General features: G+C 34.5%; 2 long non-coding RNA genes across 2 annotated transcripts; one reads left to right on the top strand and one right to left on the bottom strand.

Annotated features, from left to right (window-relative positions):
* Window positions 1-11528: 11528 nt before the first annotated feature.
* On the bottom strand, window positions 11529-15850 carry LOC141564895 (uncharacterized). Its single transcript, XR_012488789.1, has 3 exons — window positions 15771-15850; window positions 11683-11823; window positions 11529-11585 (listed from the first exon to the last, which is right to left on the bottom strand). It is a non-coding gene; the product is annotated as an uncharacterized LOC141564895 (long non-coding RNA).
* Window positions 15851-23960: 8110 nt separating this feature from the next.
* Window positions 23961-56576, top strand: LOC141564894 (uncharacterized). The gene is made up of 3 exons (XR_012488788.1): window positions 23961-24175; window positions 40739-40886; window positions 53106-56576. It is a non-coding gene; the product is annotated as an uncharacterized LOC141564894 (long non-coding RNA).
* Window positions 56577-72089: the final 15513 nt, after the last annotated feature.

Here is a 72089-nt window from a genome sequence, read left to right as displayed (position 1 = left end):
GGGGAAAAAGTAATATACCCCTAGTGATATTTTAGTAATAAAATACCCAAAATTTTTGCTTCTCAGATTTTCCCAGAAGCAAGTTAATTTTCATGTTTAGGTGCAAAGTAAAAGGAGAGACAATGTTAGAGATCAATACCGGCTGAAATCACAGGTCAGATTTAAAACAGCAACAACAACAACAACAAAAAACTAATTTATTAACATCCTTAAAATCAAATTTTGTTCCAAGTCATTCTTAGATTAAAACATTAGTGGATGGTCTCAGTACTTTCATGATAACTTCCAGATCTATTTTGTTCTTCCTTGACCTTCTCTATTAAAAAAAAAAAAGTTTCATTTTTATGTTGGGTTTAGGAATTTTTTTTTTTTTTTTTTGCTGTTTGCTTAAATCCATATCACTTCCCAGTGACTCCTCACATACAATAGAACTCTGCCTCCTGACAAAGAAGTACAATTAAGTAAAGCAAGCCAATACTTGGGTTATATCTGATAATTGTATGCCACATTCTTCCCCTATTGTCCGCCACTCCTCTGTTGAGAGGAGAGAGAGATACGTTTCACAGTTAGTTCTCTGAATTGACTTTCTCTCTTTGCCCAATACTTTATCTACCTTGACCTTTGATCGATTAGAATATTAATCTTTATATGATTCACTGACTGTAAACTAAACTTGGGGGAGGCCAAATCCATTATCTATGTTACCTCAGAGCTATTGTGAGGAGAGAGGTTTGTAAATAATAAAGTGCTCCATAAAGTATGTTATTATCATTATTGTATTCTCTAGAATTCCAGGTGGTCCCAACCTTTCAGTCTTCTTCCAACGAGGGACAATCACGGAGCCAGGAATTGGGCTATCAGCCCTTCAATAGCCATGGCATATTTTTCCCTCCATCAAATAAACCTAGTATTTAACTCATTAGTATACCTTCCTGATTTCTAGTTATCACTTCCTCCTCTAAAGTTTTGCAAAAAACTAGTTCACCTTTAGGGAAGGGCAGCACTCTTTTTTTCTTCTCTGATTCCCTAAAACCAACACACAATCCATCTTTTAAAATATTTTCTTCACATCACTATTATTTCTAATTATGTGCTTCCTACTTTCATATTCAAAGAACCATCTCTTGTAACAAAGTTTTAAAAAGAAAAAGGGAAAAAACAGTTCACTAAGACCCACCAATTAAGTGACTTGTCCAATATTACACAGATAATAATAAATATCTGGTATAGGATTTGACCTCATGAAGATGAGCCTTCTTGATTCCAAGCCCAGCATTCTATCTTCTACAGCACCTCGCTGCTCCTATTCTTGGAATTATCCTTGGAAAGGGGACAGCTAGTGCAAAGACACAAAGATAGGTATCAATAAGTTGAGAATCATTTTTAAAGTTTCTATTATGCAGTAGGCACTATATATTAAACACTAGGAATACAGAAGGGGGAGGCAAAAATAGGCTTTGATCTCAAGGAACTTACATTCTAATAAGGGAGAAACTTGCAAATAATTAGGTATATATAAGAAATAGATACAGATATAGACAGACAGACAGAGAGACAGACAGACAGATGGACAGAGATCTCAAGAGATGAAGTCCCTAGCAACTGGGGAAGAGGAAGACCAGAGGGAGCAGAAAAAAAATCCCTATAAATGGTGAGCTAAGACTTGAAAGAAGCCAGAGAACCTAGGAGACAGAAGTGAGAAGAGAGAGCATTCCAAGCATGAAGGGTGGGAATGGGGGCAACCAGAGAAAATGCCAAAGCCAAGAGAGACACAGCCAAATGTCTTGCCCGTGGAACTAGTTCAGTGCCATTGAATCAAAGAGTACATTGTGGGAGAGAGGCAAGGTGTAAGAAGACTGAAAATGTAAGGGAAGGCTAAATTGAGAAGGGTTTCGAATAACCCAAGTTTTGCTATTTTATCTTGGGAGTGATAAGGAGCCATTGGTGTTTAATGAGTGAGGTAATGTAAGAGAAGAAGGCCCTAGCAATTGGAGGAGGTGGAGACATAGTCAAGCCTGCACTTCAGGAAAATCATTTTGACAACTGAATGGAAGATGCACTAGAGTGAGGAGAGACTTATGTCAAGCGGGCCAACCAATAAGTTATTGCACCTAATTCAGGCATGGGGTTATAAGGGTCTGCTATAGGATGGTGGCCAATTTTGCTGTGTACTGCCACTTCTGGGATTATCTCCCCAATTCTTACTGTCTGGCCAGGTCCCCAGAAGAACTGACTACTTTTCCCCTTATGGTTTTAAGAATAACCATGAGAAGCCAGGAGATTTCAAGAACTATCAATTACAAGTCCCCATCTGGTGGGTTTCTTATTAAATTATTAGCTAGCTGTATTTAGCTTTTAGTAATGAGAATTTACTCAGCAAGTGCAATTGTAAATACTTGTTAAATTGAAGTATATTGCAGTTGGCTTTTAATTCTTTCTTTCATTTTATCTACTGTAATTTATCTACCACCAACTATTATCATTTTTACATTCATAATCTTTTGAATTTTCTCCTTTCAAATCTTACTGATACCACTGATATACCTCCTTCACTTTATGCCCAGATAACTGCAATAGCCTTACATATCTCTTCATTGTCCTCAGTATCTCATCCCCCCAATCTATCCTGAATGTGGCTGCCAGACTTCTGCTCAAGAAACTGAAACAGCTCATTATTGCTTTTTTTTCAGTATTTGTTCTATTTTCCCTTTCTTTAATTGTTCTTTTTCTGGTTATACATGTACATTAATTTCTTTATGAATTATGTTGGGAGAGAAAAATCAGAACAAAAGGGGAAAACCACAAGAGAGGAAAAAATACAGAAGAAAAAGAAAAAAAAAAGTGAATATAACATGTATTGATTTACATTCAGTTTCCATAATTCTCTCTCTAGATGCAGATGGTGTTTCCTGCCCAAAATTTATTGGGATTACCTAAACTGCTGAGAATCTTTCATAGTTGATCATCGCACAATCTTACTATTACTGTGTACAATGTATTTCTGATTCTGCTTGTTTTGCTAAGCATCATTTCTTTCCAGGCCTTTCTAAAGTCAGCTTGTTCATCATTTTTTATAGAACAATAATATTCCATTACTTTCATATACCATAATGTATTCAGCCATTACAGCCTATTACAACAAGTCCAGACTTCTCTGTCTGGTCTTTTACACTTTTAGGCTCAATCTAGCTATTCAATCATTTTTCTCTCCATTCTCCCAAAATATATTCTCCAGTCCACTTCAAGATAGTCTTCCTCATTGTAACCTAATCATTTTATTCATTATTCTATGCATATTTTCACTTTTTGCTTATGCTATTTCCCAAGTCTCAAAATCCTTGGTCCTGACTTCTAGCTTCCATCAAAATTCTCCAAAGTCCAGCTCAAGTTATAACTTCTCTAAGAAGTTGCCTCTAATTAGTCCAGCCCACACTGATCTTTTATTTTACTTAAAGTCAATCCCAGACAGTTCAGCTCTAATTGTTCTTTCATTACTGCATGTATGTTAGTTTTGGACCATGTCTTACACTCCTTCTCTCTCACCCCCAATGTAGTGGGCAGTACTGTGATGGGAATATAGTAGGTGCTCCGTAAATAGTTGCTGATTGATTTGGTTGATGAGCAATCAACCACTACTGCTCAGTCAAACAAACCCTCTAAATATTTCCTTCATCTCTTTTTCCCACTCCAAAGCAAAGTCAGACCATTCCTTTTGTCTGGAACAATCCTCAACTCCTTATCTGCCAAACCACCTCTCAGTATTTTTTTTTCCTCAAGATTCCATAAAGTATTTTCTTTGATGAAGAGAAACACTATCCCATTGCTTTACTTACTTCCCCTAAACCCCACCCCCTCACACACACACTAGGAAAGTGATTTGTTAAAATAGCAAATTATGCTTTTTCTTCATTAAAAATTGAGTTCAGAAACCTTGTTTTCTTATATTCTTTCTAAAGCAAAGGAAGTAAGAAAATTCAACAAATATTCATAAATGTCACTTCAACAATTCAGTTTAACAAACATATTAAGTGGCTACTATGTGCAAAGCACTATATTAGGCACTCGAGATAAATAAGAAGCTTACAGTCCAATAGGGGAGATAAGGCACATACCAGAAAAATTATACAAAACAGAACAGGTCCCAAAGTTTAAGTATTTAAGAATAGTTCCAAATAAAGTACTAGAAGAGTTCATAAGAAAAACCTGTTTCTGACTGGGCTGGGGGGGAGAGAAGACCAAGGAAGTCTTCTTGACGACTTTACATTTGAGGTGGACTTTGGAAGAAAAGATAGAAGGGGGAGAATTTCAACAGACACAGAGAGATAGGAGTTGGGGCAGGATATTACATGCAGTAGTAACTGTATGAGCTAAGGAATAAAAATGGAGAATTGCCAGGTGTTTTATGGAAATAATAACAAGTTCACTTTGATTGGCTCAGGAAATATGTGAAGGGAGTAGTATGAGATAAGGCTGGTTGGTGCCAGAGTGTAGAGGACCTTGAATGACAAACTTCACAATTTAATCTTTATTTGGTAGACAATAAGGAACTGTTGAAGAATTTTGAGTAGTGGTATGATGTTAATCTGATTATGGAAAGAGACATAGAAAGTAGATTTTTGAATCACTTAAGAAAAAAGCAAAAGTATATTTAGTCATTCAATGCAATTTAACAATTAACTTCTATTGTACTGAAAATAAAAAGATCAAGTAAAAACTGACCCTGCCCAGTGGTGATAGTGAGGAAGGGGAAGAGGAAGGGAAGAGGTATTCTACTTGAGGAATAACTATAATATATGTGCTCAAAAAAGGATTTACAATATAATTTGAGGACTGAAAGAATACTGAGAACTAGAGGATTAAGATACAAATTGAATCTTGAAAGAAGCATTGGGTGACATTGGGGTAAAGAGGAAGTACACTACAGGTTTATGGTGAAGCTTGGACAAAAGTATGGAGGAAGGAGATGAACCTTAAAGTTTGAAAAAAGCAAGTAAATCAGTTTGCTTGAAATGTAGAATGTCTTGAGGGAAATAATGCAAAAAAAAAAAAAAAAAAAAGTCCAGAAACAGGCTGGAGCTTACTTGCTTGAATCAATTACAAAAAGATAAATAAATATCCACTCTGGTCTTTGTCTGTCTTTTAATGGAAGTGCAGCATCCTCTTATTTTCATGTACCATAATTTATTCACTTATTCCCCTCTTGTCTGACATTGAGACTTTTACATACTTCATTATTCTATCAATAGAATTCTTCATGATATAAAATTCCAAAGAGAATATAAAGAATATTACACAAGAATATCAATAAGGGAAACATTTGAAGATAGTATAGTACAGTGGAAAGTTTTTGATTTATAGTATATTGTTGTTCATTGTTTTTTTCTGGGGGAACCAATGACATCATTTATGCATGAAATGGATTTAAGTGAGACTAATCATTCTCACTCTCTCTTCCTAAGACATCAAAGTCCAGTAGCAGGACAAAAGTCAGGACAACTGGAGATGGTCCAGGATGCAATGGTGATCTGATGTCTTTGATGGTATCTACAGAATCTGTTTCAGCCTCCTTCATGGTCATTGGAATGAACTGTTCTTATCCAACTATTCCAATGGGGAAAGTCTTCACATGCTTGAGGTAGACATCCCCTTTAGTTATGGGGTATATGATCTGTCAGTTTCCCTCGATCTGGGTTAATCTGTTAGCCAAAAACAGCTTTACCAGGGTGTAGCTGCTGCATATGCTACAGCTTCCCAGAGCCACAAGTGAGAGATGGGTAGAATATAAATACAAATATCATCTTGGGTAAACCACTTGGTTTGCTCATCTGTAAACTGAGTGAATCAGACCCAATGGCCTCAAATATCCTTCTAAAATTCTGATCCTATGGCTCTGTGATCCTTTGTACTACATAAGACCTAAAATGCAAATAACTCCTAAGAAGAATTTTTGGTGAAAATCATATTACTTAGGAAGATGGGTAAATGCAAGTGAGCAAGAATGGGAAAATAAATCAAAGGAAGGAAAGAAGAATTTGGGGCTTCAGCATTAATGCTCTCAAAACCTTTTACAGATATTTTATTTGCATTGCTATGAAAATATTAAAAACAATAAGCTTACTGTACATTCTAGTCTGAAAGCTGTATCTATGCCTTATTATAAGCACCATGTACATTCAGCTTACCTTTAATACCAGAGGAGAAGGCAAAAAGAGAAAGAAGAACAGAGAGAGGTAATGTTTGAATATAGCCAGACCTACAGCAACAAATACAGTGGCTGCTTAATAGATGTTCCAATCAGTATAATAAAGAGATCCTAATTAGCCTTAATATTAGAGATTTGCAGTTTTCATAACATCTTGATTATATCAGTGTGTTTAAGTAGTGTATACTTGTAAAGTCCACAAGCACTGTTGTTTAAGATGTCATCTTTAAAAAAAATTATATATCTTCCTGGGTTGAGGATTTTTTTAATCCTTTTTTTTATGTTACATTTTCATGAGCTATTCCAATTTGGCTCCAGTGCAACATTTTTCCACCCACATGGGAAAGCCTGCCAAACCTTCAAGGTTTTGCAATATTCTTTTGTAGTATTCCTTTTATCAAGGAATCAAGCAAATATTAATTTTTTTCCCAAAGAGAAAAGTAATCTCCCTTGCCAAATGCCCGAGTTATAGCGTGATAATTTGAAATATCAACACATGCTGTGTGTTCTCCAACGACTCCAGTTGAGATACCACTGAAGCTGTTAACTCTGAGGAGAAGTATACAAGGGGAACCAAGAAGCACAAGCCTTTTTAAGAATAAGTCAGAATGTAAAGTTTTTTGTTTGTTTGTTTGTTTGTTTTTTGCCATTTTCACGGCCAGATTCTACTATCAGTTTATTTAGATGTCACTGTTCTCATGACTGCTAACTATTTATACAGAGTGTAGAATTCTTTTAAATTGTAGAATTTCTTAGGAGGCTCCAAAGAACAATCTTCTGAGCAAGAGTGCCCAGGTATTTATTTCATCAGTTTCTTAAGGTTCTAAAACTTAAAAAAAAAAAAAATTAAGCATCCAGTTCACCAGAGAAAGTGTAGTGGTAGCTACTAAGAGCATCTATTTAATATAACCTCAAGGAGACCTGAGTTCAGATCTGTCCGCACATACTTGCTATTTGTTTGACTCTTGGCAAACCACAACTTCTGTCTGCTTCAGTATTGACATCTAAAAAAAAAAGAATAATGATAGTACCTACCTCCAAAGTTTCTGTAAGGATCAAATGAGATATTTATAAAGTACTTTGCAAATCTTAAAATACTATCTAAATGCTAGCTATTTTCATAGTTACTATTAATGATTGTAATTTTTAATTAAGGAAAGAAGAAAGTGAAGGAAAGAATAAGGAGAAAATAGCAGAGGGAAAAATGATTTCTAAAAAAAAAATTTAAAGCATTTAGTCTCTAGTGCTCTCTTGAAGTTTGTTTTATCACAAGGTATTTTCACTCCTCTCATAAAGCCCTGAATAACACGTTATTTGTAGAAATCCTGGACCAGATGAGACCTCCTCATAGGTAGTATGGCTCAAACACCTTACTCTTGAAATTCTTTATGTAAGATTTAGAATCACTTATGTCTGCAAAACCAACAACACCAAAGAAAACTAGAAATTAGAAAAAAAAATAAGATTCAGTGCAAAAACCACAATTGACACCATGTGTAGCCAATAACTCCCAAATTCACAGGGGAAGAAGATTCACCCACAGTTTATGCAAATAAATCATATTCTTGAAGGTTCTCAGGGTTCTCATCAAAAAAAGGCCCAGTTGTTTAAGAAAAATATGACAATTCACTGCAAGTCTTTCTATTGTATATCATTTAATTTGTCATCAAATTAAGTTATACAGAATCTGAAATGTGCCAGTAGTCAAAGAAGTCAGGTCAACTACTAGTAGTTGTACATTTCCTACCCAAGAATTTGTTAATGATGATGAGACTGTATTTATCATTCATTTTGGGAGGCCTTCTGCTCAACTTGGTTGCTATGGGTCTTCCCTGTAACCAATGAGAAAATCTAGATAATTAATTAAAGTTAAGTGGCTTTCTCAGGACCACACAGAAACAACACTTAAAAATCTTGCAATAGCAAAGACCATTCCTGGAACGAATTCTCTGAATTCCCATTTACCAAGGCATCCATTATAACCTAAGTGAATTGGTGGCCAAAAAAAAAAAAATTAGCATATAAAAAAATCTATTTTACAATTTGTGCTTGGTCCCATGCTGTTTAAAATTATTATCAGTGAAATATTAAAAGTATAGATGGCATACCCTTCAAATTTATTAGTAAGTTCCTAGAGAGCTGGTGTTGTCTTTTGCCTCTTTTTGTAACCCCAGCATGTAGCATAGTATCTAGCACATAGTATGATCTTAATAAATGTTTATTAATTAATTGATTGAAAATTGGTTAATGCAAAAAAATTTGGAGGGATCATTAAATGCACTGGGTGATAGACTTAGGATTCAAAAAGGATCTTGACAGGTAAAGCATTGTGCTGAAAGTAGCATGATGAAATTCAGTAGGGATAAATCCAAAGCTTTAGACTTGGGTTCAAAACAAAAGCTTCATAAGTACAGAATGGAAGAGGCAGAATAAGGTAAGACTTTTTTTTTTCTGAAAAGGATATGTGCTGAATAATTGCAAGTTTAATATGAGTCAGCCTTATTATGTGGCAACCAAACCAAACCAAACAAAACCAAACAAAACAAAACAAAAAAACAATATAATCTTAACACTATCTTCAGAGAGGCACAGATTACTGGGACAAAGAGTTTCCTTTGTCCTATGCCCTGGTCAGAACACATCTGGAATATTATCATCATTGTTTAAGAACAACATTAATAAACTGGAAAGCATCCAAAAGAGCCCAACCTGGATGAAGGGTGTTTGGTTGCTTATTCTGTGATGTTTTGCCTAAAAAAGAAAAGATGGGGGGGGGGGAAGAGATGTGATGGCAATCTTTAAAAATTTACAATGCCATTGTGTTTAAGACAGATTAGACTGGTCCTATTTGCCTCTAGAGAAAAGAACCAGGAACAACAGGGTTACAAAGTCACTTTGCTATCAATGTCTGCAGGAAAACTTCCTAAAATGTTGGGGCTATTCAAGAGTAGAGTGGGATACCTCAACAGCTTGCTCCCATTGAAAGTCTTCAAGCAGAGAATAGATGAATATTAGTTGCTATACTATAGTGGGGATTTCTTTTGGCTTTTTATTGTACTAGATGGATGCTAAATTAATAATTCTATCCTATTCGGGGATGTTTTTTCTATATAAAAAACTCAGGTAGACAATCTGCTTCTAGAAGCTATGAAAAATAGATCTAACAATGTCCAGAACAGAAATGTAATGACATGTCTGTGTGGCTGGTTCTATGTATCTCTGGAGATATATAGAATTAAATACAAACATTTCTGATTTTTAAAAACCCACTTAATAAAATTCTTTTTACTTCAAAAGATCTTAGTCTTAGAACTGAAAGGGATCTTAGAGGTCATCTAAACAACACTCATTTTACAGATGAGAAAAATGAGGCCCAGAAAAGCAAAATGATGTCTATGATCACAAGTGTTAAGTGTCTGAGCTACTCCTCAAATCTAATTCCCCTGAATTAAAACTGGAATTTTTGTCAATGAAATACATTTTCTTTACTTTAGTTTTATGATTCTATACTAACAGTTATTCTTTAGAAAGAAAATAACTATTATTATTAATAACCCAAAATCAGCTATTCTTTCCAAGGAGGGAATGCCAATATTAAAATACTCCTTTAAAAAAAAAAAAAAGAAATATTCAGAATATTTCTCACCAAGCTTAGACTTACCTACTCTAGAAAATATTTTCTAAGACTATGAGTCATTTAGTTACTAAAAGAATAAATCTAGGGAGAATCAAGATTACATTGTGTGTCAGTGACCATGAAGATTAAATTCATTTCCCTAAGCACAGTTTCTGTTGACTTAAATATACTTTAAGTAGACGTGTATAATTGTGCAGTAAAAATAGCATAGATTGTTCATGGGAAATGTTCATAGTGAATCACACATTGAGATATATTTTTTTCTTTAGTACATTTGTTGGTAGTTTCTGGTTCCCAAATTCAAATATGCATTGAAGGCCTACATTTATGACTTATGTTCTTTACCCTAATTCATGTTTCTACCTGTAAGTTGCCAGTGTCTCATTTGTTTTGCACTGCTTTTTAATTTTGATGTTTTCCATCAAAAGAAAACTTGGAATGAAAACAACTGTTCATTATTACTCTGCAATATGCCTTGAGGGGCAGAGTGGACAGAATGGACCTTACATTTACAGAATAATAGATTTTTAGAGTAGGAAGAGAGATGGATGGCCATCTTTATAGGAAAAAATCTTTATAGGAAAAAATTCTCACTATAACACATATAACAAGTGTGTCAATTACAGGATACCCCAAAGATGGGAAAGCCACCATTTTTCAAAGCAGTCCATTCCACCCAGACAGCTCTAAATTGTCAGGAAGTTTTTCCTGATAGCAAACTTATATTTTCCTTTTTATAATTTCTATCTATACCTCCAGAATCTTCCCTAGAAGGCTATATTGTGGTTGTTGTTAAATCATTTCAATCATGCTCAGAATTAGTAACCAATTATTTCAACCCATTCCCCATTATTCCCCACATTCAGGTCATCCATCCTCAGCTTAAAGACTTCTAATGGAGTAAATCCATCACTTTTGGAGGGAGAACACTCCACTTATGGATAGTATTAAAAGCGAAGAAGGTTTGTGTAGTTTTGGCTTTTTTTTTTTGTATCAAGCTTAAATTTGTCTTTTTTGTTTTCTGAGTCCAAACAGAGAATAGTTCCAGTTCCTCTTCTGCTTTGATAGGGTCTTTGAATACTTGAAGATAGCTATCAAAACAATCTAAGTCTGATGCATTACTTCCAAACATTTTGTTGTTTTCAGTCATTTCAGTCTTTCTGACTCCAGGCCCAGTATTTTATCTACCACACTTCCTAGACCAAAAACATCGTTAAAATAATGAATTCAATAAAATATTAAAATAAGTTCTATGTTTTATCTAAGCTTTGTATGTTCTCCAGTGTCTGGAATTTTTGTTGTTGTTGTTAAATTGCTTTTCCATCATGTCCAACTCTTATGATCCCATTTGGGGTTTTCTTGGCAAAAATGCTGGAATGGTTTGCCATTTCGGTCTCCAGCTTATTTTCCAGATGGGAAAACTAAGACAAACAGGGTCAAGTGACTTGCTTAGGGTCACACAGCTAGTAAATTTCTGGGATTGGATTTTAATTCAGATTTTCCTGACTCTGGGCCCAGCATTCTATCTACTTCATAATCTAGCTATCTCTCTGCAGCCAGACAGAATCAATCTAATCCTTCTTCCACATTCTGAAAGCCCTTTCTGACTCTGACACATAACAGCTATGTGACCATGGACAAGTCACCCAAGACAATCCTATAAAACTTTAAATTATAAGCAGTTACTAACCTGCATGAGTGAAGGGAGTTTCCATACCAGTGATGAAATCCTTGATCCAGGAAATCCTAATTCAAAACAAAATAAGGCTTTAGACTGGAAGCATTTTTAAAATAATCCTAGAAACAGGATTTTGTTGCTATTGTTGTTAGCACATTATCATACCTTTTAACTTGTTTTAGAAATTTTAGAATCTCTATTTTTTTAAATAATGCTTTTTTATTATGATGATGATTAGTTGTTGTTTTCCCAGACCCCAAACCTCAGCATTCTATCCTTTGCAGTTATGACACAATTGATGGGAACCTGAAAAAACAAAATAGTCAATTTAACATAGCAAAAAATTACTGGGATCTTCTTACAGCATAGCACTGTGCAAGACATTGTGATAAATGCAGAAGAAATAAAAGATCTGTCTTTACCTATTGCAATTATAGGATCAATAAGACTTCCAATATGAAATGATTAAATAAATAATAAAAAAGTTAGCATCACAAAATAAGTGACAGATCACAAGAGCTGAGAATATTTGGGGAAAGTACTGATTAATATGGGCTGGATGGGGGAGATGATCTTATGAAGGAGGATAGCTTTTGATGAATAGATAGGAAGGTTTTGGATAGAGAAAAGGAGAGAGAGTATCCTCTCTAGAATATGAAATCCATAATTCTAGGCTGAGAAGTCTAACTGTATGAATCATCATTTGGAAAGAATAAGATCAGAGAAAATGTTTTGAGAATTAGAGGAAAATAATGCTATTTTATAAAACAATTTTTTTAATATTTTAATATTTACATTATAAATATATGTATATGCATAGGTATGTATTTGTTATTTTCTGACAGCTAAGTAGCACAGTGAATAGAATACAGGGTTTGAAGTCAAGATGATCTAAGTTCAAATATGGCCTATTTGACCCTAATTGACTGTGTGACTTTGGACAAGTAACTTAATCACATTGCTTAAGTACCTCCCTCCCAGGGTTGTTATAAGGATAAAATAATATTTGTAAAGCATTTGGTAAAGCACTGGGGCAGCTAGATGGGGTAGTGGATAGAGCACAGAGCCAGAAGCAAAAAGACCTGAGTTCAAATTCAGCCTTAGGCAAGTCAGTTAACCACTTTTGCCTCAGTTTCCACATATGTAAAAATGAATTGGAGAAAGAAATGGCAAATCATTCTAGTATCTGCCCAGAAAACCTCATATGAGATCAAAGAGAGGGTAACAACTGAAGGAATAGAACAACTGTCAGATAGTAGGTACGGTATAAGTGCTTATTCTTCTCCCCTTCCTACCCCACTAAGTGAAAAATATCACTAATTTGGGAAATTTTAACACAGAAGTATTATTGATATCATGGAAGGTTTCACAGAACAAAGTTTGGGAAATAAGATACTCCCTGAGGTGACATGTGTGTGAGGGAGAAGGGTTGACGTAATGAAAAGTGCACTTTAGGTAGATAAATCTGGCAACATTGCAAGATGAATTGGAGGGGCTGAGATGCGAGACAATCCAGTTAGGAGTTTATCAGATTATTCAGGTCTGAGGTGATGAGAGCCTGGATTAGACCACTAGAAATGGGAGAGATTAAACACTTAATCATTTACTGCCTTTATTATTAGTTATCTTTTCCTTTGAGAGGTTTCATTTTCCCAACAGAGGAGGGATCTCTGAAAAGTCTTTGCTTGCCCTTCCCCCTAGCCTAATACATAAATACATATTCATAATAACTTCTAAATACTTTATTAAGTAAAATTCAATTATGTCAATGAACTGGCTGATTAAATTGGCTATGGGAAATGAAGACCAAAAATAATGAAGGACTGGAGTGTTGAGCCTGGATGACTGTATTAATAAAGATACTATGAATGGGAAATCAGGATAGAAGATGTTCTAGAAGAGATAATTTAGTTATGTTCCTATTTAGTTTAAGATTACACCAGCTATCAAAATGGAAATGCCCAGTAGTCTTTTGGAGATATGAGACTGGATCATTCTCACAAAATATTTTGATTCAGATATAATTTTTCATCATCATATAAACTTTCCAAAAACAACACATAACATCATCTATCTTTCTGCTGAATAGGATGCTTTGAATAATATATCATAAGAATGAGCCCCAGAATTTCAGCCATAATTTCAGTTCTATGGACATAAGAAAAAAAGTTAGGCTGAAATTTATACTTATTTTTTAAAGTTACCATTGTTTGTTCCAATTTATAAGTTTTCACTCTCATTATTTCAATTCCAGTCAAGATAATTTTATTAAAATACAATTCCTTTACTCATACACACTCCTCCCTAATCCACTTATGTCTTTCTTTGTTGACACCTAATATAAATATATCAGAAGATTATCAGTTTAATTTTTATCAGTTATTCCATTACAATGCAAGCTCTTTGAGTCTAGGAATCACATCATTCTTTGTACTTGTATATCCAGCAATAAGTACAATGTCTGGCACATATAAGTATTAAATTAAGTCTGTTCATGCTACTCTGATCAAGACAATGATCCAAGACAATTCCAAAGGATTCAATATGAAAGATATTATCCACCTCCAGAGAGAGAACTAATGAAATCAATGCAGAAAGAAGCATTTTTAATTTTTTTAAATTGTTTTATTTTGTTTGTATTTTCTTCACAGCACAACTAACATGGAAAAAAATGTTTTACATGACTTCATATGTATAATCAATATCAAATTGCTTGTCTACTCAAAGAGGGAAAAGGACAGGAGGGAGGAAGATAATTTTTTTTAAATTAGTGTTAAAAAATATTTGGTGAAATAAATCAAAATAATTATAAAAAATTTTTAAAAATTTAATGAGCCAATTATTTGATCTCTACAATCTGTTTAGATTATAAATTCTAAGAACACGAGGGACCACTTCTACTGATGCTGTTTTCTAAAGTATCTAGCATAGACTGAACACAGAGAGAGAGATGAAGAAGCTCACAATTAAATACAAAATTTTGAACTATTTAATAATAAATTTTTTGCCTGTATTTAGAAAAATTAAGTACTATTAAAATTAAAAATATAAAATTAAATCCAAAAATAAAATAAAATTAAGACAAAAGCATCAAAAATGTCTTAGGTATGAAATCTTTGGCAAATCTCTGCTTCAGTATCCTCATCTATAAAATAAATCAGTTGAACTTGAGGAACCCCAACTTCCCTTTCAACTCAAAATCTTTGATCTTATGAAAAAATATAGATATTCCAACTGTTTCACATTGAATTGCTATTTTTATGTGTTAACCCATCATGTTCAGTGCCTTACACATTCATTCCAACAAATATTTATGGTAGACAGAGAGCAGAAATTCTTTGTTGAATAAAAGAATGAATGTTATAAAATAATTTCTGCTCCTCATTCCTATTTCTCAAAGCAATCAATTCTCATTTATATGGACTGATTGTATATGTACATTGTGGTTATCTGTAGCCAATCCTATTTTCAACTTTTTTTTTCTGATATTATTACTCTTCTTATTTATCCACAGTAAATCTTGCTATCGACTTCCTTATGACTTTATCACCCCTTCCACTTGAGTAACTCCTTTGTTAATATTATCAGCATCTCTATTTACAACTCTGCTGGAGACTGGAGGTTCCATCCTTTAACCAAAATGTGTTATTTCTTATTCCAAAGGAAATGTATGAGCTGGACAGAAAGCAGGATAGAAGGAGGGGTGAGAGGGGAAAGAGAGAAATGCTTTTGCTTAGGCTGTTGCATTATATCATTTGAAAACTAATGTCACATCTCCCATTTCTCCCCTCATTATCACCCTGGCATGGAACGTGATGAATCAGGAAAGGTCTGAGTAATGAACCTAAGTAGGAAAGTAGACAGATTTTCAGATCTTCCTGAAATGGTGCTCTTGGGTTGAGTTTCATTACTGGGTTTGGAATGCTGGGAATTCCCTGAACATCTAACACACCTATATTCAAATATAAGCATTGAAAACATTTTACAAAGACAAATAAACATTAGTTTTGTTCCACAGATGATATTATGCATTGCTCCTCTCTCCCAACACAAATAATAAGTTGAGAGTATTAATGTAGGATCAGAGAAATGGCAGAAATGAAAACAGCTATTATAAAAGGGTTAATGAAATGGAGTAAGCCATGACTGGGTCATTCTGGACTAGTGGCTAGAACATGGGTCTGAGAACATTTTCTCTGCTGAAACCCTGAATAATACTTTGTCCTCTTGAAAGTCAGTAAGTTCCTGCTTACCTCCATTTCACTGTCTGTCAGATGAGAACAACATGTTCTTCCTTCTTCCTAGCATGTTGTGAAGACTAGTAAGATAGTATCTTAGGAACACTGGGAAAAAAAAAGGGAAAAAAAAAAAAAAGAACAGTGTAAACATGATAACACCATTAGGCATATATACTGCACATAAAACCATTCCAAAACCTCCTTCATCATTTGTTCCAAACATCTGGAAAATTAAGAAAATGTTGCCTGCATTATGAGTAATGTTTCTTTTATCACCAAGTTTGCCCAAATCACAGATTCTACCCTCACATGAATTTACTGGATTTCAGCTGGAGCTGCTCACACCAGGAAGAGATGCCTGTGGTTTAAGAGTTGACCAGGACTTCTCAAAGGTCGCTCTTCACATATGATTTTACAAATACATTTAAGCTTAAGATTTGAAGGAAATAGAATAACATAATTTGAGGGGATTCTGAGCCCCCTCCATCCTCATTCACGTTTACCTTTTAGGATCCCTAGCTTTCTCTAAGGCTAAAGTCAGGTACCATACTCTCTACATAAGACCTCGATTCCATCCAGGTGTTAATGATCTTCCTGGAACAAAATTACTTCATATGTGTTCACCTATGCATGTTACATTCTCCCTAACCTGTCCTCCCCAACATATCCCTTAGTATGATGTATGTTTCTTAAAGAGCAAGGACATCTATCTTCCTCTTGTCTTTTTAATCCGATTACCTCTAATGGTAGGTTGCACATAGTAAGTATTTTATAAATGCTTGTTGGATTAGATTAAATTGAATCCCAATTTCGTATAATCATTAACACCTTAAATTAAAGTATTTCAAAATGTATCTAAATGAGCAAATATGACCTCCTGATATGTGTTTCAGCCATAAGGGCTGAGAAAATTATGGAAGGGTAATTAAAAACTTAATGTCAAAAGTACAAGTTTCAATGAGGGATGACTGTTACCGCCATGCTCTTTTTTTTTTTTTTTTTTAAATTTTCAATGCACAAGCATTTATCTTTTTGTCCTTTTCTTCTCTTCCTCCCCCCAATCCATTTTTTCAAGAAAAACAAAAATTTAGGAACAAATAAGCTAATAATAAGCAAACAATTCTCACATTCAACATTTTACAAGCAATTGAGAACAGCCTATTGAGGGAAGCGCCTTTATTTTAAATAATTCTGATATTGTCAGGAATTACAATGTAATTTATCATTCCAGTAAGGGGAATTGAGAGGCCCAGGGTAAAGTTTCCCCTGCTGTATTTGCCTGTGGAGAGAAAACATTCAGGTCTGTTTGGATGAAACCTTTCTTTGTTTCAAAGTTTAATGGACCTTGCTCCTTTAATTATCCCTTCTCTCTTTCCTACTCAACTAGTTTTTCTCCTCTATTTATGAATGTGTACAGATCTCTCCTTTAAAAAAAAAAAAAAAAAAAAAAAAAAAGAATCTTCCCTTGCTCCTGCTGCCCTCTCCAGTCACCATATAATTTCTCTCAGTTAAATTTCTCCAGTAAACAATCTATACTATAAGCAGTAGCTGCTACTTCCTCTCCACCCATTCTCACTTTAATACTCTGTAATATGACTTCTATTCCTTCAACTCTACTAAAAACTGCTATTTCAAGTGTCTAATGACCTTTATAATTGTCCAGTTGAATGGATTTTTCTTTTTGAATAACTGAATAATTTACTACTGTTGACCATCCTTGCTGAATTTGTCTTCTCTCACTTTCACCTCTCCTAACTTTCTTATCTTTTTCTATCACCTGCTATATTGGTATAAAATCAAGAGCCATTCAGCAGTAGGTCAAAAGACATGAAAAAAAAAAAACTTCAAATAAAAATTATAAACTATCAACAATCATATGAAAAACTTCTCTCTTGATAATAAAAGAAATGCAAATTACAACAAAACTTAGATTGCATCACAAGGCAAGAAAATTGGTAGATACCAAAGATGTACATAGTCGATACTAGAGGCTGATAGTTGTAGCAAGGAAATGGTCAAACTATCCTGGAAAAGAATTTTGAATTACTCAAGAAAAGTCATGAAGCTATTCACATACTTTGACCTAGAAAATTCTACTACTGAGAAAAAAAAAAAAATCTTAAAAAAAAAAAAAAGACATTGTCGATGAACAAATTTGTTTTTATTTTCAAGTTTCTGAAAGGAATTTTTTGTGGTTGTTTTGTTTTGTTTTTTTTTACTCTCTCAAAAAACAAACAAAAAAAATCAACAACTAGAAAATCTGATTGAGAAATCTTTTTGTCCTGGTCTTTGAGAGACACATGTTGGAACATTACGAAATATCCAGTGTGGAGCAGTAAAAAGTGTTAGACTCTTGTCAGAGAACCTGGGTTCAAATTCTCTCCCTGTTATTTACAGCTAGGGCAAACTGTTTAACCTTTCTGACTCTGTTTTCTTTATCTTTGGAATGAGAAGGTTAAAGAATATGAACTTAGCTTTCCTTTCTAATCTTCAACTCATTAAAAAAAAAAAACTCCCCCCCAATTTTAGCAGTCTAAATATTCTTACTGGACCCCATAAAGTTGTTTTTTTCCTTCATTCTCTACTGCTTACCCTTGCTTTCATCTTCTGTATATGTCTTTTTAAACCCTAAATTGATTAAGAGTTTACTATGTAGCTGTTACCATTATTTTAGTCAATTCCACCCCCACTCCTTCTTCCTTATCAGAATGACTTTTCTTTGTGTTTCCAAAATTTCATTTGGAAAACTTCCCATTCCTGCTGGGCTAATTTTCCAAGCAGTATCTTAGTCCAGTGGATCCAACTTATTTTTTTTTCTAAATCCTCTGAAATCTTCTTTCCTAACATCTAAGGTACATGCAAGACTATGTCTGGATTTCCTCTCCTTTGTCATTTGCTCTCAGCATTTACATCATAATATTCGGGGGAGTGTCAGGCAAATGCCACTCATTTCATTTTCTTATTGTTCAATATTATGACTTAAAAGGATTGAAAAGAGCCCTGAACTTGAGTTTTAAAATGATCACTACCAAAATATCTTATTATAATTCATAATAGCTGTAATAAAAAGCAAAAAATAAATAAATAAATAATAAAACCAATAAAACGAATCCAAAAACCATTAGCAGCTCCATGCTCCCAAAGACTACTCAAAAATATCAAAAGAAGAGGTTTTCTTCCCCTCTTTTTCAAGACCACTTAGGTATCAGAGCTTTCTAAATTATATGCTTGGTGGCCACTTAATAAATGTTTATTGACTTGAAAATTGGTTTCTTATGCAATGTGCAAAGATAACTTCCTCCTAATTTTCAAAAAGATATGTTTTTCTTCAGTTTGGCATTCAAACCCCTTCTGAACCTCATATTCTATTAGCTCTGACCTATATTTCCAGACTGACTTCCCATTATTTTTCATTAGACACATTATGTACCATCCTAACCAGCTCACTTGTTCCCCATACATGAGATTTCATTTCCTGGCCTTTGCATAGAATGATCTCCCTGCCTGGGATGTTTTTCTCTTTTCAGCTCCACTTCTTAGAATCTCTTAGACATATTTAACCCTGTTTACCTCAATTTCTACATCTGTAAAGTGAACAGGAGAAGAAATATTTTAGTATTTAGAAGAAATATTTCCAGTATTTTTGCCAAGAAAACCCAAGGAGAGTCCCAAAGAATCAAATGTGACTCAATAACTGTTTATTTTTGATTCCTCCCTTTGAGAGCAGTAGCTTTCTCATTTTTCTCTCATTTCTCACAGGACTTAGACCAGTACTGAGCAAGAAAGAAGCACTTCTTAATAAATGTCTGCTGGATTGAATTGAATAATAGTTCACACATGTATATCACTTTAAGGTTTACCCATTTGATACTCAAAACACTGGTGGAATTTGTTGTTCAGTCCCTACCCTTTGCAACCTTGTTTGGGATTTTCTTGGCAAAGATTGTAGAATGATTTGCCATTTCTTTCTCTAGTTTATTTTACAGAAAGGGAAGCTAAGGCTAATCAGAGTGGCTTGTTCAGAGTTCCCACAACTAATAAATGTCTGAAACCAGATTTAAAGTTAGGAAGAGGAATCTTCCCCACTCCAGGCCCACTATCTGCTATATATCACACTCTCCACAGCATCATCTATCTGAGATAACTATGAGAGATGACTACTGCTATTATTCCATTTTACAAATGGGGAAATTGAGGCAGAGAGTAGTTAAATGACTTTTACACAATTGGGGACTATTTGAAGAAAGATTCAAACTTGGATTTTCCCAATTCTAAGTCCCTATGTTCTATACACGGTGCTGTCTAGCTGAATAATAGTAAACAGTTGGCCATTTAGGCAATTCAGCCACATTTCTTCCTTAATCTTTTATGAGTCAGGTAGGTGGCTTAACGATTAGATCATGGATCTGAAGTGAGAAAAACCTAAATAAAAATTCTGCCTCAGATATGTGACATTGAGCAATTCATTTAAATGTTCTTTATTTCCTCAACCTGGATAACAACATCACCTGCCTCCCAAGATTGTTCTGAGAATCAAATGCAGTAACATAAGCAAAGACCTTTGCAAATCTTATGATATTGTATAAATCTGACATTTTGAGTATTATTATTATATTATTATTATTATTATTACAAATAGTATACACATTTGCAAGAGAGAAGGAACCTAATCTGTAGCCACAAAATAGGTCCATATTTGACCTTGGATCTGCTTTTCCCTTGCCCTAATCAAGTGAACTAGTCACAAATCAAAATGATTTCTAACTAAGATTACATATTGAATGACTAATTCCTCTAAGTAACACTTTTGATGTCCTATCCAAGTGACAGATTTCTTTCAAAGAAAACCACTGTGAATACATATCTTGGGTTCTTTTTTGAAGCACTCCCAAATGTTAAATCAGTTCACCAGGTCACCACATGCTCGCCTAAAGTTCAATCAAGTCATGACATGTGTTGGTTTAGTTTAATAGCAGAACCTCTACAAAAATGCACATGAGACAGAATGTGCTGACAAAGTAGTATTATAGTTGTTCTCTGGAAGCAAATGCTATTGACTCTCTTAAACCCCCTCATTGGAGTTTTTATTATATCGCTTCTAGTCTAAAAATAATAAATGTTGTCATAAGTCTAAGAAAACTCTTTAAGAGAATCAATCCATCATTTTGATGTTTGACAGTAACACTGGTCAACAAGTTTTACAGGAAATAACAGGAGGTTGCAATATGGAGCTATGCTTACTCCTTGGGTTTATTTTCAGACTCTATGCATATTCTCTAATTTTTCTTCAAAATGGAAGGTAACTTGGAATAAATGTCACAGCTAAGAGCCTTAGGGTATAGTAGCATTTGGGTAATAATTTGTCACTGTTGTTCAGTCATTTCAGTCATGTCTGGTTCTTCCTGATCCTATTTGGGATTTTCTTGAAAAAGATACTAGAGCTGTTTGTTGTTTCCTTCTCCAGCTCATTTTACAGAGGAGAAAACAGAGGCAAATAGGGTTAAATGACTTTTCCAAGGTCATATATTTAGATTTGAACTCAAGGAAGATGAGCCTTCCTGACTTTAGGCTCAGCACTCAATTCATTTGAGCAATAATAATTGTTCACATTTCTACAGCACTTAAAAATTTGCAAAGTTTGCTTTTCTCACAACAAGCCTGCAAAGAAAATTAATACAAATATTAGTAATCCCATTTTACAAGAAACCAGAAATTCAGAAAAGGTGACTTGACTTAAGTCACAGAGTAAGTGTTAGAAATCTCAGCTCTTCCAAGACTCCATGCTGTAAAGGAATGCTCATTCACAAATTCATTAAATAGAATACCACTTCTAAATCTAATAGAATGCCATGGCTGTCTTAACGAGGCCTTAGAGATCTTCTAGGCCAAAGTTTCATGAATGAATGAGGAATAATTTAAAAATTCAGGAGTAGAGACCAAGGCTCCTATCATCACTCCTCATTGCTTTCTAAAGTCCTTTAGTTTGTTTTAACCACCATGTCTTAGAAGAAAGGCCCTTAGTGTTTATTACAAATGTCTTTATTTCAGAAGTCTTGTGGCATTATGGCAGGGATCCTGCTTCAGTTTTAAAGGATCTTATACTGAGGCTCGTAATGGAGATAGAGAGTTTTACTTAAATTAGCAAATTGGAGAGGTCATGTGGCTTGTGAATAGGGAACTAAATCTTAGAGTTAAGAAAACCTGGATTCAAACCCAGAATCTGATAAAAGCTGGCTGTGTAATTCTGAGCAAGTCACTTAATTTCTCAGTGCTCCTCACTCATTCCTCACCAGGAGCACCTTCCACTGATGGCAATTATGAGGATAGGAAGACCAAAGTGAAACAAACTCTGCCTGAAAGAGCTTAATGTTCTAAGACTAAATATAGTAAGTGACAGAAAATACTTAACAACCATCTCTCAAAAAAAAAAAAAACCACACTTTTAAATTTAATCTGCATCATTAACATTTTCTACATCACTTTCTTAAATCTAGGCAATTATTAAACAAAATATTATTTACAGCATTTGCCAATTTCTGAAGGATAAATGATCATCCTGAAAAATTAACACTCAACTCCAATAAGCCAGTATGATCTCTTTGCCTATATAGGTACATACAAAATAGACACATGGATAAAAAAATTATCAAATGAGATAAAATTTCTATGTGCCAGTACATACAATAAATGTTTGTTCCCTCCTTTATCATTATAATAAGGAGAAACAAAACCATCAATCAAGAATTCTCAAACATGAATCATCTATTTTTCTCTCTTGCATTAATCTACATTTTTTTCCACCAACTTTAATTTAGACATTTAGAGAGGCTTGGGGATCAAACAAATACAGCTTTTAACAATGTTCAATCCAATAGAAGAATCTGAAATTTTAAGATATTCCTTTCTGGCCTTCTTGGGTTAAAAAGTCATAAAGAACAGAGGGATGAAAGAATGAACATTCAAAGATTAATATAGAATAAGGGTAATGAATTTTGCAGATTGATAGCAAATATGAATTGCACATGGATCTTTTTATCTTTATGTCTATCTTTACCTTTGCATCTATATCCTGATGATATAAGAGCAAACATTAAAAAACATATCTTTATGCATTAGGCCAAAAAAAATCTAAAATTCTCAACTATACATAGTATATAATGTATAACTATATACAATGTATAAATGAATATAGAAGAAGATTCACAAAAGGCATAAGAATTGATGGTTTCCCATATCACTTGACTTAGAAGAATATTATACAAGAGTCTGAGATGAACTTAAAACCCTAAGGTGAAAAGCTCATTTTAGGGTGGTCCAGACCAACATCATAGACCAAGATTCTTTTTCCACAAAGTTATATCATTTGGATGAGCATGGGGAAATTCAGTTCTCCCAATATTTGGTCCATATGGTATCAAACATCCATGTATTTGGATTCAATTGGATATAGAGATGATATGAGGCATCTTTGGCTTTTCATTCTGAAGTTTTTACATTGTACAGACAATAAAAGTCAGTTAAGTATTCTTACTTGGTTACGGTTGTAACTGAGAAAAACATTTTCTAAAATATCTTTTTTGGCTACAGGAAAGTAAAAACCTCTTATATATGTTCACACAAGTATGAGGAAATAACTATAAAAGCAAACTCTAGATCATCAGGTCAACAATCTAAAGATAGGCTTAACCCATTCTCAAATGGAAAAAGCATGGAAGCACTGGTTCTCTGAATCACATCTCTCAGAAACACATGCAAGTTTTGTTTTGGCAGGGCAGGGGTAAATTGATTTATGGAAGTCAATAGATCTAATTTTCAGGCAGATTTTGGCCCAACCCTTTCATCCCTCCCTTTAACTTTTCCAAGTTTCTTCAATCGTATGAGAAGAAAGATGCTAAATAAATTTAAGTTCCTTACTCCATTATAAACTCTGCAACAACATGGAAATCATATCTTACTCATCTAATTGCCTCCCCTCCTCCTGGTGCTTAGAACAATATCTTGCACATAGCAAGTACTCAATAAATGTCTATTTAATGAATGAGTAGTGTAAATTATTGACTTTAGGGCCAATGTCATACACATCTTTGTGCAAATGTTGTAACCTCGTGACCCCAAAGGGAAAGGTCTACATTTTAATCCTGCAACACTGAGGTTTGATGGATGACTATTCAGATTATTAGGACAACCATTGTATAATCCAAAGTGAGCGCTCCTTAGAAGAGCGAGAGGGGCCCCATTCTCCTCCAGTGCTAAACTGAACAGGAATACTCACATCTGGAAACAAGCAGGACAACCCAGAATGGCTTCAAGAGGAAATATGAATGGTCTCAGATAGGCTGGGGAAAGAAGTTCCCCTCCAAAGCAAACAAGAAGAACCCCGAATCATATTGCCTGCTATAGGTTAAGATTTGGAAAGACAGGTTAGTTTGGTTTGGCTTCCATTTTATTTATTTTCAAAACCCTTCTATTTCTCAGTATATATACATATATATATACTTTTTTTTTTTGGCTGAGGCAATTGGGTTAAGTGACTTGCCCAGGGTCACACAGCCAGCATATTTGTATATATTTACATATATTATATATTTTTGATAGAGCTTAGCAGACTGTTTGTACCTGAAACTATTTTTATATATAATGAAGACTTTAAGTAGAACAAAGATACATGGCTCTGTGGGATCTTTGTTTAACATCAATTAGTATTCCCTTGAAATATGGAGACACTTGAGAACTTCTCTGAGAGTGGTACCATTTAAATCCTAAGAATGTCACTCCATCAGGAATTTCATATTATTATATATATTCATATAGTTACATAATCAAAAAGTCATGTGTTAAAGGAATTTCATTATATATGTGAAAATCTATGTGTATGTGTGTATGTTCTGTCTCTGTGTGTATGTGTGTTTTTTCTGTTTCTCTCTCTCATTAGCTGATGATGTTTTGTATAAATTTCACTATTGTACCTAGTTTTAAAATTTGTATTATAATATTTGGTACATTGTATCTCCTCTACAAGATTGTAAGGATTTTTAGGGAAAAAACAGTATCTTATTTAACTCTGTATTCCCAGAATTTGGCATGGTACTCTGTACATAAGAGCCACATTGACATTAAATTGACTTTTTACAAATTCTATATGTATATACATATACATATATGACGCCACTATAATGATTCCAAAAAACTGATGAAATATACTTTCCATCTCTTGACAGAAAGGAGTTTAGTTCCATTTTCTCACATTTTTTTCTTTACCCATCATCTAAATAGAAATAGAACATGGGTCACTTTTGTCATATCCTCTCACTATTTGTCCTCTAACATTGAGTCTCATTACCATCCCTTTTCTCTCTTCACTGTGCAAATATTTCATTGTCTTCCCTAAAGCACTTGACTATATACATTTGGAAGTTTCATAGTTCAATATTTCAATACCTTACTTTTCATTAAACACGGCAATGGACAATTTGATATTTAAAATTTTTGTAAGGGAAATTTATACTTAGGACTTAGATAATATGAAGATAGATACCACAGAATTATTGCATTTTTAAACTGAAATGAATCTTAGCAGACATTTAGTACAACCCATACCTGAAAGGAATTCCCACTAATATCACGTCTAACAATTAATTATCTAGTTTTTGCCTGAAAATATCCAAGAAGAAAGAACCTACTATGTTGGAAGCAGCACATTCCTTTTTGGATAGTTCTAATTGTTAGCAAGTATTTTCCTGATATTTGACCACTTTATAACTTTTACCCATTGATCCTGGGTTTTGCCTGTAAAGACCAAACAGAACAAATGAAGATAGATATTATGTCTATCTCTACTTCACTGCAGGTTGAACATCCCCAGTTTCTTTAATTACTCTCTAAGACACTTCTCAGAGCCCTTTATCATCCTGGTCTCTCTTCTTCCCCTTGCACCTCTTCCAAAGTCTCTGGACACCCTTCAATTTAGCAATATCCTTCTTAAAATGGCATCCAGAACAGAACACAATTTTTCAGTGCAAAGTAGAGAAGGACTTGTTTCCGAAGTTATGCTCCTCTTAATCCAACTCAACATTACTCTATCACTAGCCCTTTTTGACTGACACATATATAAAAAGATACATAAAAATAAAAGGTTAAATAAGCATGACTACCTTATTCTGATATTTCCTCTGCAGTTCTTTCATGTAAGAAGTTCTTAGAGCCTCAAGGAAACATTAAAAAATATATAGAAAAGAACAGAGGAAATTTCAGAAAGGAATTCTCATAAGGCAAGGTTTGAAATGCTATCTTAAATTTTAAATATATAAATATACATGATATATAATATTATGATATATCACAATTGTAATATAATAATTATAATATATATCATATATATAAGTATAAATAAAATTTTAAACAAATAAAATATAAGGTTGTTTTTTAAAATCAAGCTGTATGTAATACAGTTTCATGGTGCCATATACAAACCCCTCTTTCTCTTCTCTGTATAAAGAAATATTCAAATTTGATGATGTTTGTTAAGTTTGTGGTAATAAAAATAAGGGGGTTTTGTTTTTTAACATGAGGGAAAGAGTTCTTAGGAAAATTTCTTCCTGACTTTTGCTAATGGTCATGAAGTCTGTACCTAAAAAGACATATGCACAGTTATTTGATTCTTCTTATGTTATAGCCAAGAATTATTCCATAAGAGTGAAGGATCTAGGGCAAAAAATATTGTCAAAAATTATTGTTTGTAACAGGGAAAATCTCTAAAAATCTTTGTGATTCTTAATAATCATGTCCTGGTTATCAAGGTATCTGCGAAGCTCCCTATTTCTATTACTACCATTACTACTACTACTACTACTACTACTACTACTACTACTACTACTACTACTACTACTATTACTATTACTACTACTACTATTACTTCTACTTCTACTATTGCTATTACAATATACACACACATGCATACATGCACATATACATACATATACATATATGTCTATTTATAATCATATAGATATATTTTTCTACTTCCAAAGCTACATTCATCTGGTAATAATTCTTTATTTTGTGACATTTCCCTGCTCTTCTTTCTCTCCCAGATGTTTCACCTTATGTGATCATACTGGGGGAGGGACACTGGTATCCATAGTTTACTTTTTGTGATATTTAAGAGGACCCTCAAATAGAATTTTAATAAAATTCATAAATAAGTATAACTACAAATAAATTTCTTATTTGTCTTAATTTTTTATTCCTAATTAATAGATTGTATAAGGGAATATCGATGGATTAAATACTTTTATTCAGACTTTGTACGTTAATAAAACTAGCATTCCCTTCACCTTAAAAAATGCCTACATTGCATTCTCTACAATTGCTCAGTCTTTTTCAGTCATGTGTGACACTTTGTGACTACATTGAAGGTTTTCTTGTCAAAGATACTAGATACAAAGATACTTCTCCAGCTCATTTTTTCACATGAGGAATCTGAGGCAAATAAATTTAAGTGGCCTGCCTAAATTCCTGAGTCTAAGTCCAATTCTCTACTCACTGAGCTACCTATGATTATTAATGATCATCTAATTAAAACATTCAATAGCCTCTTTTTAAAAATCTTCATCTTTTTTGATCTTTCTGCAACTTTTAGTAGCTGGCCATACCTTCCTTACTAGATCCTCTTTCCCTTTTTGAATAGGGAAAAAGGAAAGACAATCTCTTGGTTCTCATCCCACCTTTTCATCTGCTCTTCAATTGTCTCCTTAACTAGCTCTTCAGTGCTACCTAAACTTTGGTTCTTCTTTCCTTCCTTTCTATGTGTGCTGTCTTGGAAATATTAATCAATACCTTGGCTTCCACTTCATCCTCTATGCTTATCATAGAGCACATCATATCATATCATATCACTCATCTTCTATCCTCAAATCTCTATCTCCAGTATTAATCTCTCTTCTGAACTCAAGACTCACACTTTCATCTATATCTCCAGTGTAAACAATTTTCTTGTTAATAGAGAACTATCTAGTGTACACTGAACTGTGTTTAAGAATTGGCCAAGCTAGGGGGCAGTGGATAGAGTATCAGCCCTGAAGTCAGGAAGACCCGAGTTCAAATCTGGTCTCAGACACTTATCACTGCCTAGCTGTGTGACCCTGGGCAAGTCACTTAACCCCAACTGCCCTCAAAAAAAAAAATTGGCCAAGATATATCCCACCTGATTCTATATCCTGAATATTCTATAAGCATTTTACACCCATATCTATCTATGTCATGAAAGGTCAATCATTATTTTTCTCCAACCCTACCCCCCTCCTCTGACTTTATTATTTTTCCTTTATGGCATCATTTGCCTTTTATCCTGTGATTAAAACTTTCCTTTTGCTTTTCTTTCTGATTCTTCTCTCTTTCACCTAACATATGTAATAAGTTGTTAAGTCTCATCAATAAAATATTCACAAATCCTCTAACATCTATTATCTTCTGATGCTTATACTGATCTTCATTGTCCCCCCATCTAGATTATTGCAGAAGGTAGATTTTAAACTGAGAATTAAAGAAAGAAAAGACCTGGGTTTCCTATTCCAGGGTTACCTATTCCATGAGTCTCCTATTTCTTGATCTCTACAGCTTAAAATAGGAAAATAAACATAGAACTGGAAGGAACTTTGTTAGCATTTATTCCAATGCCCTCATTTCTCAAGTAAGGAAAGTGAGATTCAGAGAGTCTAAGATTACCCAGGCAGTAAGGGGAAGAACCATTCTCCCCCTCCTCAAATTTTCCTGTAATATTCTATCTGCTTTTTTGCTTCTTCCCTCGCTACCTGGTATTATACTTATTTATACTCCTAGTATATATTCCAATCATAGGAAACAGCTTGTGGACATTTCCTAAAGCAGAAGGTATCAATACCAAATCAGAGAAAATGTTGGTGATTCATTTGGATTGTAAAGAACACAAAGAGACATAATGTGAAAAAAACGGCCACAAAGGTAGATTTAGAGACAGATTGTGCAAGGTCACATATGGCAGGATAAGGATTTATATCTTACTTTATAAGCAGTAATGAACTACTGAAAGGTTTCGAGCAAGGGCATAACATGGTCAGACTTGTACTTCAGAAAGATTATTTCTGGCTGTTATATCAATCAATCAACAAGCATTTATTCAGCATATGTGTGCCTGGTACTCTGGTAGGTGGTGGTGATATATAGACAAAAATGGAAGTCTGTCTTAAAAGAACTTTCTTTTCAGGATATATAGATACATATGAATATAGAATTCCTCTGAACTCATTTTCTCTACTACCATAAATGCTATGTAGATTGACAACTTTACCCCTCAGGGAAGATAATTCCTAGGGATTAGGATTTCTATTTCTATTACTTATGAGCCCCCTATTATCAATCAACCAGTATACCTGTATCACCTTTCAGAAATGAGTATTGCTAAAGAGATAGAGAACAGTAGATGCAAACATAATCTACCTAAACTGAGAATATTTTCTCTACTCACACACACAATTTTCCCAGGAAAAGTGGATTTATACTTAAAATATATACAAGTAGTTAGGCACACATAGGTTTGAGGGGAACCACAAGACTCCAGTCATATACAAGAGGCTGAGACTTTCCTCCAGGTTCCTTTGTCACCTTTTTTTCCCTTGGAATCCTCATAAGTTCCCCTCTTGTGCACTTCTCTGCCAATCTCCAAGTATCTGTCCCATTTTAGAGACTAAAGTTAGCAAATCTATCATGTGGGAATCCCTTCACTTGTTGCTATTCTCAGATGATGGCCTTTCTACCTCTGCCTATTGGAGCTTTTTTGCATACTGCTCCACTTGACAAACTCTTAGGTGAGCAACTTCTGCTAATCACTAGTAGCCAGTGGGACCTTTGATGATCTAATGAATTTCTGTCACCAGAGTATTACTTCCTTTCTTGAAATATTCATTCATCTAAGACCAAGAAAGACTAAATACTGAACACCCAATGTATTCATGTACTCCCAGAAACATGGTGACCAAGAGATAGAACAGCCAGCCTTCCTCACTCATGTAAGCAGAACACAGTAGTTCTGCCGCATGTGTTCTCCCATGTTCTCCTCCATGAAGGAAAAAGAGCAAAAAAGATCACAGAGGACAAATCACTCCTTTTATATGAGCTTTGAAGAAAACAGTATAAGATGTCAGACTTCAGACTTGGGGAAAGTCTATGCAAAGACACGATAACAGAAAATGAAATATTTGTGAGGAATAAGAAAAAAGCCAATTTGGCTGGACAACAGAATACAAGAAGTTGGGGATAATGACGTGTCCAATTCTTAATACATTTTGTTTGAGGGAATGGCAAGACATCCGAGTGGAGTTCCCCAGCAGGCAGTTGAAGACTTGATTCTAGAGCTCAAGAAAACAAATGGGACTGGACGTAGAGATTTGGGAAGTTGATGCTGAAACTTATTTCGTAGCACTCCTCTCCAATTAATATTCTACACTGAATATTCTACATTTAAGATTCTCATCAAACTGAATTCTTTGTCTCTGCACAAATTACTGTCTTGCCTTTTTGCCCTTGATTCATTTTACGCTGAAAATATCCTCCCTCTCCTTTTTGCTTAATGAATTCCTACCCTACCCATCCTTAAAAGCCCAATTCAAATGCCACCTTCCCTAGGAAACCTTACCTGACATTCTCCATAGGCAATAAATAGCCTTCGCTCTCAAACCTTACAGAATATTTTGCATCTATCCAAAGAATTCACCATGTAATCTTGCATATTAAAGTCAATTGCCTTTGTTGGAGAATGCTTTTTTTTAAGATAGTATATGAATGTAGTGGGGATATTAATGTGGTGTAAAAATGACAGATAAGAAGAATGCAAAGAAATCTAGAGAGATGTCTATAAACTGATGTAGATCAAAATAAGCAGAACCAAAAGGACAAGTAACTATAGTAACTACAACAAAACAAGTCAGACTCTGAGTAAAGAAAAACCATGGAAGTCTTGGGAACAGAAAACATAGCTGAATCTCAGGTGGCCATTACAACAGAATATCTCAGGTGATGACAATCAGATATTATCATTGTTTGAGACATTTTGTTAATTTTTTTTCTTTTCTTTCTTTTTCTATTTTGGATGCTGAATCAAGGGATCTGGAGGGGGATATATGTGTTCATATGTGGACATATACATATCTATAGAAAGAGAAATATTTACCTATTATACATATAAACTGCTTTTGTGACTTATACCTCTACTTGATCGTATATGCCATCATGTCAAGGACTTTATCTAAATGCTGTATCTCTTCAAGTGCCTACCATAGAACTCTACCTAAATTAGACATTTAATTAAAGGAGGAAAAGGAAACAGAGGAAATACAGTGACATGAATTAGAAAATCCTATCACTTCAACAAGGATCATGGTAAAGATTGTGTTCTCAACTCTGGAGATTTTCATTCATTCTTTCTTTATTTTTTCATGTGTCCAAGCATAACATCAGGGAGGATTCAAAATATATAACACCAAATTACCAGTTTAAAAAAAAAAAATATATATATATATGTATGTATATATTAGTAGAAGAAGATTTTCTCATCTGGCCAGTATGCTCCAAAACAAGGAAGGTGAAAATTCAGCAAAACAAGACAGATATACACCTTCCTTATGGAGATGTCACTGTGTGCCTTCTCTCTTTTACCACTACAGGTCATTTATAAATGAGAAAGAGTAGAATCTGGCACAAATTATAAATTACCCCTCTAATACATGTGTCTTTCTTCCTGCTACTTCCTGTTCCCTCTAATGATGAATTTCTTTACTTCCTCCAAAAGCTGCCAAGCTTTTTCTCCTTTTTGGCTTTTTAAATTTTGTTCTTCTTGTCTCTCTTCTCCCACTCCTCCCAACCCCAGTCAAGAATGCTGGTTTTGCTTTACTCTTTCACCCATCTAAATCCTATTATACAATAACGTTCGCTAAAAGGATCACTAAAAGGAAGTAAATGAATAATGAAAAAACAAGGAAAGATTGCTTATCTCCTACCTCCATGGAACCTTTCAACCATTCTAACCACACTCCTTCTTTGAACTCCTATGATACTTTAAGCCACCGTTTAACACTTAATTGTACTCTAATGATTGTAATTTATTGAATTCAGATGTTTATGTTTACTCTCTCCAGTTAGACTATAAACTCCTTTAGGGGAGGGATCATGCTATGTTTAGTAAGAATTTAGCTCAGCTAGGGCCATATTCATAAAGCATGCTAAGTATTGCCTCTCCTAAATCTGGGTGACCATGTGGAAAAGGACAGGAGTGACATTCTTCCTTCCATGTGTAACTCATTGTTAATGGGTTTGCACTGTGAGATGAGGAATCCTCTTATTGGCTGTAGATTTGCTGATTCCGTGGATTTACAAAAGAGGAGGATTCCTGGTCCTTTATCAGTGTTCAGTGACCTAAAGAGGCCTTTGATACCTGATCCAGGAATGGTAACTCTGAGTACTCCATAAGGATGGCCCTCAATATATAAGAAATAACTTTCCCCTCCTAACTTGACAGTGTCCTTTCTAAGCAGGGAAACCACATCATTTGGCAATCATGGATATGGTAAAATGACCTCAGTCTTCTCCTTGGATCTTTTTGGCACCAGGTAGAAGAGAATATCCAACTAAGTACCATCAGTAAAATTAATGGGTACAAACAGTTAAAACAGATAATTAAGAAGAAATTTGACGGTTTGGTTCTGAGATATTGTGCAACCCTTTGTCAAGTTTGGAAAAATATTAGAGACAGCCTTGCAACAAAGTTGGGTTGGCTGAGAAATTTTAGAAAAACGAAGCAAGCTGTCAAAAAAAATACAGATTGATTAACAGATTCATTTGAAAGTATCTCAAAACAAGTAGGTGTAGGTTATGGAACATAATAGAATTTTAAGCTATTCATGACACACTACAGGGGGAAAAAGGTCAGCTATACTGTGCCTTCAGTTTTTAGTGCTTATGAAAGGCAGTGAATCATCATTGCTCATGCTTTGAGAAAACGAGACAAGACTAATGTGTCATCTATCATTTCCTTTCTATTTTCAGGACAGTAAGCATAGAGGCCCTCCAATTTGGCTGGGGGAAGCCAAGAATTTTTAAAGTTTTATCACATGTGACAAGCCACAGATTCCCTTGTCCCTGAGAAGGGATTGTTGGCTTCCAACAAGCATGGATGCCAGTGACTCCAAATTGTAATAACACTAATGGGATCCATGCTTCAGGATGTTCCCTGAACACTGAGAGATGCTGTCCACACAGAGTGACTTTTTAGGAATTTGTGACTAGATGGAGAATTAGTCTTTTCAAATTATGAATATTCTTGTGCTCCAAAGCTCCTGCTTTCCTACCACCTGATGGGTATACTCTAAGATCTCTAAAAATAAATTTCATTCTAATCTTAAAATTGTCTTGGCCTCTAATACTGAAGATAATATAAAGATACCTATTTGGGGTTCCCCCTCCTCAAGAGGTTTTTAATCCATTTTGGGGAGATTATTTAGTAGAAGACAGCAGGAACAACCTGCTCATTAACTTAAATACTCTGACAAAAAAAGATAAAACATGACTAACAAGCATGAATTATCATCTTAATTAGTAAGAGCTCTGAAATAGGAAAACTGACTCTTATATCTGGGGAGCAAGATTCTACTATTATTGCTTGCATTTTACAACTGAAAAAAAATTGGTTTCATAACATTTTAAGTTGAGTTATACTGTGCCTATATTATCATGAAAATGGAAGCCCACTTAGAGATAGCAAAAATTATCTTTATATCTAGTTGGAGGTTTTCAGTAACTGATTTTTAAAAATCTTATTGATATCTTTTCTTTTTACATAAACTTTTATTCTGAGTTTATTTTTATCCTCTCCAGTGAAATATCTCTTCTGAAACTAGGGACCAGACCTATGATTTCATTGTTATAAAGAATTCCCAGGCAAGGAATTCTCTCCACCAATGCAAGTCTGCACCTTCTCTCCCAATTAGAGTTTTAAAGACTTGCCCAGACCATTGAGAAATTGTGACTTCCTCAAAGACCTATAACCAGTATGAAGTGGAGATAAAACTGGAACTCATGTTTTCCTGGCTCTTTCTTTACTAAGTTAAGTTGCTCCTATCTCTCTCTCCTTTTTGAAGCAATCAAGAGTTAAGTGACTTCCCCAAAGTCACACAGCTACTAAGGGTCTGATGCTGGACTTGAAATCAGGTCCTTCTGACTCCAGGGCTGATACTCTATCTGTTACACCATCTAGCTGCTCCATTCCCATTTCTTGTAACAAGGATTTTCCAATGAAATCTGGGGATGCTTGTGGGAGAAGTTCAACAAAATTGTTCAACATATCTACAAGTATATGTTGTAATCCACACCTATAGTCCCCCAACTCATCAAAGACAGAAAAGTACTGCACTTTCTTAATTCTTCTCTGGACACAATAACTTTTTTGAAAAAAAATTTTTTTTCAAGATAGCATTCTTGTATTTGGTATCTATCCAAAGGTAAATATATACATACATGCATACACACACATATATACACACACATTTTTAAAAATGACCAACATATATTTAACCATAGTTTTAAAAGTGAATTTAGTTCTACTGAAAGACAATGACAAATGGATTTATATTGTTTGACGTTTTCTGGCCCTTCCCACACACAAAAATGTCCAAACAGGTACAAACTATGAAATAAATGTCACTGGATTCTCAGACTGTCCACACATCAGAGTAAACACTTAAAAAAAATTATTCACCTTGACTACCCATAAAACCATCTTTTTCCTCCACTCTCATTTCCTTTGAATATCTATAGATGTAAAGATCTGCCTAGATCCATTCACATAATAAAAGCTATCAAATTCTTCCCAACTTCAAATATGTGCAAATAAACATAGGAAAACCTGAATAACAAGATAAATTGGCCATGACAATCTCAGTGGAAAATTAACCATTTTATGTCAAGGATTCCCTTTGCCGGTCTACTGAAATTTTCTATTAGAATATTTTTCAATGTATAAAATAAAACACATAGGATTATAAAGGAAATCTATTATAAATACATTTACCAAAAAATTTTTTTTAAAGTTCACAGGCCTCAGGATAAGAATCCCTTTTATAGAAAAACATTTCTTACAGCCTAACATTTTCCCTCATATAAATTTCACCAAAAATCAAATTTAGATTTAGAAAAGGCAGGAAATCTGTGGGGATGTGCAAGTAGATTCATCTATTTCAAACTGTGTGGAAGGAAAACATCTCATAAGGTCATGGCTTGAATCAGCCCTTAGTGCTAAGAATATTCTCTGCTAGGATATGGCAAACCAACAGAGAGAATAAATCAAGTCTTATTCTTGTCTTACTTGAATCTTTGTGGGGTGGAAGGCAGTCTTGCTGGTCTCTATAGTTTGCTTTCTTTTTATGTACCTATGTATCTGTGTACTTCTTTGTTTCCCCTAGAATCAAAGTTATCAAACTGGCCCTAGAATGCCTATTTGCATTATGTTCCAGACCTGCCCAGTACAAGGAAGTCAAGAGCATTTCACACCAAGACCTGTTCTTGAAAGATCTGCAGCCCAAAGTCTAAACCAGAAAGAATCAGATAAGCTCTGATTAAGCAGACATGATTATGATGTTTATCCAAATTAAATCTCTAAGCATTTATGTTTACCCATCATTAGTTCTTACATAATCACATTAGGTCAACAACAAGTTGCCATTCATGGCTGTTGATACTGGCTTCAGAAAAGTGAGTTGACTTTTCCTACAGCAGATCCATAGCATTCCTACCTTAAGCTACAGGGCCATTTTTCAAAAACCAAGAGACTTGACTACCTCAGACTCAAAACCTAGAGAGAATAATCATGACCCAGGAAGAAATAGAGACACAGGACTGGAAGAATCCATAATGACTTTGAGATCCAGACCTATAAAGGCAATAGAATCGGGGATACACATTTAGTATGGAAAGGGACTTTGCAGGTCACCTAGGAAAGACTTCTCATTATATAGACTATGGAAACTATGGTGCAGTAGTGATGTGACTTGCCCAAAGCCACAGGTAGTAGGATTAGGAGGACATGTAGTTTGTTTTTATGGGGAAATTATTTTTCTCTTTTTTTCTTTAATTGTTAAAATGGCTTTACTTTGAAAATGATTTTTTTTTAAATTTCCAGAGTCACTTCAGCTTTACATGCTCCTTACCTTAATGCAATAATACAGTTCTTCAGGAAGACCTTTCTTATCCAAGTATCGGCATGCAAATAAGTCAACCTAGCCTCCCACTTTGCTTTTATAATTTCCATATCCAGTATGACAAGTTTTCCTAGGACAGGCCTGCAACCACAGACACATGTTTCACCCTGTTGAGACCCAGCAACAGGTAAAGCAAACCTGGTCTCCTCTTGGTATAGTCAGGCACTCAATGTAACACCCACACAGAATAGTGGTAGAAGCCAAAAGTGGGGAAAACTTTCCACCCGTTTGCTTCCAAAGCACACTAAGGAAGAAAAAGAGGTTCAGAGTATGTAGACAAGCCCAAACCTTTCCATTTATTTGTGTGTGTGTGTGTGTGTGTGTGTGTGCACGTTCCTGCATCATTGTGCTGTACATAGCAAGATTGAGTAAGATGACGTTTAGAAGTCATCACTTTGGAAGTTCAGAGAATTAAAAAAGACTCAGGAAAAATCCTATGCTCTTCCTTTTCTTGATTTTCTTTTCTATACTATCTCTAAAATAGAAATACTTCATTGATAGGTTTATATTAAAATGATTTCTGTATTAACTTCAGTTTGACTTTTCTCTTATTGATGAGTTTCTAACTGGCCCCAGGAAGTTTCAGCTGCGCATATCATTACATTTAGACTGTTACTAAAATGTGAGGAGAGTAACTAAGCTGTTAGAAAAGGATTTACCAATGTCAAGTAAATGGCACGAATGATTTTAACCTGCCAACTAGACTTAATTTCTCCTCTTCTTTCCATCTACAAAAATACAGAAGCATTCATTCAGAACTCAAAGCAAAGAGCCCTTCTCTCAAAAGATAAAACCACCACAAAATTCATCTAGAAAGCTAGTTTAAAATTATTCCTCTAACTTAACAAAAGCTATTTCTTTTTTTCCTTAAAAAAGAATAAAAAAGAGGATCAATAAAACATTTGTTTATGTTTAATAGACAATTCTAAGAAATTGCCACTAAAAGATATGAAAATAGAAATGATATCAAGTATATGCTGTTGATTCAATAAATCAATCAATAAAAGAACAAACCCATCAAAGGCAGAAGCTCTATATTTAACCATCTGAAAAATAGATGCATATGTGATACCACTGTGCCTCTAAATTTTTTTCTTTATAAATTGCCCACAACGACAAGCACTTCTGACTTTCAAAATTAGTCCTGACGTCAGTAGATGATTCATGCCCTGAAGAGATCCCCATTTGGGTTCTCACACTACTCAAAAGACAGAATGCCTAGGTCAGATCACATTTGTCTCTCTCCTGATTGAGCTCTGAGTCCCCTGAGGTGCCAGAGTCCTCATCTTCTTTCCTCTGTGCCTTAAGCTTTACATCACAATAATAATTTTATGGAGTTTGAGGCAATTCTGCTGGAAACAATAAGCTTTAATTTTTTTCAAAAATTTTCCATACACAGGTTTCTTTTAATATTCTTTATGACTGTTACTTTGATGTATATGCCAAGCAGGATAAACTCATGAAAGGCATCCCTCCTAATGAACACAGAGAGCTTTCTATAACTGCCATAGCCAGTTTGACTAGTTCAATGGGTGTGTACATTTAACTTTTAGTTGAGCAATATCCAATTTGGCAAAGATGTGGAATAATCTGGGAGGGTTTTTTTTTTTTTTTTTGCTTGTTTGTTTTAATTACTAACAAGCCTTGAAAAACTATTAATATATACAGATATAGTACAAAGAATTAAAGTCATAAATTCATCTACTTCCTATATACTACTGCATGTATATACATACACATACACACTAGTTATATTCAGCAGTTAAAAAGAATATGGAGATAATGGAAAATTATCTGATTTAGCAGAAAGAAGATTTTTATATTATTATCTCCTAGAGGGAAGAGATTATTCTTTGTTTCTGATAACCACCCACCCAATAGAATCTCAATAAAGACCAGGTTCATCAAGTGAAATAAGTGTCAAAAATTGGACACAGTTCCACTCTTCCTACTTGCTAGCTTTATGATGTTAAGCCAAACATGAGTTTTCTGCCTCTTTTCCCACTTATTAAGAGAGAAACATTTCTTCATTGGCAGTCAGGAAAATTAGGACTAAAAATAAAATCATCAGACCCATTTGTCGATATAGAGGGCAAAAGACAAATTGTTATATACCAGAATAAAGTCTGTATAAATCTAATGACTCATTTCTCTGTTGTCTGTCTTGACCCCTTTTTGAAACATTTGATGCTACTGACCACCCTCTTCTGCTGATAATTGACTTCCTCACTAGTTTTCTTGTTGCCATTCTCTATCGGTTTCCTCTTGCCAATCTGAGAATCCTCAAGCAGTTTACTTTACTGGAGTATAATCCATTTATTATCCCATAACCCCAGCTATCCTCAAAGCTCTGTCCTAGTCTTTTTTATTTTATGATATCCCATATTTTGGCGATCTAATCAGTCTCTATGGCTTAAATTAGCATTTCTATGTAGATAATTTCCAGATTCAGTCCTAGGCTGTTTCTTGAGCTCCAATTTCATATTGCCAGTTTCCAATTGGATACCTCCAAATGGCTGAAATAAAGGTATTTAAAGCTTAATGTCCAAAACGAAAATACATTACCTCCTCTCCTATACGCATACCTCCTTCAAACTTCCCTAGTGGTGAAGATACTACTATTCTTCTATCACTCAAGTTTCTAAGAATGAAGATAGTTCAACTTTTCCCACTCCAAATCTAGAAAGCCTTGAGTCAAGAAGAGGGATTAGGAAGAGTAACAGTATAGGTAAGAAATAGGATGGGGACTATGTAAGTAGAAAAAAGGGAAAGATGTCACAAATGTTTTAGAATTAAGAACAAGATTTAGCTGTAGATTGAATGTATGGATTAAATGGAAAATAAGGAGTAGAAGTTGATGTTAAGGTTAGTTTTTCCCTAAAAGGCACTGAGACCGTCCTTGAGACTTCATTAATGGTTTTGTGAGACTGTTGATGTGACGTCTTTATTACCTAAATTCAAAATAGCCAGGAGGAACCAGAGAGGATCTCAGATATTTGGCTGATGATTGCATATGATGGGAAATTTGCTTAGTGCTCAAGGCCTGTTCTTATCAAATATACTCCTACTATGGCTAACTAAATTTGTATGTTAACTCTTCAATGATCTACTAGTTTCTTGTTTGTTCCATTGTTAAACTAAAACTACCAGGGCAGTGGTCTAGGAAAGGCTTCAGTAGAACTAGAGAAATATATAAGGGGAGTAGACTTGGAGGGAACACAATGTTAAAAGAACCGTGATGAATATGACAACCAATCGTTCTTGTTCAGCTTGCCCTACTCATTCTTTCCCACCACAAAATGAAATGAAAAATGGGAAGAGGGAAGAGAGGAACTGTGCTCATATACTTACTACCCAGAACCCAGAGCTTTCAAACTAAGGGAGCACATACAACAATCACAAGATTTTCAGATGAGCTGGATTTGAGTCTCCTAGGAGATGAGGAAAGAGAGAAACAATATGCAATTTTATCCAGATAACTGATAAAATGGTAACTGCAATCTCATCATGATTGACTACAGCTCTTTATAACCTATAAATTTTTGATTTGAGAGAAAATATTTGATTCAGCATAACAAAACACCACTTTGAAATCTCTTTTCAGAAAGGATATCTACTATCCATATATCAAAATTATAATTCCTTGAAATAACAACATAAATCATAAACGTATGGTAAGATATGCAATAAAGAGGCTCACTGCTGGGATAGAGGAACTCTAGCACATAGTGAAAGTTGAAAGAAATTCCCTTTGGATGGTGAAGTCTCTCATATATTCTTATTTGCAGAAGACATGAAGACAATTACATCAAACTCTGTTATATTCCAGGACCTCCTAGAATATACTTGGAACTATTCAAAACAACAACAAAAAAAAGTACTACCTCACTATCTACACAAGAAAGGCCATCTGGATGAAGAATATCTATTGCTCAGATTATAAAATGCTACTGGGTGGGCAACCAATAGCACTTATTCATGTATATGTATCTGGGTTAGACAGTATCTGTGTTTGTGCATTTCCCTCCCTCCCCTCATGTCTCCCACCTAAACTCCTCTTCACAAAATCCTTCACTTCCTTCAAAACATAGCTCATGCAGTACTGTCTAAGAGGCATCTAGGTGTTCAGTGGGTAGAATGATGAATCTAAGTTAAAAAGACTTTCAAATAATATTTGTAAACCACTTTGCAAACTTTTAGTGTTATGAAAATATCATTTGTCATCATCTTCATCGTTACAATCATCATCAATTATCTTCTGCACAAAATCTTTCCTGATCCATTTAATTTTGATGTCTTCCCTCCCTTTAAACCTTGTATTGTTCTATATATATTTATATATGTACATCTTGTTTTTTACAATAGAATGTAAAGCTCCTAACCTACTAATACATCCAAAAGAACTTTATGAATATAACAAAATATTCTTTGTAGAAATAAAGATAGACCTAAATAATTGGAGAAGCATTAATTCTTCAGGGATAGGCTGAGCACATATTATTAAAATGACAATACCTACCTAAACAAGTTTATGGATTCAATGCCATATCAATTAAACCACCAAAGAATTACTTTATAAAGCCAAAAAAAAAAAAAAAACCCAACCATAATCTACATTTATTTTAAAGTTTGAAAAGTTCTTTACAAATATTACTTCATTTGATCCTTGCATCTAATCCTTTGTTCTTCTTATTCCTACTTTAGAGATGAAAACATTGAGTCAAACAGAAGTTAAGTCACACATCTAGTAAGTGTCTGAAGCCAAATCTGAACTCCAAGTCCAGCACTCTATCCACTGTACCATCTCTCTTCCTGCTTGCTCAATGACAAAATCCAAATGGAATATCAAAAGGTAAAGAATTGTAAAGGAAATAATGAAAAAAAAAAGTAGGAAGGGAGGATAGGACCTAGCAACATTAGATTTCAAACTATACTGTAAAGCAGTAACTATCAAAATGATTTGATAATGGTTAAAAATAGAAAGGTCAATAAGTGGAACACATTAAGCATAAAACATAATGGGGAGAAAAAAGAAAAAAAGAAAATAATGGAAGCAAATCAAACTGTGGCCTAGGGTAAACCTGTGGTCCTAAGCTCACTATTCAACAACTGCTAGAAAAACTGGACAGCAATCTGGCAGAAAGGAGATTTAGATCAATACCTGCCTTTCTGAACCCTGCAGCTTGCGAATTCAAAGCCAAAAACTTTCTTGAAAAGAATGATGCTTCAAATTTAAATTTATCTGGCATAGATGTGATTGCTGTCAAGATAGATTATAAAGGACAAGCCAAGAAACTGCAACAATTAATGGGAAATGATATTACAATATCTAGGATTGAGGTTGGTGGGGTTTTTTTTGTTTGTTTTTTTTTTTTGGTCTGTATCTGTATGGGCTATTGCAGAGTATCTGGCACATATTCTTTTACTTAATAAATGATTTTACTTACTTTGATTAATTGATACAAATGCACGAGTTGAGCCAAAAATTGATCAGAAGGAAGAATGGACCAGAGATTGCCTTCAGGAAATAACAACTAACATTGATACAGCACCTAGTACGTGCTAGCACAATATTAAACACTTTACAAATATTATCTCATTCTATCCTTGTAAACATCCTGACAGATAGGTGCACTTATTAGGAAATAGCAATTTTACAATTGAGGAAACTAAGGCAGATGAAGGTGAAACAACTTACCCAGAGGTCATACAACTAGTAAAACTGAGGCTGGATTTTAACTCGGATCTTCCTGACTCCAGCCCCAGCACTTTATCCACTCTATCACCTAGCTGTCCCTAGAATAAGCTACAAATTGATACATGATTCAGATTGTAAACAAAGTAAAACAGTAAGGAAAACATTCTTTCAGATCTATGAATACAAGAGAAGATTGTGACCAAACAAGAATAGAAAGGAGCAAAGAAGAGTAAAAAGTATAATTTTGATTTCCTAAAATTAATTATTCCCTAAGGAAATCTAACACAAATATATTAGAAGGAAAACATATCTTAGAAGGGAAAAATATTTTTGCAGCAAGGTATATAAGGAATCAATTCAAGTTTATAAAAAAAATAAAAGCCATTCCCCAATTGATAAATGGCCATAAGATATGAATAGGCAGTATTCAAGGGAGGAAACATAAGCTATCAACAGCCATATAAAAATGTTCTAAATCACTACTAATTAAGAAATGAAAACTAAAATGTTCTACCTCATGTGCATAAAATTAGAAAAACTGACAAATAAAGAAAATAAATTCTGAAGGGGCTGTGGGAAAATAGGCACATTAATACTCTATTAGTAGGGCTGTGGATTAGTCCAGTCATTCTTGAAAACAATTTGGAATTATGCCCACAAATCTACTAAACTAAATAATTCAAAGTTACTAAAAATAAGTTGGTAACTAAAAGTTACTAAACTGTTACCTAGCAATATCACCATTAGGCCTATAATCCAAAGATATGGAAAAAGAACCTAAATGTAGCAACTTTTTCTGTGGTGGCAAAGAACTAGAACCTAAAAGGATATTCTTGAATTGCAGAATGGTATATGAATATAATGGAATATTATCGTGCTATAAGAAATGACAAAAGGGATTCTTTGAAAATAACAATAATTTGCATGAGCTAATACTAAGTGAAATGAGCAAAACAAAGAGATTTTTATTGCAGTAACAATAATATTGGAAAGCCCCTTAAAAGGTTTAAGAATTCTGATCAATCTAATCGCCAATCATTATTCTAAGGGAATAGTGATGATGTTTACTATCCACTTCCTGACAAAGAAGTTACTTACGAGCTCAAGGAGACATATTTTTGGACATAATCAGTGTGTGAATTTGTTTTGTTTGACTACGCATACTTGTTACAAGGGTTATGTGTTTCTTTTTGGTGAAAGGAATTATTTCAAATTTATTTTGTTAATTGAAAATAACTGAATGCAAACTTGTATGTTGAGTACTTAAGAGCTCATTTTGGGATTTTTTTGGTCATTATATTTCCCAGGGTTTACCCTAGTGTTTGGCACATTGTAAGTGCTTAATATATACTTAATAATTGGGTGATTAAGAAAAGCAGACTTGATTCCCTTCAGCAAATTACAAAGTTCCTTGAAGCTCCTCTTAAAAATAAAGACCCATTTTTAACACCAGCATTTACTAGTGTTGTTATTTAGACATAAACATGGAACCCAAAAGTCTCTGAAAAATTTAAAATAAATATCAGATATTTTAATCCTGTATTTCAATAAATGTTCATCCTTTTTTTCCAAGGGAAAAATGAGTATCACTCAGAGGGCTTTTGGAGAGACAAATGAGAGATATAAATAGCTTGTAGAATTGAAGTAATGATGAATTTCAAAGAAAATGTCATCAATGAAATTATGATAGGAAAACATGAAGTACTTTTGTGGCAAGTGCAAGTGAAAAAGGTGAATAGCTTGTATGCTTTAATGGTATTCCCAAGATTTCTGGGAAGGCACCCAGATTGCTGTGTGGATCCCTTGTGGCAAAATTATGGAAAGATGTGGGGAAGAGAAATACACAAATGTGCAAAGTATAGATGGGTTGCTATCTGTCTCCTTGGAAAGAACATCAAAATGATAAAAGCATAGATATATTTGAGTATTAAATTAAATTGCACAGAATCAAGCACTGATCTCTGAGGTTCTACATTAAGATATTATCAGTGCCTGAATGTGAGTTCTTACAGGAACCTCCATTTTGGAAAAGAACACATATATATGTCCCACTTTCTGGACTTTGCCTCCCTTTCTCCATGTGGGTACTTACCTGCTTTTCAGTTTCCTTGCATAAATTGTCTTCCCTCATTAGAATGTAACCTCCTTGGGTACAGGGATTATCTTTCTTTTTGTTTCTATTTATGTCATGATCTTATATAACCTATGATAAAGATTCTTAACTTTTTGTTTTTGCCATGAATACTTCTGGCATTTTGGTGAAACCTATGGATCCATTCTCAGAATAATATTTTTTAAAATAATTTAAAGAAATGTTGCATTTCAATCAGAGATTAGTGAAGATAAAAATGTATTATGTACTTAACAATTCACACAACCACAGCAATCTGTCCAGGAAGCTCTTGCAGTTCCGTGGACCCCGGATTATTATTGCAAGAGCCTCCTAATTGGACTGCCAGCTTCCAGTCTCTCTCCAGATGAAGATGTTTCGGGAGCTCTGTATGGCGTGCAGAGTCATAACTAAGAATTTTCAGTCCTTGAGCAAATATCACAACCTATACTTACAGTAAGTTGCACAAAATATACTTTCAGTTCTGTCATGTAAAAATGAATAAGTGACCTCTAAGGTTCCTTCCTGGTATGATAGGAGCAATAATTGCCACATACGTTAGACTAGCATTTCCTTGAAATGTATTGAAACTAATCTTGAAACGTAATTGGTCCAGGGGATCGATATTTGGGATTTCTGGTGGTCTAAGTACAAACCCCAGCTTAGTATGAGGCAGTTTCTCTCCTGAGGACTAACACAGTTTATCAACATGGCCAAAATAGGGGCAGGAAAGCCGAATCATTGTTACTTCCTTGTTAAATATCTTTTCCAGACTATGATTAAGTAAACTGTTTTTTTCTCTTTTTACAATAGAATGTGAGAATTGCAAAAAAAAAAAAAAAAAAAAAAAAAAAATTGGCCACAGTAAAATATATTAAATATTCTGCCACCATTTAACTCTTTATGTAAAAATAATTCAGAAAATCCATCTCATTAGTATGCAAAGTTGCTTTCATTTTTAATAAAGAATAAAATTATATATATGAAAGAACTGTTTAAAATAAATTTTTTATGATTTATTATAAGTAAATGTTTTGTTTGTATATTTTGTATACTATATGCCTAGGACCACATAAAAATTTCTTGAGCAAAAAAAGGAGTTGGAAATGGAAAAAGTCTGAAGAAACCTGCTTTAGAGAACTCTATTTGCATTAGTGAGATACCGTGGGCCAATATATGGAGTACAAAGGTTAATGTGCTTTAATAAGCTATATGGAAAGAATTGCTCCAGAAGTTTCTGCTGACAACATATAGCAAGAGTCCAAAGTTTAAGTACTTTATATCAACAATAATGATAGGAAATTAGTGTTTTATTGTATTTGAGATTCTTAATAATATTGCATAGCTGAGGAGTTATACTAAGTCACATCCTGAGCCTTTTCCATTGGATCTTTATAACTAAATACCTGGCTAAAAGAAAGGTAGAACTCTTAAATTATTCTTGCATATTGCATTTTCCAAGGCTTGGTACAAATATTTGTACATAATAGGTGATTAATAAATGTTTACTAACTGACTTTCCTGAAAATAGCCCTAAGAGACAGGTAGTGCAAATATTATTAGACCCTTTTCACAGATGATAAAATTAAGGCTCAGAGAATTTAAAAGGCTTGAACACTTTCACTTACCTTAAGAGCAAGACTATTTTGTCTCCTTTCAAGGTTCTGGGGTAACCCTAAGAGGTTAGGATATCTCTCTAATGGTATAATTTAGAAGTCCCTATTCATTATGTTCTTCCCATTATTAATCACCAGTGACTGCCACTACAGCATCATTTGACCAAGTGATCTCTCTTCAATATTTACCAAAAAAAGGAGAAAAACAGTATAGCAAGGAATTATAAAACATCTACACCCACTTGCCCAAACCCAGAGCATATTCTCCCCTCCATATATTCAATCATTGGGAAAAGTGGACTCATATTTAAAGTGGTCATTGTCAAACATTTGCCCCAGCAAAGTCACACCTAAGTGCAGCATAACTGATGAATGAGCTGCTCCATTGCTTGGGCCCAGTGTCTTGCTATCATGTTAGTTCACAGCTAGGCTCAGTCTAGTAACTAGGTCATTCCTAGAACTAGCTCCTTACTAGATTTTGTTGCTAGGACTACCAATAGACTCTATGATGGACTCCAGTTCGTATATCTCTGGTGGCTTTATTTGTTTTAAGATGTTTATAGCCACACTATGTAGAAATGCAAAAAAAAAAAAAAAAAAAAAAGGAAAGAGAGAGGGAGAGTGGGAGGGAGGGAAGGAAGGAAGGAAAGAAGGAAAGAAGGAAGGAAGGAAGGAAGGAAGGAAGGAAGGAAGGAAGGAAGGAAGGAAGGAAGGAAGGAAGGAAGGAAGGAAGGAAGGAAGGAAGGAAGGAAGGAAGGAAGGAAGGAAGGAAGGAAGGAAGGAAGAGATTATGATCTGGTGATGAATCACTCAGAATTTAGCTGGCTGATCTTCAAACAGCAGATCATCTTTAGGCTCCTGCTAATAGTTTTCAACTTGGTAGAGCATCACATAACTAACATTCTCTTAGTATAAATTACAAAAACACAGCTTCATCCCTATACCATGGTAAGTTTTCTAAGTAAGAGTTTAGTGAAATTTTATTTGCATATAGGCTTATTTTTTATTATAAAATTTGTTATTTCTTTTTAAATTATCAGTCCTGTATTCTATGCTCCCAGAATTTTGGCATTCAAAAGCTGAATAATCAAATAAACTACTCTGCTTCTAATATATTAATAAAAGAAAGATTACATGATAAAGAATACCCAGAAAAGAGAAAGAATCAGCGCAATCTTTTAAAATGTCTATCTGGCTATCCGTGCCAATAGCTATGAAAATCGACCATTCCTTTTGACCCAGTAATGTTACCTGGAATATATTCCAAAGAAATAATAATAATTAAAAAGAAAAATATTAATTTGTATAAAGGTGAATAAAGTAAATGAAAAGAAATGAATTTTGAAATCCTGTTTTCTTGGTTGTCAATTTTCATTTTTAAATCAATTTTTAAATGGTTTGTATTTAGGATCTACAAAATGCCAGACAATGTGCTAATAATGGGATAACAAAAACAAAAATGGAATGGCCCTTGTCTTCAAGGAATTTACAAGCCCCATGAAACACATAGACAATAAAAAATCCTTTTATATTCTATTCCAAAATTGAACATTTCAATGGTAGAACTAAGATGAAAAAAAGACATATTGATATCACTTTTAATCTGATTTTATATCATTTCCTGTCTCTTAAGTAAAATATACCACCATAAGCCCCTAATATTTTCTTTTTTATCTTTTTTTAACCTATTGATGTAACCTAGCTTTAAAAAAAGATATTGGACTTGTTGATATTCCTGGATTTGAAGTACAGTTCCAAGAGTTAAAGGGCAACTAGCATAGTGGTAGATATATCAAAAGATCTAGAATACAAATCTAGCCTCATAACCTTATTAGCTATATGACCCTGGACAAGTCACTTAATCCTGTTTGCCTCAGTTTCCTCAACTGTCAATGAAATGGAAAAGGAAATAGCAAATTACTCTAGTATCTTTGCAAAGAAAACCCCAAATAGGGTCATGAAGAGTCAGACATGATTAAAATGTCTAAAAAACAATAACTCAATACTTACCAGTTGTCTGACAAAATCTAGTCACTTAATCTCCCTGAAACTGAATTTCCCCAGATGTAGTATGAGATTACTAATAACTTATACTACCTGCCTCATAAGGAAGAAACTACTTTGTAGGCATTAAAGTACTATATAAATATAACTTATTTCTCACCTTCTCACCCAAATGGTGAGAATAAGATGTAGGACTATTGGGTAGAAATTGAACTTCAGGTTATGGTCTTATAAAGGATATAGAATCAGAATATGTTTCTTAGACTCGTCAACTATATCTTTTAAAAGCATTTTAATCAGACAACCAGTGGCAGATCCCTGAAACTAATGTCCCTATTACCACCATTCCTACTATCCTCCTATATTGCCTTTCCTTCTTCTTTTATCCCCCTAGGGCCCTCAGTGACCTGGTCCATGTTTCAGTATCTTTCTTGAACCTCCCAGTATCTGATTTTTTTAAAGTACATTATATTAACAGTGGTGTGTCTGACACTTGGGCAACATGCAACATAGTTCTGAAAATACAGGCTTGCCATTTAGCAGGCACAAAAACACTGGGACACTAGGACCATTAATTAGTTTATGCTTCTTGATACCATTAAGGCAAATCTTATTATCCCCATTATAGACAAAGTAAAAGCGAAACCTTGAGAAGCCTAGTGTTTAATAAACAGAAAGAGTCAGGGGAAAAGGTTAAAAACTAAATATTTAAATGGGATTTGCAGATGATAAATTTACCCTTGATTTCTTATATGATATTAGAATCAAAGCATGTTGGAAGAAGTCTTAAAGATCTTAAAATTTCTTCATTTTATAATTTTACAACTGAGAAAACTGAGATCTAGAGTGATAAAGAAAATAAGAAAAGCATCTTATTCCTAGGACAGATTTATTTCCATTAATTTTTTTGTATTCTGAAGAATTAGGTAATGATTTTTATGATAGCTATGTTCATGTAGAAACAAACCAGAAGAATAAAACTGCCAGCCTCTCTTTCTCTGCAGCTCATCATAGTAATTGTCCTTCCTCTCCTGTTATCCAACACTATGCCTTGATAAAGGATATAGACCAACTTTACCCCATCTGGGTCACTTTGAGGAGTTCAAAAGTGGTAAACCCATGGGATTATGGGACTCCAGAGGTCATTGGGGTCAACTCCTTTATTTTATAGATGAAGAAGCTGATATAGATGGAGAGAAGTTAAGTGAATTGTCCTTAGCTAGTCTCTAAACTCAGGACTTTTTGTCTTCAAGAACAGTGCTCTGCCCAATACTTCTTACATCCTGCCTTGATTAGAATTATATGTAGAGATATGTGTGTATGCATATGTTTGTGTGTGCATATGTATGTGTGTGTAATATATATATGTGTATATGTGAATTGTGTATACATATGTATATGTTTATATATGTATTTTTTTCTTTCCTAATTACAACTTCTACACTTCTGGGATCTACACATCAGTACCACTCTTCAATTAACTAAGCCAAAGACAAATTATATTTCTTATTATTGGTCTTCCTAAGATCAGTCTTATCCCTACTCATGCCTCAACTACAATATATTCTACAGAACAATGTAGAACCTTTTTTCATATTCCCTCAGGGTTAACATATCCTCCACTAACACAGATTGCCCCTCCTGAACAATATATTAGATGGTTTTCAAAAATTCATCAACCAGAAACCAATCTGCTAACAGGTATCTCTGAACTTAGCAAAGCTGCCAGACTGAAGTATTTAGTCCTACCAAAACACCATATTCACCCATCACACTCTGACTCTAGAATTCAGATGACTCTCTGTTGATTGCCTGATCAATATTCTGGGTCTACAATTCAAGACCACTATTTTTTTTAAATTACTACATCATTCACTATTCATCAAAACATTCCATTCTAGCCAGTCTTCTAACCTTGTAAATATGTTCACAGATACACAAACACATACATGTGTTTTAAAAACAAAAACAAAAAAAACAAAACAAAAAAAAAAAACAAACAAACCTTATTTTGTAGTCAGAAGGACCTGAATTCAAATCTGATTTCAGATACTTAACATTAGCTGTGTGACTTTGGGCAAGTTACTTAACCCAAACTGTCTTGCAAAAAAACAAAAAACAAAACAACTTGTTTCATTCAAACCATTCTCAAGTTTTTCCCTCCCCAAATCTTCTATTCTTACAACTAGATACTTCTCTTATAACAAGATATGAATCAAGTTCTATCAGCTATATTAAGTCATATTTGAATATTTCAACCCTCAAAAACCTTTCTCTTTTCCAAAGTCCAAAGCATTTATAATTTACATATATATATATATATATATATATATATATATATATATATATATATATATATATATATATATAGTATATATATACATATACACACACAAACACATGTATATATATATACACATACATATAACTCTACATATATAGACATATGTATATCTATACACATACATATAATTCTACATATATAGACATATATATGTGTATGTCTATATACATGTGTATATATGTATATGTGCATGTGTATAAACGTATTTTGTATACCTTATTTTTTATAAGACTGTAAGCAACTTAAGGGCAGAAATAATGACTTCTCACCATTTTATACACTCTAAGACTATAAGCATGCACAAGACCTTAGTTCACAGTTTATCAGCATACTGGCCCCAAGTTTGAGAGTAGTGATTTTACTGAATACTTTTCAAAATTTTTCTGAAAGAACATTTTTTTCTTAAGAGATAAATTCTTGTAGCTGCTATATGAATCCCAAAAGGACATGAGATGATTATATCAGGGAGAAGACCAGTCGAGTAACCCTCTTCCCCTGTCAGGAAGAAGATCAAATCCTGTTCATATAGAATAATGTGAAGTCAGAGCCTATTGTTAATTCATCCATCCTGACTCCAATCTAGTTAGCATTTTTTAAAACAGTCACCAAAACCTTTGAGACAACTTTGATGGGAACTTAATTTTTCCCAGACTACTTAGGAAGGAACTCTTTAGCAACCTTCATTGTCCATCCTCCAACCTTTGGGTATCTTCAAACAATCTTTTAAGATATTGATTAGCATATTTTAAAACATCGTTTAAACCCAATCTGCCAGGTCTAGCTCCTGACCCCTCTTTCTGAGTTCCCACTTTTACTGCTCTGGTCTCCCTGAGAAATTACCCCAAGAATAAATTTCCCCTATAAAAAATCTGCTTATGATGAAAATTTTTGCTAAGTTCTCTTCAAGAATGAGTCTACTATGAAGCACCTTCCTTCTAATGGCACCATTCTCCTTTCTCTAGCTAACACTGGTCAGTCTAACCTGCCAGACAATGGCTTTCTCCCACCTCATGGAATATTTCCTTTCTCCTGGTTAAATGTGAGTTCTCTGGGGAATTTGTCTTTTTCCTTAGTCTAACTATATACTCCCTCTATTTCTCTATTTCATATTTACTATTTCTAGTACCTATTGTATCCCTTTATTTTGTCTATAACCCCTTCTCCTAAATAAATCTAGCTTTTGCCAAAGAGAATGGCCACTGTAAATTTGTCACATGTTTATTTTGAACTAGGTATTGCTACATCACTAGGCTGTTGGTAAGAAAGTAGAGTTTAATTTAGTACTCCCATCCCTTTTAGTACATCCCTTTAAGATACCTTCCAAATTGGAATTTTAGTGGCCTTTGGCCCAGGGTTTCTTCTGGGGTTCTTTTTACCTTTCCAAGTCAAAGTCCCTGTCCTACTTGAGTTTGCAAATGCTAAACCCTGCTCTCCATTAAAACCTATATGTCATATTCACATATGAAGTGAATGTCATCCAAAAGATGTCATCCAAAGAATGTCTATGAGCAAACAGATTTACAGAAACATCAGGCATATAAATCCAGAAATATCTGCATCCCAAATGTTCAAATGGACTATTTGGGTCTACCTATTGTAGTGCCTTTAGTCATAGTCATAGTCTAATACACTATACTTTGATCCCTACATCGCAATATCTTCAGATCTCTCCACATATGAATTTATCTCTGTGACTCAATATCAATCTACAGAAGAAAGACCACATGGTAGAGTGGATTTAGGACTAGTTTTGGAACCAAAAATATCTGACTTGAGTTCTGATTCACACTGACTTATGACCCTGGACAAGCCCCTTAATCTCTTAGTGCCTCATTTTCAAGACATTGTAGGGGTAGGTGATGGAAAATTATAAGCCGTACCATGTCACAAATTAGCCAAAAGCAGCTGAGGATAAAAATAAGCTGTAGGGAGCATTCCATGAAATCCAGTTAATCCAGATCATCCTGAAAATATTTATAATTATCATTAGTAATAGTATTAATAATAACAGCTCACTTTATATAGTGTCTCCTCTCAATAACCATGTTTTACAAGTTTTACTTATCTCATATTTTATAAATGAGAAATATATGTGTGTGTGTGTGTGTGTGTGTGTGTGTGTGTGTGTATACCAGCTCTGACTCCTAGAAATGTACAATCTAGTTGAGAATGTAAGACATAGACACTTGAAAAAAAATAGTAACAATACCACTAGCATAAAATGATCCAAATTTGAGCTATATATATCCTTAAATCTCTTCCAATCCTAAAAATAACAACAAAATCTACAAAAAGTCTTCTCAATCATTTAATCCCACCCAATGACTGTCTAGTCTCTCTCCTTGCCTTCACTAATGAACTTCTGGAAAAAACTGTCATATCTAATGTCTCCATTCTTTTGTCCCCCAATTCTCCTCACAATTTGGTTTTAGCCCAAAGCAGTTACTAAGAGCAATTTCTCAAAGATCATTGATGGACCATCTTTCTTAAAAAAAATTTTCTGAAAAATTTGACATTTATGAACATTCTCCCCTACTCCCTTGGTTCAGAGGTACCACCTTCTCTTGATTCTGCTACTATCTCTTTAACTACTCCTTCCATTGATTCCTTGAATTCCTCTTGACTTTCCTGTGAATATTCCCCAATCATTCCCCGCCCCCCCCTTTTTTTTAACCGTTTCTGTGGTCCTCTACACTTTCTCTTGGCAATCTCATTTGCTCCTGTAGTTTGCAATCTCTATAAAGATATATCTCAAAACCGTCTTTTTTGTGAGTCCAAGATTCACATTTCCAAGTGCCAAGACAGCTCTATCCACATGTTCCACAAAATTCTCCAGCTGAACTTGTTTTCTTTCCCCAAAAAACTACTCCTCCCTCTGATTTCTATGACCCCAACATCACAGTATATGATATAGGGGTTATCTTTGATTTTTTAAAACTTCTCATGAATAGTTAATTACCATGTCTCTTGATTTCCCCACAACCATTTCCTACATCCAACCAGTTCCTTTCTACTCCCACTGCTACCATTAAAGGCAAGGTCCTTATTACCACCCACCTGGATAAATTCAATAACTTTCTATCAAGTATCCTAACACATGTCTGCAGTATATCCTTCATACCATTGTCGAGATAACCAGGATCTCTTCATATCATAATAACCAGTTCAAAAATCTCTTTGTTGTTATTCACTTGTTTTAGTAGTTGAATCAGTAGTCTGATTCCTTGTGATCCTCATTTAGGGTTTTCTTGGCAAAGATACAAATTTTGGGTAATTTGCCATTTCCTTTTATTTTACAGATGCGGAAACCAAGGAAAACAGGGTTAAGTGACTTCTCAGGATCACCCAGCTAGTAAATGTCTGACTTCAGATTTTGAACTCAGGAAGATGGATATTCCGGATTCCAGGCCTGGTACTCTATCTACTTTCCTCAAGGACTCACAGTTTTTTTATGGCATCTTTTTATCTAAATCATAATCTATTTTGACCTTATCTTAGTATACAATGTGAGATATTGCCCATCTTACTTTTTTTTTAGTCTTATCTCATGTTATTACTTTCCACAAACTTTATACTCCAACCAGGCAACCATCTTCAATATGCTACACTCTCTCCTGTTTCCATAATTTTACCCATGCTCTTCCCTATTTCTAACACCTCTCTTCTTCCCCTGTTGAATCCCTATTGCTCAATTCAAGCCCAATTCAAATGCTTCTTCTTCATTAAATCTTCCCATATTTTCCCTAATCTGTAATCAGCATTCTTCTTAGATTAACTATAGCATTTTGTTTTGTAACTCTCTAAAGCATTTGTCATGTAATGTTTTGTAATTATCTTAGCTTTTTTCTTCTTTTAATCCTAATTACTAGATTGTAAACTCCATAAGGGCAGGGATGATATCATCTTATCTGAACTCCATTATCTCCTCTTAACATCTATCAAAGTATTTTGTATATACTTGTTGCTTAATAAATGTCTGTGGAATAAATTAATGAAAGAATGAATTAGAATGAATAAATAATAAGTACTATAAAATATTAGAAAGGAAAGGGATCCTTTCCAACCAGAGTTGTCAGGAAAAAGTTCATGAGAATTTAGATATGAATAGAACATATATTCTAATCTGGGAAATTGCAGAAACAAAGAAACACAAAGAAAGAAAGAAACAAACAAACAAAGGAAAGGAGGAATGAAGAGCATTTATTAAGCACCTAGTCTATGCCAGGAACTATAACAAATACTTTAAAAATAGCAATCCTAAGGAGTAGGTACTATTATTATTCCTATTTTACAATTGCAGAAACTGAAGATGACAGTAGTTAAGTGACTTGCCTAAAATCAGATTTGAATTCAGGTCTTCCTGACTTTAAGCCCAGTTGTCTCTTAAAAACAAGATCTGTTTGGGGCAGGGTTCATAAATTAGTTAATTAGAATAGGAGATTCATTTATGGAAGGTGAGAAAGATAAAGGTAAAAAAAAAATTATCCTTTATGATGGGTTTTAAATACCACACTAAAAGAATTAGAGGAAGTCTTTTGGATTTTTATGATGATCCTAAAGATGGTTGAACTGAAAAGCAATATCACAAAAGTAGTGCTTCAGGGAAATTAAGCTGATAACTACCTGAAGTATCTTGGATAGAAAGATTTTTCCATTTGAAGGAATATAAAGAATAGAGAGAGAGCTCAGTTAGGATATCCTAACTCACACATCAAGTACCAATGTCCTGAACTTAGATGATGGCATTGAGAATGGAAAAGAATCAATATGGTGGATGTCAGAAATACAGTAAAGGGATAATCACAAGGACTTGCTAAATGATTAGATGGGGCGGGGGGAGCAAGGAAGAAATTTTAAAGGACTCCAAGTTATCAAGCCCAGATATGGCAAAAAGAGGGGTAACATAAAAAGATAACAGTCAAAAGCTTATCTGAGAGGACATCTCAAGGCCTGACTTGTGAAGCTAGCATGAGAGAAAACCCCCAGCCTGAGGTAGGCTCATTGCAGAGATTAGCTTTTTCTCTCTGGGATACTGTGGAATATTACTGGCTGCTGTTACAGAGGAAGTTAGCTTACTTGCTTTTCTAAATGAGCCGAGCTGTTGTGTTGGCAACCAACACACATGACAGGCACTTAGCCAAGCATAAAGCAACAGGTTTAAAACATGTGAGTATTATCTCCCCAGACCTTAGCTATCTGCCTCTAAAAATGGGAATTCACAAGACTAAAATCTGGTATTTGGGAAGAAAAGTCCCAATTATAGGGCACCCAACTATATACTTTTGAAATATAGATGTGTGTGGCAAAGGGGGTAGAGAGCTGGTCTTGGGGCCAGAAAAATGTGAGTTAAATCTCACCTATGACACACCTGGACTGTGTGATCCCAGGCACACCACTTAACATCCGAGGGCTTGAGCAGACTCAGTTGGTGATCTGCATTGATAAGTACAATTTTTCACCCTTGAATCCCATATACCAATGAAATCTCAGACCTGGGCTCATCCCATTTCCTATTCCAATCCCCAGAGATGTAAATTATAGGCACTTTCTTTCAAGAGTAAAAACCATCTTTACCTGTAAGTTTGAACTTAAGTCAGAGAGCTCAACTTCTCACACATCTCTCTAAGACATGTTACAGAACAATTGCCAGTCGGCTTTGATGGTGACAGTCTCTTCACAATGACAGAAACACAGGCCTGAGACCAAATGTTAGGTTTTTGTTTTGTTTTGTTTTGTTTTTTATTAAAAGTGAAAAAGGAGATGGAGACTTTAGAAGTCAATTGGTCCAATCCCCTTATTTACCGAACTATAGAGGAAGGCACATTGAAGCTTTAAACCACTTTTGTTAGTGCTCGACAATTTTAACGCTAAAGACAACTTCCCTTTGAGGGAATCTAAGTAGTGAGTTTGTGAAACTGAACAGAGAGAACCATCTGAGATAATTCAGGCCCTAAAGTTGCTTTTTTCCTCAAAGGCAGTTTGTTTCATTTTGTTTGGTTTGTTTTGCTTAGGTTATCTGGACAATTGCTCTGTGCCTCAATAGCATAGTCTAAGCATTCTATTTTTGTCCCATTTTAATAGGGACTAGAAACAATGGAGGCCATTGAAGCATTCTCTTTGAGAGGATTAAGCCAGCTGAAAAGACAGGTTTCCTGTACATCCTCCATTTTCCATGATGGAAAAAAGGGGGAATTCTATTCCTGTTCTCTTCTATTCATTAATAATAATCTCCTTCCCAGAGGCAGGAGTGAGACATAATGTACCTTTAGTGGATAAATATTCATTTTGTTAAATAACAGTACAAAAGACATAAATTAAGAAGAAGCCCATAAATTGGATCTATAGCTCCCAGGGCATTGTCCTGAAAGTTATAAGAAAGATTGGTCAGTGCTTTTTCTCAAAAGGACTGTTCTTAAACTGTTCCATAGACTTTTGAGTCCTTCTAGACCTCTGGTCTATCTCCAGGGCTATGGGCCAATGCCTCCTGAAGATTCAATAAGTCTGTACCATTTGTGCTGTATATATAAATGTTCCAAAGTTCTGGATATCAGAATGTCCAGCCACCAGGCTGAGAAATCCCAGGTTCTTTGAAAGTATTCCTTTATCCCTTCACTCTTTTTGGTCTCCTTATACCTTATCTTTCTCTTAGAAAAACACTGTTCCTTTAAAGTTCTATACAATGACTAATTAGATCAGGAGTTCTTAATCTTTTTTTGTAAATCCTTTTCAGAAGAAATGTTATTAAATGAATAAAATAAAATAGAGAAAATTACAAAGGCAACCAATCATATTGAAATAAAAATATAATTTTTCCTCAACTATGTTCAAAGACCTTTTGAAATCTATCCATAGACTCCTTAGGTGTCCATTGACCTCAGCCTAAGAAAGCCCAGTCCAAATACACCATTAATATGTCCTGATTCTTGAAAGAGATAATTCAATACACACTACCTCATGGCAACTCAAGGCAGAACAGAAAAAGTGTGTGTGTGTGTGTGTATGTGTGTGTATGTGTGTGTGTGTCTTGTCTGTGTGTCATACATCAGTCTTTTGGATCTCAGACTTGTGCTCTATTTCAAAATAATTCATACCTATAGAAACATATCTTTATAGCCACCTTCTGGGTAAAATTATTCCCATTGCATCAATGAGGAAACTGAGGAAACGGAGTAAGTGACTGCCCATGGCCACATGGCTAGTCTTGATTCCAGATTCAAGGTCTTTTCCAATAAATACACTGTTCCTGTCCCTTAGAGACCAAGGGTAAAATGACACTTATCTCTCCGAAAAGGATCTGGGATTTCATGTTTATAAATCACATTAAAATCCATAAATGAATGTTAGCCAGGTCGGTGGGGAGATGAAAAAGGAGCTGGCATCTTGCACTCCACCCCAAAGGCTATTTCTTTGTCACCTGCTGGCTTTAGTGTATCCTGCAGGTGGACCTGGGAAAAATGTTTTATGAAATGGTGTCCTAATTGCATAAATATGTATAAATCTCTAAGAAACAATTGACCTGGAAAGGAACCAGTGTATTTGTGATGAATTTAAATTTATTAAAAAAGAAAAAGAAAGGAAGGAGGAAAAAAAACTCCTCTCAGAGGAAGGTAAGGGGGGGGGAATGAAAGAGGACTCTCTTAAACAAATATCAAGCCAATTAAAGGAACAGATCCATGAAAATAAATGATTTACAGAAACAGGTCGTACCTGTGGCTTTTCGTTCAAAATGCAATAAATGCTACACCTTGAATAACTAAATAAAAATGATACAATGCACAGACATTGTGATGAATGGGCATGTAGCTAATGTAAACCCTTCCAAACAAAGACATTCAAGATCTCTCTGTACGTATATATATACATATTTATATATATACTTTTTTTTTAAAGCATAATCCTTTCTTATCATAGGTGAGGTGAATGAATATTATGGCGTTTATAGCATGTTTGCCTTAGCATTTGTCATGGAGAGATCCTGTGCAAAGGTAAGGCTTGGTATGCAGTGTAATTATTTTCCCATCTACTCTTGTCACAAGGTCTCCTTAGAGGGCATTTTCTTTCTTTGCCTCTTCAAATGCCTCCAAAATGATATCTTAAGGTCAAGAAACTCCAACAATGTGCAAATATCTTTCAGGAGTAGTCAATTTTCCCCTAGTTCCATTAGGGGGAAGTTTTATTGTAGTCAGCCTAAGACAAGTTAATGGAGGGTCATGTTTCTATTTACCTTGGGACTGGATTCATAAACTGAACTAAAAACCAAATAAAAGGCCAGGCAGCCTGGTACAGCTCAGACAGGCAGCCGTTGTCTCTCTGCAAGGCCCCTAAATCGTGTTTAAAATGATATTGCATTTCATACATAACACATGTGTACTAAGCATATAATCCATATTTTCATACTCCATATTTTTGACATAGTATATTTTTAATTCATGCAAGTCTTTGCCTGTATTTATGTATAGGATCTGCTGAGAAGATAAAATTTAAGGAAAACATGTTTGGATTTCTTTGAGACATTGAATATTTGGAGTCGGGTTCAAATCACAACTCCATTTTCACAAATTGTGTGTGACTTTAGGCTATAAAAATCATCGAGGTATCTTAGGAAGAGTACTGGGGTCCTGGAGTGACATTATAACTCTGATATTTACTATATGATCTATATTTCTGGGTCTTAGTTTCCTCTTCTGTAAAATGAGGGAAGTGGACAAGATGATCCTTAAAGCACTTTCTGCCTCTAAGTCAATGATTCTATGCTCTAGAGTCCTTTGACCTGTGTGACTATGAGCAAATCACTTCATGGTCTTAGGTCTGGATTTTCTCACCTGTAAAATAAGAGGGTGGGAATCAATGGCCTCTGAAGTCCCTCCTACCTTTAAATCTAATCCAATGACAATCATAGTCACAATTTCCTGCTCTGGACACAGTAATCATATTGAATCTACGATTACTTCTGGAGGGGGAATGACATTGAGCTACCCAGTGGTACCCTTACCACCCCTCATCTACATGAGTTACCTCTCTCTATTAGAATGTAATCACCCTTTAATAGCAGTTCTTTTTGTGATGGCAAAGACTTGGAAATTTAGGTAATGCCTATCAATTGGGGAATGGTTGAACAAGTTGTTGCATACGACTGTAATAGAATAATATAATGCTATAAGAAATGATGAGCAGGCTAATTTCAGTAAATCTCAGAAAGACTTACATGAAGTGATGCTGAATAAAGTGAGCAGATCCAGAAGAATATTAGGCACAGCAACATCATGGGATGGTCAACTATGATAGACTTAGCTCTACTCAGCAAAGCAATGATCCAAGACAATACTAAAAAAATTCATGGTAGGAAATGCTATTTATGTCCAGAAAAAGAACTATGGAGTCTGAATGCAGATTGAAACATACCATTTTCACCTTTGTTTTTTATTTCTCATAGTCTTTCCCTTGTTCTGATTCTTCTTTCACAACATGACTAATGTGGAAATTTGTTTATTATAATTGCATATCTATAACCTATATCAGATTGTTTGCTGTCTTGGGAGGGAAAGGGGGGAGGAAAGGAGGAAGAAAAAATTTGAAACTCAAAATCTTATAAAAGTGAATGTTGAAAACTATCTTTACATATAATTTTTAAAAAATACTATCAAGTGGGAAGAAAACTAAAAAGAATTATTGGACTAGTGAAAAGTCATGGCCAAAAATAAAACCTGGATATCACATTTCAAACAATATAAAAAGAAAAGAAAAAGAATGGAATCACTTTGAATACAGGGGTGTCAGTGATCCCCTAGTTCAACTCATATTGAAAGGAATCCCCACCATGACATTCTCAAAACATGGTCATCCAGTCTATAAGTAAAGAGAACCCATCACCTCTCAAGGCAGCCTTAGTGAGGGAAGCTTGAATATTCAGATTTTTCTCACATTAAATATGTTTCTCTCTTTGGAATTTATATGCCTATTCTTGGTACTTCCTTGGGGCCAAATGATAAAAGTCTAATCTTTTCTCTAAATGACAACCCTTCAAATACTTAATTATTACATTCTCCCCTCCCTCATTCTTCTCTTCTCCTTCCTCAGTTCCTTCAACAATTCCTCTTTCGACAGAAACCATATCTATCAGGGCTTTCCCTATTTCCTTTCTATAAGACTTAGGTTATTTTTTCTCTGAAAAATTACAAAGCTATCCCCTATACTTAACTGGTCAAAGCTAAAGCTAAAGCCTCCCTAGTATAGCTTCCTGACAAGCCTTTTTCAGATACTAAGTCAATAAACATTTATTAAGTACCTACAATATACCTATATCAAATAATTGACCTTACCAAGTCTAACTCATCTCCTGAGATAGTACAAATGTCTCCTGATTCTGGCCTCAACCTTGGACATGTTTACCTAATGTCATTTCACCTGTTCTCCTTTTTTTCTTTTTTTCCTCTCCTCTCCTCTCATTTCTTCTCTTCTTTACCCTAGTTCTCTCTTCTCCTCTCCTCTTCTCTCTGCCTTGCCAAGGAAAAATGCTTTATCTGCCCAAATGATCTCATTCCAGTAAAATACTTTATCAGCCATACTCTCACTAATATTTAATAGTTCCCTCTTTACTGACTGTTTCTCTACTGCTTACAAACTCTTCTATGTCTCTTACATTCTCAGAAAATCCTTGTTCCTTCCAGTCCATCCTCACTAACTGTTACCCTATATCTCTGTCTTCAGTGGTAGTCCCCCATGCAGGTAATTTCATTCCCTCCTCATCTCTGCTTCCTAGCTTCCCTGGCTTCCTTCAACTTTCAGTTAAGTTCTTACCTTTTGCAAGAAACCCCTCCCACTTCCAAATCTTAGGGTCTTCCTTTTGAGACCACCCCCATTTTTCCAGTATGTATATTTTTTGTACCTAGTTGTTTGAAAATTGTCTCTCCCATGAGACTGTGAGCTCCTTGCAAGCACAGATTGTTGTCTGTGTGTGAAGGGAGAGGAGGGGGTATCTTTCTTTTGTGTCCCCAGCACTTAACACTGCGCTCGGAACACAGTAGGTGTTTAATAGATGCTTGTTGATTGGCTGATTGTCTTCTCTCCTGCAGCAAACTCATTCCATCCATGTCTCTGGTCATTAACTGTCACTTTAAATTTTTCATATCAAAAGAATTCAGAAGACTCACTGAATTTTTTTTTCATGACCCTATTTGGGATTTTCTTGGCAAAGATACTGGAGTATTTTTCGATCTCCTAGAGCTCATTTTATTTTTTTTTATTAATTTTTATAATTATAACATTTTCTTTGACAGTACATATTCATAGGTAATTTTTTTTTTTACAACATTATCCCTTGTACTCCCTTCTGTTCCAAATTTTTCCCCTCCTTCCCTCCACCCCCTCCCTTAGATGGCAGGCATTCCCATACATATTAAATATTTTATAGTATATCCTAGGTACAATATATATGTGCAGAATGGAATTTTGTTGTTGTTGTTGTTGTTGTAAAGGAAGGATTGTATTCAGAAGCTAAAAATAATCTGGGAAGAAAAACAAAACAAAAAATGCTCACAGTTTACACTCATTTCCCAGTGTTCCTTTTCTGGGTGTAGCTGATTCTGTCCATTATTGATCAATTGGAATTGGATTAGCTCTTCTCGATGTTGAAGATATCCACTTCCATCAGGATACATCCTCGTACAGTATCATTGTTGAAGTGTATAATGAGCCCCTAGTTCTATTCATTTCACTCAGCATCAGTTGATGTAAGTCTCTCCAGGCCTCTCTGTATTCCTCCTGCTGGTCATTTCTTACAGAGCAATAATATTCCATAACATTCATATACCATAATTTACCCAACCATTCTCCAACTGATGGACATCCATTCATCTTCCAGCTTCTAGCCAGTATGAAAAGAGCTGCCACAAACATTTTGGCACATACAGGTCCCTTTCCCTTCTTTAGTATTTCCTTGGGATATAAGCCCAACTCACTGAATTTTTTAAAAATGTTTTACTGATATTAAGAAATCCCAATGAAGGGATTTTCTGTGTCAAAATATATCACCATTTGTTATTCAGCTTCGTATTAGATCCTTGGGTCTCTAATTATAAGTATCTCTCAGAATTCCGTCCCAGTATCTCTTCTCTTCTCCCTTTATTCTACTATGTACTATGAACTATGTACTCTATTCTACTATGGGTAATCTTACGGATTTAATTACCATCTCTATGCTGAGAGGATTCTCAAATCTACCTCTTCTACCCCAGTCTTTCCATTTACCTCTAATCTTACATCTTCAAGTACTTTTTAGACACTTTAAACTAGATGTCCAGTAGACATCTTAAACTGAATATGTCCAAAACTGAATTTCTTTTCTTTTCTCCTAAACCTGACTCCTTTCCTACCTTCCGTATTATGATGGGGAGCATCAGCATCTTCCCAACTCTTCAAGCTTATTAGGAATCATTTTGGGTTCCTCACTATATCTCACCCCTATGAGAGAGAAGCTGTTGCCAAGCAAGGTCTATTGAGTTCACTTTTGTGACATCTCCAAAATATGTCCCCTTTTCTCCTATTACACCATCAAAAACCCTAATACAGGCCCTTCCCACCTCATTCCTAGATTATTACAATAGCTGCAGGTGAGTCCTCAAGTCTTTCCTCACTCCATTCTACTACTAAAATGTTTTTCTTGAAAAACACTTTCTTGATTCTTCTAATCATATTATAGCTTTCTAGTCAGTAAACTTCAATGATTCCCCATTGCCTCCAGGGCCAAATACATTTGGCATTTAAATCCTAAATCACTCTTTATACACTTCCAGTACTTTATGCTCCAATATGCACTCTTCCATTCAGTGACACCCCTGGTTGTTCCATGAACAAGACACCCCAACTCTACACTCGGAGCATTTTCTCTGGCTATTTATATCCCATACCAGAAATGCTAGCCTTCTACTCAGATTTCTGACCTTTATGGTTTCCTTTAAGTCCCAACTAAAATCCCACCTAATCCTCTTAATTCTAAGGTCTTCTCTCTTTTACTTGTTGTTTAGTCCTGGTCCATTCTTTGTGATCTCATAGATCATACTTTTCATGGGATTTTCTTGGGAAAGATATTGGAGTGGCTTGCCATTTCCTTCTTCAGTGGATTAATGCAAACTTGCTCAGGCTCACAGAGCTAATAAGTGTCTGAAGCCACGTTTGAACTCAGGTCTTCCTGACTTTGTGGCTATCCACTGAGCCACCTAACCGCCTCTGTTAATTATTTCCTATTTATCCTGTCTATACCTTGCTTTGTATATATTTATTTGCATGTTGTTTCCCCCTTTAGATTGTAAATTCCTTGAAGGCAGGAATTGTTCTTTGCCTCCTTTGGTATCCCCAACCCTTAGCACAATGTCTGACATATAGTAATGCTTTATTAAGCATGTAGTGTTTGATTGATTTGGGGCACTAAGAAGTTAAGTAATTTGCTCAGCTATAATATATTGAAAGGGAACTTGAAGTCTAGGTCTTCCTGACTTAGGCCAGCTTCAGCTGGTATGATTCTATTCCAAAGCATTAATTGAGTTTACAATATAAAAGGGGCTGTGCTAAGTGCTAAGTGCTAAAGGATTTTATATTCTACTGGGTGAGGGGGGGATGACATGAATAAATGTAAAGGATAATTTGTGGAAAGAAAGAAGACTCACAACAGGGAGCATTAGAAGGGAGGATTTCATTGTGGAGGTGATACCTGAGCTAGAAACAGGATGAGGAATTTGGCCCTACTCTTATCTTCAGTCACTGGTATTATTTCCATTCAAATTACATATGTGGCAAAGGAATGAAGTCAGTGAAGCAAATTTGAAATATGCAATAGATAGAAAAATGGCATGTTACAGTGAGAAAAGCATTGATTTCAGACTCAGAGGAGCCGGGATTAAAATTCTATGTCTAAAAATGCTTGTCTACCTCCTTCTTCACCTGTACAAGGAAAGCATCTGAAGTTGAAAGGAACTTAATATGTATTTAATATATAAGGAATTTAATTATAAAGTTGTATGATCTTAAACTGGGGTATTTTTCTCTACTAAGTAGGACAAGCAAGATATCATGGATATGATAACACTATCTCACATGACAACTGCCAAATTGTTTTGTTTTGCTGAGGTAAATGAGGTTAAGTGGCTTGCCCAGGGTCACAAAGCTAGGAAGTATGAAGTGTCTGAGGCCGGATTTAAACCCAGATCCTCCTGACTTCAGGACTGGTGCTCTATCCACCATACCAACTAGCTACTCCCAAACTGTTCTTTTTTTTTTTTTTTTTTTTTTAATAGATGTATGATATATATATCCTCTAAGGGAGGAAGTGGGCAAAAGGGCAGAAATTGGAACACAAGGTTTTGCAAGGGTTAATGTCGCAGAATTATCCATGCATATGTTTTTTAAAATAAAAAGCTTTAATTTAAAAAAAAAACAGAATCAGAGAAAAATAAAAGCTTAAAAAAAAAAGATCTATGCTGACATGGCAGCAGTTTAATATATGTCTCTAAGACAACATCAAATAGGCAAATCAAAAACAATTCTGAGGTTTTTCCTGCATACCCCAGAAATTGGCAGCAATGACAAAAGATAGAATAGTCAATATTGGAGGGTTTGTAGAAAGATAGGCACACTAATATTTTGTTGATGAGGATGAGAATTACTTAGTACAATTATTCTGGAAAATAAAGTTATTGAAATGTCTGCATGCATTGACCTAGAAAATCCACTGCCAGACAATACAGCTAGTCCTTGGAATTTACAAGGAAATTAGATAGGAAGTTGCATAAATATGAATGTAACTTTTTTTGTTTTTTTGTCAGCAGTATGAAGGAAGACAGTACCAAATTAGCCAAATACAAACATAACAACCCAAAAACCAAACCACTTAGAAAACAGGGTTTCTCTTGTATTAGTCTGAAGGATGGCCATGTAATAAGAACATTATAAATTTAAAATTGGAAGAGGAGGTCATATTTAGTAAGATCATTGATTAAAAGAAAGGTTCCATTACCAAATATTTATAGCAGCAATACTTTTTATGGTAGCTAAGAAGGAAACAAAGTAAATGCCCATAGGTTGAGAAATACATATAAATGAATGTGCTGCATAAAATGACAAATATGATGAATACAGAGATGGAAAGAATTACATAAATGATGAAAAATTGAAGTAAGCAAAGCCAAGAAAAATAATGACTATAACAATGTAAATGGAAAGAATAACCACAAAACAACTGAAAATGAATGTTACAAAAATTACAAAGAACATACTTGTCCGTAAAGAAGAGATATGAAGAGATATGAAATGATGTCTTCCTTCAATCCTTTTGTATAGGTGGAATATGGGTCTACACTAGAAAATTACATATATAATTATATTTTTAATATATTATTTAGGTTTGCTAATTTTTTTCCCTCTTCTTCCTCCCTTTATTTTTCAAAAAGTATTTGTCATAAGTGATACCTGCTAAAAGAAGGTTGGTGAACAAAAATAGAAGAAAAATTTTAAAATGTAAAAAAAAAAATAAATTTAAAAAAATTTTAAAGATAACTTTAAACAGAATATTCTACTAACAAAAGCTGCTGTCCATTTCCAAATTACAAGGCTGTACCAATGAAACTGAATTACCATAAAAGGGTATTATATTTGTGAAATAAATATTCTAAATCTATAATATTAATAATAATAAAAATATTCTGAAGGGTAACTAGGTGAAGTTTATTACGAAATAAGTCTGATTAAATTGTCTCATAATACAGTCAGTCTCTGGAATTTAATAGAAAGTCAGATAACAAGTTGCACAAATATGAATGCAACTTTCTTAGATTTCTTTGTAAGCAGTACCAGGGGAAACAGTTCCAAATTAGCCAAAAATCAGAAACAATAGCAACAATAACCCAAACACTAAGCTATTTAGATAACAGGTTTTCTCTTGCATTAGTCTGAAGTGTGGCTATGTAATCACAGGATCATAGATTTAAAACTGGAAGAGTTCCTAAAAGTTATCTAGTCTAACCTATGTTAGTGGATGATGAGAAAATTAAGGACCAATGATGGGCAATGACTTGCCCAGTATCACATAAGTATCAAGTAACAGTGTTGGGGCTTAAATGCAAGATCCTTCAGAGGATAATTCAGATAATTCAGAATTATTCTGAATCTTTCTGCTCTACCTTGCAGCTACTGCTGCTGAGCCCTGTAAAGAATTTATGCCCTTTCTACATAAATAATTCATTCTTTCAATAGACATATTGCCATTTAAAAGTAAATTGCTCTTCCTACTCCTGAAATACTAGATTGTTTTCATTATTTTAAAAGTAACGTGACTAAAAGCTTTTTAATTGAGTCAGCCATGCAAGGCCAGTGAGCCAGGTGCTATCAATTGTTTGCCAAACTAGCAATCCTGATTCATCGATTAACCATCATTTTATGAAGCTAAGGAGTGGTCTTCTAAGGTTATATTTCATTCTCTTACAACTTAGCTAATATAGAAAGTTGTCAGTCATCACCTTCTCTGCTGACTTTTCTTTGTGTCCCTTGTATTATGAACAGTAAGAACAAGGTTAAAAAAAAAAAAACTCCCTTGAAAGGTCAAAAACAAATTTAAGAAACTAAATATAAACAGATATATTTCAAATTCCAAATTATTTGTAAATCCTTAGAAAATGGAGCATGGGCATAGTTATGTGTCAGATCTCTCTTGAAACAACTTGCTAAAAGGAAACCTTTTAGACTCATTCAAAAAAGAAAGGCAGAAGGGGTAGGTGTGGGTGGGTAGAGTTACCTTATATGTACTATGGTTTAGACCCATGGGTAAAGGTATGAGTCAAAAGGAAATAAGCTGCTGAGAAATAGCAAAAATGCCACTCATTAATTATTTTTTCTTATACAGTGATTGTTACTTGTGAAAAATGAACAGTCAAATCTCAAGTATTGGGAAATATATAGGACACTCAAGCCTCATGTCCTACCAATAACTTTGGTCTTCCAATTTTTAGAGTTTTTCCTGTGAAGATCTCAAATAGAAATATGAAATGAGCCTAACTTCTGATTTAAATGTTGTTTTGTTATAGGTAGAAAATTATATTTTCCCCAATTCTAAATATATAAAATTTTGGAGGAAAGGCTTAACTATTTTATACACTATTTTATAAAGAAAAAATAAAGAATAAAATATAAATAAAATATAAAGTCTTAGAGCAATTTTAAGCTTTCATAGCTTAAAAATGCACTAAGATTTTGGGGACATCCTAAACAAACTGGTTCCTGAACCTGCGACATAGAAGTTTAACATTTAAGAGACAACATTTACCATCTATTTGGACTATCAGACTTCATGAAATCAAAACTGAATCAAAAATCCACATGATGCAACCCTATACAACGTGGAAAAAATAATTTGAGATTTGTGTGATTTAGGGGGGCTTTTATTAGGAGGAGTCAGATAACATTTTAACAATTCTATCTTTTGGAAATTGCCTTGGCATCCTATAGCAAATAAAGGAGAAATTCTTTAAAATCCTTGATTTAGAACTTGTGAAGTATTTCTCTTACAAATATTTACCTAACACCATTAAGAGAGAATTCAAATTCTTCCCCCTTTTCTACTCCCCCTCCCACCACTACCACCATGTGTTCAAATACTTGAGAATAAATTCTTCTCCCTTTAACAGCAGTCCTGGCAGCTCCCAACTCTAGTCTGCAGTCTGTGTGATAACCACTATAAAAATTACTATAATCATCTTCATCAATTAATTCTCACTGAAAGCCCATGGGATACTTTGACATTACTATATAAATATTTCCATTATAATCATTATACTTGGATGATTCTGCCTGATAGTATTAACTGAATATTTATTCTATGTTGAATCTAAACTCTATAGCTCAAGCCCCCAAGTGGCTTTTTGTTCTTTTCTCAAAGAATGTATAATAGTTTGGATTCTAATCAAACACAATCTCCAAAGATACCAACCTTTGGGCCAAGAAGAGGAGAAAAGCATTTGCAGACATAAATGCTACAATATATAATTTTTTCATAAGACTCAGGATTGATATAGAGAAACATGACATGAAGAAACTCTTTAATGAAGAGATAGAATCATTTTTTTTTCAATTGGAAGGGACTTTAGACAATCTAATTCAGCTCCCTCATTTTACAGATTAAGAAACTGAAACACAGAGAAATTAATAGATGTGTACAAAATCACATAATTAGTAGAGGAGGCGGTTTTTAGCACCCAGGTCTACAGATTTCCAATATCATAAATTGAATTGAATTCTCCTAGTGACATACTGCTACAATGAGATATGAGTAGGGAGTAAAACTTCAATCATCTTTGTTACAAAACCTCTAAGTTTCCTTCCCACCCCCCAAAAATGGCAATTTGTTGATGTGATATTTTATTTGGCAAGAATAAATTTCATGATTCATTTGTGACTTACTAAAAGTATTCATTTTCAAAACTCTATTGGGACTAATAAAAGAATGATAACCTTGAGATTTAGCAGTCACAGAGTATTTGGGTCCATTTTCACCACTTCATGACCACACCTTGTAAATTCCTTGTGAGCATAGGGATTATTTCACTCTTTGAACTTGTGTCTCTAATTCTTAGTATAATGTTTGACGCATAGCAGGTGTTTAATATATACTGATTGATTGTTCTCCTATCTCCATGGAGTTCCCACTAGCAAATAATCTCCTTGTTCCTTCAGCCAATCATTCTTCTTTACCCATCACTACAAACTTATTCTTAAACCACCTATTACACCTAGGTTCTGCTTCCTTCCCCACAAGCTAAAATGCTTCTATTGCAATAGTTCCTGAAATCCCAAATTCTCTATGAAGTTTGTTATCGACAACTGAAAATAAACTTCCTGTAAATATTCCCTAACAGAAAATGTGGTCTTCAAGGTTTTGATTTGACAATAACCAAAACACATATTCTCCTTCTGCTTGCATATAACATGAATACATCTGTCTCAAATGCTTGTCTATTGTTCTTAGGGTATTTATCTAAGGAAGACAAAAACAGACTATCCTCAACATTCATGGCAATATTTTTTGTGGTATCAAAGAACTGCAAACAAAGGTGTCCATCTATTGGAGAATGGCTAAACAAACTATGATATATAAACATAATGGAGAATTTCTGTGCCATAAGAAATTATTAATATGAAAAATTAGAGAAGCATCAAAAAACAAAAATTTATTAATGTCAGAGTGATAAGCAGACCCAGGAAAACAATATAAATAAAGGATACAACAATATGATGAGAAATAACATGTAAATGTTCTATAAATTAATTATAAAGCCCATGTTTGGTCCTGAAGAAAAATGAGAAAATGTACTTCTAACACCACCATAACTGAAGAGCCAAAATATGTGGGAGTGAAATGTTACATAAACCGTCAGACACAGTTTATGTTTTGGTTATTTTCACAGAAATGCTTCCCTCCCCTCATTCATTTCACATAAAAACTTTGAATGTGGAAATGAATGTGAGGTAAAAGCAAAAGATATCAATAAAAAAGAGACCATTTAAAAGCATAATTGTCTAAATGTTTTAGTTTTAAAGAGTAAATTCTTTAGAGGGCTAAAATGTGTATTTCAAAAAATGACTTCTAATGGAGTTAAAAGTTATTTTATTCATTTAAATTGAATACAGTGACTCTGGAGTTGTAGATGGTTTTTTTAATCACAATAGATGTATACATACTTTAGTATAGAAGAAAATGTCAAAACAAAGCAATACCATTAAAACAATAGTGAACTTTCTGCAATATGAAGAACATTATAATAGAAACAAAATCTCTCTTGAGAGTATTCAAACAGAGCATCAAATAAGTTTCCTCCCTCCCCCTTTTATTCTTGTTATTACTACTTTACATTTATTGTGTCACAGCAATAGGCACAGTGCTGAGGAAAACATAAAATAAAACAGGGTCCCAGCACAGTAGGCCCAGAATTTAAATTTTAAATGCTAAAACTGAAAGGGTTAGGATTGTGGTTCTTGTGTTTCCCAGCTCTCATCTACATTCAGGGATCCCTTTGAAGTCATAGGAGAACTCTGTTTGTAGAGACAAGGGAGAGAGGAGAAGGAGGAAAAAAGAAAGAAGAGGAGAAGTGAACAATGACCAGAGGTTGGCAACACATCCCACAATGAGTGCTGAGTTGCTTCTGAAGCCATAGGATTTCATTTCAGAAAAAGAAATAGCCAGCTGATTTTAAGCACATTGAATGGTAACTGCCTTACTTAAAACATGTCTGGTTCCCAGATCTCCAAGGGCTCAGGAAATAATCAGAAGGAAGTTTTATGAGAACTAAAATTGAGATTAAACAATAGGAATGATAAAAGCATAGATTGACTTAGAATCAGAAGGGATCTTTAAGGCTTAGTTTAACCCCATCATTTTACAAATGAGGAAACAGACCTAGAGAAATAAATTGATTTCTTTTTTTATTATTATTATAGCTTTTTATTTACAAGATATATGCATGGGTGATTTTACAGCACAATTGCCAAGCCTTTTGTTCCAATTTTTCCCCTCCTTCCCCCAGCCTCCTTCCCCAGATTGCAGGTTGACCAATACATGTTACATACGTTAAAGTATAAATTAAATACTATATATATATTGTATATATATAGTTGAAATAAATTGATTTCTTTAAGATCCTACATGTGATATTTTTAAATATACGAATTCCTATAACAAAAATAGAAGCTCCTGGAAGCACTCTACATTTTTGCCAAATGGCCTACTTGGTGTATCCTGAATTTGGCAGTCCATCACACAAGTTACCCCCCATCCCCAAGTATTCATCTTCCTCACCTCCACTTCTTAGAATATTGAGCTTCTTTCAAGGCTTAGCTCAAAGGCCATCTCCTAGGCAGAGCTTTCCCTGATCACTCCAAATACTAGCATTCTATCACTCCTGAAATTATGTTTCTTTTTACCCATCTTTATTCATGTTGAATTTCCCCAATAGAAAGTAAGCTTCATGAAGACAAGGATTATTTTGGCAGCATAGCCTTCCACTTATTAGGCCCCAGAACCAGATGACAACCACAAATTAAACCAGCAAAATTCTACAAGTATAATACTATTATATTCCAGGCTTAGAAAAGATGAAAAGTTCTAAGATCTATAGCTAAAAGCTTTTTAAGGTAACAGACTTTGTTAAGTACAAAGATCTAAAAGAGTTTAGTTTTTAATACATGAATGTCTTCTCCTCAGAATCATAAATATTTGTTTTGAGGAATAGACCTAAGTCATCCCCATCAGTCTGTAGCCCAGTTTACTTCATTTTTATATGCCCCCACAATTATTCGTGGGGCCCTCCTAGCTTTTTTTGTTGTTGTTGTTGCCCTCCTAGCTTTTGACAAAGAAGGTACCTAACTGTGATAATATATAAAAGTGGAGGGGTGGGGAAATACTCATCCTCATTTTTTTCAGTTCCAAACTTTCCTGAGGGAGATTGCATGATTCGTGTAAGATTGATCCACATCCAATGCATGGCCCTGGATGGTGGAAGACCTAGACATAAAGGGTAAACCATGAAATGCTGAGTCAAATCTTTTAGTACTGACCTATTTAGCTATACTGATACAAAAAGTCCCAAAAGAAAGGAAAACAAAAGAAAATACAGAACAAAGAGTGGAGCAGTGGACAAATCGTACTTATAGGTTCTCAAAACAAGAAGAGAATTTCCTGACTATTTAATCCCAATTATAGCTGAAGCAAGAATCCCATTTATAATAACCCCATCAGAGGGTCATTTTCACTTCACTGGCAGATTTTCTTTCACTACTAGGCAACTTAAAGCCATACAGGAAGCATCATATTCTACTCTTAGATAGTTCCCATCGTTAGGAAATTTTTCTATCGGGCTGAAATCTGCCTTCCTGAAACTTCTACCTATTGCTCCCAATTCTGAATTACTGGTTCATCATAGTCATTATTTCCTTTTGCAAGTGTTCATATATAACAAGTAGAATAGTCCAGGACTTTATATAGTCCCCATAAGCTATTCCTAGGTCCATGGTACTCAGATATAATCATCTATCCCAAGGCTCAGACATAAACTATCATTTCCACTGAATCTCCTCAACTAAAGCCATAATAAATCCTGTGATAGAGGAGCATAGCATTTACTTAGAATACAGGGCAAAATACAAAGAATAATCATTCCCAACACTCTCACTGCCAGTTCCCAAGACTTCCAGTGCCCAGATTTCCAGGGATTAGGAACTGCAAATCTATTCCTTTTGCCCTCTCCTTT

The sequence above is a fragment of the Sminthopsis crassicaudata genome, chromosome 3 (assembly GCF_048593235.1).
Source record: "Sminthopsis crassicaudata isolate SCR6 chromosome 3, ASM4859323v1, whole genome shotgun sequence".
Taxonomy (NCBI): domain Eukaryota; kingdom Metazoa; phylum Chordata; class Mammalia; order Dasyuromorphia; family Dasyuridae; genus Sminthopsis; species Sminthopsis crassicaudata.
The sequence above is the reverse complement of the archived record's forward strand: the minus strand, read 5'-3'. Positions and strand labels throughout refer to the sequence as shown.